The sequence below is a fragment of the Melospiza melodia genome, chromosome 14 (assembly GCF_035770615.1).
Source record: "Melospiza melodia melodia isolate bMelMel2 chromosome 14, bMelMel2.pri, whole genome shotgun sequence".
Taxonomy (NCBI): domain Eukaryota; kingdom Metazoa; phylum Chordata; class Aves; order Passeriformes; family Passerellidae; genus Melospiza; species Melospiza melodia.
This window is the reverse complement of record NC_086207.1, coordinates 9769025-9831343: the sequence shown is the minus strand read 5'-3', so window position 1 is coordinate 9831343 and position 62319 is coordinate 9769025. Positions and strand designations below refer to the sequence as shown.

At 40.1% G+C, this 62319-nt stretch overlaps 1 protein-coding gene across 1 annotated transcript; it reads right to left on the bottom strand.

The window, feature by feature from the left end:
- Nucleotides 1-12860: 12860 nt before the first annotated feature.
- On the bottom strand, nt 12861-59218 carry ATP10B (ATPase phospholipid transporting 10B (putative)). Its single transcript, XM_063168623.1, has 21 exons — nt 57912-59218; nt 47417-47621; nt 44806-44891; nt 42115-42221; nt 38444-38575; nt 35931-36058; nt 34566-34818; nt 33424-33653; nt 30437-30616; nt 29280-29865; nt 28657-28763; nt 27857-27983; nt 26188-26372; nt 23799-24111; nt 22579-22655; nt 21902-22027; nt 20580-20780; nt 19910-19990; nt 19698-19802; nt 19072-19259; nt 12861-16430 (listed from the first exon to the last, which is right to left on the bottom strand). Exons 1-21 carry the CDS (start codon nt 58412-58414, stop codon nt 15950-15952), a joined length of 4401 nt encoding a protein of 1466 aa, XP_063024693.1. The 5' UTR covers nt 58415-59218; the 3' UTR covers nt 12861-15949.
- Between the last annotated feature and the right edge of the window lie 3101 nt (nt 59219-62319).

Genomic DNA, 62319 nt, shown 5'->3' with positions numbered 1-62319 from the left:
AAATCAGCAGTAGAAAAAATCAGCTCCTCGTTGAATAGAAAATTGAATTTTTTCCAGAGCACAATATACCTGAAGAACGATAAGAAACAACGTTGATATCAAGCTAAATAAATAAAAAAGATGTTACATAACCTAATTTTCTGTGGGCCTTACAGAAGTCTCTAATTTATCAGCTTTCATTTTGCCAGAGCAAAATTAATACGACGAGAAAAGTAGAGCGAACTGCAATACTACAAGATTTCTTAAAAAGAAAAATAAAATGTGTGTGAGCTAATTATTAGCTGTGTGGGAATTCAGAAGGGCTGACCTTCAGGAGAAGCTGATGATGGGTGAATGGCACTGGAGGCAGGGGCCCGTGGTCCCCAGGCTGGTGTTAGCTGGCAGAGAATTGGCTCCACAAATGGGAATTTGCAGCAGTGCTGGGCTGCTGGGCTTGGAGGTAGGGATGCAGGGGAGGAGGGATGTCCATGTGTGCCTCAGCCAGTGGGAGCTGTAACCTCCTGGGAGGTGCAGGGCTTTCCAAAGGGCAGGAAGGTGCAGGGACAGGGGAGCTGGTCATCCTTTGGTGTCTGTAGGAGCTCAGGGCACCCACAGTGTGATTCACACGCTCAGGGACTGATGAAGCACAGGAACACCACTGCACATCAATGTCAGACAGTGACCTTGGGTGGCACTGGAAGATAAAAGCAGCCTGTGTGCCTTTGCCCAGGGATGGATGACACAGGAGTGTGTGTAAGAGCCAGAACAGCTGTGAGGGAAAACTCCTGCTCTGGGGAGTTTACCAGGGACTCTTCTGTGCCTCTGTGTGCCCTGAGTGCAGCTCCAGCCCTGCATGGAAGCTCTGGGTGGAAATGCAGTGTCAGCATCTTGGCAGACCCTCTCAATCAGCAGTGGAGTAGAAGGGAGTGGCCTTTTCCACCACTGAGGATAAATTTATCAGGAATTGTGATTTGATCTAATGCCTACAGTTTCAGCTCTGCCTTTAGAAGCAGAACTGGGGACATATCAATAGGAGGTTTCTTTTGGAAAGACCCATTAACCCCCTGCCACTGTTATTCTGTGGATACTCCATGGGACATGGTTCTGTCTCAGTGCCTTTAACCTCAGTTGGGAGCTCTTTCTTCAGCTCTGAGATCTGATTGCATTCCCAATCCCACTTAAACTGGCAGAGTATCATTCTACAGCCCATTACAGCTGCCAGTCATCTAAATTACATGATTTGCATTTATTTGATAAACACAGAGAGTTTTTTTAACCATTGAGAACAGAAACTGATTTTCTGTTGCAGTTGCCCACAGTGCACAGAAAGGTGTGCTGGGTTTCCTGCGCCTCCCCTGCCACCCAGCTGCTGGTGCACATCAGCTCACAGGCACCCCCCCTGTGCTCTCAGCCAGGCACTTTTCAGGGTGTTCTGCCTTCTGTCCCACCCACCAGCAATCTTTTTATCAATGCTGAATTTTCTGTGAACTCTTACCACCTTTCTTCTACCAATGAGATGCTCTACAGCTGCTGCTATAACATAACCACAGGAGAAAGCATCAAACTGAAGCTCATCACTTCATCAACCAATGGGTTTTGAAGTATTTGTACAACTAATTAAACTTTTTTCCATCTGTCTCCTAAATGGGAACTTAGTTCTGAAGAAGTCCAAACTTCTTCTGGGGTTTCAGCTTTGCTTCACTTTTCTCCAGCAGCTGTAGAGCAAAGTAATAATGAAAGAAGTAGAAAGATGTAGTTTATTTGTTAGTGCAAGTAGTGGTGAAGTAAAAGGGGAAGCTTTAAAAAATAAAAAGGCAGAGGCAGTTTTTACTGCAGATGGAAGGAATTGCTGTTGACCTCACTTTAGAGAGATAAGACACTCTTTTTCATGAAGGGAAGAAAGGTAAAGGTTTATTCACATGTCCCATTATAGAGTTTTACACACATATTGTGCCTATTTCTGATTGGTCAGTGACAAGTTGTTACCTGCAACAATTGGTGAGTTCACCAGAGATTCCTACTTGCTGGCAAGCATCTGCTTTTAGATATTGTTTGCATTTTTCTCTTCGATGGTTTAGAATAGCTTATATGGGTGCAACAGTCCCAGTCTCAGAACCCTTTCTCAGGGAAACAGGCTGTTTTTCACTGTTCCAGGATTCTGTTCTTGGGAAAGGCTGGTAGCTTTCTCACAGCTGTGTCTGATTGAACCAAACTCCAGTCTGTGAAGCTTTACAGGCGTTGCTGTTCACCACCACAGGAAGGTAGAACCAAAACCTCTGGAAAGGCACATAACACGTAATATTGATAGATTGCCCCAGAGATTAATTAATCAGAAAAAAACCCCATCAAATAAATGGGTTTTGCTCTTTCTTTTGCTGGATCCCATGTTATGTTCTTGCTGATTGCAAGGGGAGCCCCTTGTGTTGGAAAGCCTTTTGCTCTGGTGTCCTCTGTTTCCAGGCTGTTCCTGCTCCCCAGGAGCATGGAAGGATAACAGGACACCCTGTATGCTGTGGGAGCAGCTGTTGTTGAGAGGTGTCACTTCACTTTTTATCACACTTGGTTTCCAGGCAGCAAGGCTTTTTGTCTGTTCAGTTCTTTGCAGGACAGTCTGCATTGCTCAGTGACTTTAGGAGAAAACAAGTTGCTTATGTTCTCTCACAGAAAATATCTTGGAAGGGAGCTGAAGGAAGAACAGGGAGATAAGGAGCATTTTTATGATTAAAAATTGTCTCACTGATCTGGTGTGGTTTCATCTTAGCCCATGGAGAAGAAAATGTTCTGACTGGAGGCAGCAAGGCCAGATTTCATTTCTAATTACCATCATTCATTATATATATATATAGGTGGTGTAAGAGAAATACTGCTCAATAAAAACTATGTTTTGTGAGGCCATGGGGATGATGCAGCATAAATAAATGTGTAGGTTGAGGTCATATAGATGTGTAGGTTGAGGTCAGACCTTGCAACATCCATGTTATTAAGGGGTAATAACTCAGTGTGTAGCCACTGCAGTACTAACAATGCTTTTATTTTGTACTAACCCCCAGACACCTCCAGCCCCTCACTCTGCAGGCCTGGCAGGCAGGAGAGTCTGCAGGGCTCTGGGTACCTCAGCTCTGCCCATGGCTCAGCCACAGCAAGAGAGGTTGATGCAGGTCAAAATGAGAATTACAGAGTACTCAAGGAATAATCAATGTCCTCAGTAATGTTTGTATGTGAAATCTGCTGCCCTCAGATCTGACCCAGCCAGCCCTGCCTGCATGGGGAGGGACCTGGGAATACAGATAGTCTCAAAGCCAGGTGGTCCCCACAGAGCCTGTCCAGGTGTTTGAAAGGAGGTTAAGCCCAAGAGTCACAGGAGATAGGAGGAAAGCAGCAGAGGAAAAGTTTTGGAGAGGAGACATCCAAGAATCACTGTCAAAGATTTTTCTACTCTTGCTTCCATTTAGTTTTTTATTTTCCTCCTTACACTCAAACTTCTTCCTTCTTCTGAGGCTCAGATTTGATTTAAATCATTGCAGACCTCTCAGGTGTGCTCTGGAGCAGCCTGCTCAGACAGGCCTGCAGGCAGATCCCATTAGCACCTGCTCTTCCCCCGCCTTGGAGCAGCCCCTCTGTGTGACCTGGAGGGTGAGGAGGGGCTGCAGGTGCAGACTCAGGGCGCAGGGGTGAGCTGCAGGGAGCAGCTGGTTCACCTGCAGCTCTGTGTGGGTGAAGGGAAATCACAAACAGCCAGACAATGCCATGTGATGTGCACCTGCTCCTGCTTTCTCTAGAATTTCTGTTCTTACTTTTAGCAAATGGCCTGGTGCATTACACGTCTGAAAATTCTTAGGAAATTTATCTTTTTTTTTCTTCTCTGAAAGCTTTTAATAATTAAAATAAAACCTAGAAAATCACTGCAAGGGGCACTATTTATTTTCAGCTGTGCAGAGAAATGCCCAAACCTGCCTCATGTAGAACCACTCAAAATACCCTATTAAAATTAATTATAAGCCTAAATTAACTTCTAATAATTCTGGGTTTTTTTTGTAGTTTAAACTCACAGACTGTAGACTGAGTGGTTGACTTGATCCTCACCAGAGCTGATCCATCAGCCAAAATCAGCCCAGTTTTGCTGACCACCATTCCTGCTCATTCTGGCTGAACTCTTCCACACAGATTTATCTTCTCCATTAGTTCTGGCAGTGCCAATGCCATGGGAAGTGGGTGGATTTTCACAGTACAGCCCACCAAGATGCTCCATGCCTTGATCTTCATGAGAGCTGAGAGCAGCTCAGTGTAGACTTACTGAAGAATAAGGAATTGTATACACAAGGAAGGATTAAATACTTTGGACAAAACTTAACAAATTTAATCTTTCTTCTTTGTTAATATAAGCACCTGGAAAAACATGGAACTTATCTAAAGTAATGTGCATAGATATATGCATACATCCATGTCTATAAATCTTCCGTGTGTGCATGCACCCCTGTCAGAGGAGAGACTTTGGAAATGCACACCTTTATTTCCCAGGGCCACAGCATTTCATCTTTAGTAATTCCCCTCCTCCCACTGCATTGCTGCCAGCATGACAATTATTCTTTGATTCCTTTCCTCCTGTACAGTGTTAATTTTTTAATATCAAATGTGATGCTTTTGACGAATCAATATAAAGTATTGGTTTGTAAATTAATGTGTATTGGTTTGTAAATTGAAGTACACAGGTTTTTCAGTGGAGTTCAGCCTGGCCAAGTCTGAATGCCCTTCAGAAGTTGCTAGGTGACACTGGCACACCTCAGTCTGCTGAACAAATGGGAGCTTGTAATGTTGATGCAGTGTGTTCAACCAAACATCCTGCTTTCATTTTGACAGAGGCTTTTTTCCTTTCTGCAAACCAGTGTATAATTTTATGAGCTGCAAGCAAGTTCAGATTACATTTTTTGCCAGTTGTGATTTAGTTCATAAAGCCAATGCAAGTTGTTCCATGTTGCTTTCATGGAAATCAGAGCAAATTCATATATTTGGATGGGCAACAACATAGAGTGATCCAGAAAATTTAACAAATTTCACAGCTTTGAACCTGACTGCATTTATTCCTGTTTTTCTGCCTGCACTTGAATGCAGAGCAGCTGAGCTGAAATGCATCTTTGCAGCCTCCTCCAGGCTCACTCAGAGCATTTGCAAACCCACAGGAGCCCAGTCTGTGCAACACAAACATGGGCATGTGCATTGTGTGCTTGGGTGCCCAGGACAGGTGAGTCAATGCTGAAAATATATACCCTTAACCTTATCCTTATCCTTAACCAGAACAAGAACAGTTTTTTTCTGGCTCCTTCCCAGTAGCTGGTGCCTAACAGGTAATACTAGAATTTTATTACAGTGAAAAGGAGGAAAAGAGTAAAAGTCCTTTAAATTTTTCTCTTTATTTCTTTTTTTTCTTAAGACAAATATTTCCTGATTTCTTTCTTTCCTGTTTTGAAGCAGTAATCATGCTGCACTGACTCAGACTGTTCACAAGGTGATTTCACTTACCTGGAATTGATGAGAAATGTATTTCTAAAAATTTTTCTCCAGGCAGGGACCTGTGGAGCCAGGAAATGTCTCTCAGTGGACTCCTCTGAAGCAAAATGGTGAATTTGAAAAGAGAGGGTTTTTGGGCTTTCAAGGCTTTGGTCTGTCTCTTCCAGCATCATTTTTGTGATCCAAACTGGCATTGATTTAAGATGTGTTCCTGTGCAGGGTAAATAACAGCTTAAAGCAGCTGTTAATTAGCTCAGCTCTGTTCCATTCTTGCTTTTCATCTTTAGAGATCTCCTTGAGAAAAAGGAAGCAGAAGGAAAAGATCCAAGAGGAAGAAGCAAGAAGGCAAAGGAAAAGAAGTGGATGGGGATTGCAAATGGAGACTCATTTCACAAAGCTTTACATAAATCTGGGCTGCATCTGTGCAAGGAACAGTGACTTAGAAAGAGGAACCTGTTGGTGTCTGGAGCAAGGTGCAAAGCCTGGCAGCCTCTTTGCTTGCCCATGGCCATTGTGGGCTCACCTCTGAAATCTCTACCTCATCTTTCCTCCCCTGCCCTTGGCCAGGCACTCCCAGCCCCACTGGGAGCGTTGTGGCTGGGTGTGACCCCAGAGGAAACACAATCTGGGCTCAGCAGGTCTTATCTCACATTTATCTGGAGGTACCAAGCTGCCATGCCCAGCCATTATTATCTTTTGATCCATTTTTCATATATAAATATGTTTACATCATATACATGCACAAATATAAAGCGTTCAGCTTCTGGCCAAGAGGGAGCTATTTGTAGCTCTGTTGCCCACTTGACTGCCTGGTGAGGATTGTCTTTCTGGGAATCTTGGATCATTCCCAGAATAAGTGAGCAGATAAAAATTTGTGTTTGCAAGTGCAGCAGGTGTCTGCAGAAAGTCATTGCTGCTGAAAAAAATAAAATAAAAATTGCTACCCATATAGTACAAAAACCAGTGGGGAATATTTCTTGTTATTTTGCAATGCAGACTTTCAATTACTGAGTATCACTTTTCATGGACATTCTCAGAAGAAAAAACATTTTTTTGGTACCTTGCATGACTGGGCTGAGATTCTCATCCTGAGGGCTCAGTACTTAATGAAAAACCTGAAACACAAGACTCTTCCCAGTCTCCCTGGAAGAGAGTGTGCTGGATCAGTATGCCAGTGTGAATGCCACTCCTTGCTTACCTCCCTGTTGCCCTGAGGGAAATCTCAGAATTACCTAAAATGAAAACTTTCTCTTCTATATTAAGACCATCTCAGTGACGCTGAGCAGCTCACACTCTGCTGTTAATTGGTCTCCAGGTATTAACACAGTGCTTATCTCTCCTTATTTACTTCTCCAGCCACTCTTCCCCTTAATGTTCAAATAAATGGATTGAGGTATCCCAGCACAGAAGCTCTCTCATGTAGCATCACCTCTTAGCAGTTTCATTTGAATGTTTCCAAACCAGACAGGGCAGCATCAGCTGCCTCCCAGGATGGATGTGAAGGCTCTAATCCAGAAATCTTCTCTGTTAACCCAAGCTCTTGCTTATCATTCTTCAAAAGACTATGGAGACAATAAAATATTCAATTTAGTCTAATGGACAGGTGCAATCTGTCTGTCAGGGTCTTGTTAATATTGTCTGGAAAGACTTAAAGAAATTTGAATGTCATGGGTGTCAGCTGCTGGAGTGGCAGGACATGAAGCAGTGCTGATGAATGTTTGTACTTGCACAAGAGGCAATTCCAGTTTATTGTTCAAGGTGTTAACTGTTGACATTAGTGCTGCTTAAAATTTCCCTTTTGTGAATCTATTCAGATTTCCCTCTGAAATTTAGCTCTCATAAGGTAAAAACATTAGTAGGGATTTCTCCTGATAAATCTGATCTGTATTCTCTCCACATTTGCACAAATATTTTCTGCCCAGCATCCTCCACTTCTGCCAGCATTCCAGCCACTACAGCTTAAAGCCTGCTTATTCTCCTATCATTTGTTCCATGTAGAGGAAAGGATTATTATTTCCTCTTACAGTCTGGGAGGGAAGCATAGAGAGATGGCTCCCATTTCCCGGCAGGTATTTTCCTCTGTCAGAATCCCTGAGTGGCACCTGTGGCTGCTGAAACCCACAGCAGATCATTTATTTACCTGTGGGAGAGCTCCCCACTGGGGGATGTGACCCTGCAAGGCAGCCTGGCTTGGTGGCTTTAAGGTATTTATGCATAATAAGGTATTTATTAAGGTTTAAGGTATTTCTGCGTTTTGGTTTTGTTTGAGTGCTGTTGCAGAGGGAGAAACTTTTAAAGCATTTGTTGCACAGATAGCTCTGGAAAAAAAGTTATTTGCCTTGTTTTGTTTCTGTTTTAGCAGCACAATTACCCATTTTGCTGCTGGCACCTGCATCTTTCTGACCTGGGACCCCTGTGCTGAGGGAAGCCCATCCTTGGGGGCTGGCCAGGAACAGCCCAGGGAGCGAGCAAGCGACACCTTAACCTCAAAATACTAATTAAAAATTGCCCTTGAGCCAGCTCCAGGTCAGGTAGCAAGACAAAAGGCCCTGGAGAGGGATGAATTTACAGTAAATAGCAAGACCTGTAAGACCTTACTGTTGGTAACAGAGAGTTTCCATACAAAGAGTTTCAGTCTTACTGAAACATGATTAAAACTACTTATGTATAGTTTCTTTATCAGAAATTCAGTAAAATTATTTTTTTTCCTCTTCCCAAAAGTCTGATCATTTAGCACAGCTGAGCCATTAGTGGCTTAACAAAGACAGACCTATACACAAGCCAATAAAAATGTTTTTACAATAAATTATCTGCTTGCCTTTTGAGACCTGAAACAATCTGTTTGATTGTGACAGTATTGATTAGAGCAAGATAAAGACAATTAAGACCATATATTTCTTGAAGGTGAGCATTTAGGGAATTCTGGATAATTCCCTATTTCTTGTCAATCTTTAGAAAGATTTTCATTTATCACTGAACAGCAAGCAGGTCTGAATAAATTGCAAAACACAGGTTTGCCCACAAAATGACTTAGGATATCTAAAACAAAACTAGTTTTCACTTCAAGTTGCAATTCCTTAGGTAATTGCAACTTTCCAGTATGAGAATCAAACAGTATTATATGTAACAAATAGAACATATTTGAGGACATACTTTCAATGAAATAGTTTTCAAATTTTAATGTTTGTGGTCATTATCATGAAGGTTAAAAATGATAGAAATAATATCGGCAATTACTCCTACAATCAAAGAGTAACAAAGTGAATATGAAACTTTAATGTATTGGCATTTATGTGCATCAATTATTCTAATGTTTGACTAACTCTGCAAATTCCATTTTCCTTCAAGATTTCTGTATTTTTATTCCAAAAGCGCTGAATAAAAAACTGATGTTTTGAAAACAGACTGATGTCATATTAATTCTGCATTGTGATGAAATTTTGCCATAAACCCCTTGACTGCTATGAAACAAATATCTTTACTTCACATGATAAAAAAAGGTGTAATTTTCTATATATTGGGGTCACACAGAAATCCTCAAAACCTAGGTTGTAGTTACAGTGATAAAACCACTGTAATCAGAAAAAAGGGTGAAGTTATCACATAAAAAGGAAGTTATCACATAGAAAACTGTCCTGATTGTCAGGACGTGCAGGCATTGTCCCTTTTCCATTGAAGGAGGGGCTTTGCCACTGACCCCACAGGGCGCAGCACCAGCCCCTCCTTTCACTGCTGTCTCTTCTACTCTGCCCTCAAGGCAGGCACACACTGATGAAATTGCTCTAATAAATCAGTAATTACTGATTCAAATATAAAAATGTATCTTCCCTCAGCAGAAACCGAAGATGATGAAGTCCTCCAATAAAAAGTAGTTTCAAATACTGTGACTAAAAAGCCAGTTTCAGAAACACATAACAAATGTAAACCAGAGAGAGGCCTTAAAATGGGCTGTAGCTGATTTTCCTGTACAGCTTTTCCTGAAGTTTCACTGGTTGCTAAGATACTACCAGTATTATCTTCCACTGTGCCTTTGGTATTTGAAATTTTATATTTTTAAGCCCTGTACAAGTCTCCTTTATGCCTTTACCTGGAGCTTTCCTTTTGGAATGAGCAGGTGGGGAGTGTAGGTGAGATTCTCACACATGAAAAACCCCAGACTTCAGTTACTCCAGCAGAGCACTCATACCTTCTAACCACTTACATTCTGCCTGGTAAATACAATTGCTTTATTTAGAAATCAACAGTTTTTAGGCTGTGTCCTGCCAGATAATGTATACTCTTCTATAAATGCAGAAAATTTATCTGCCTAGAGGTGCTAGAAAATCAGAGGTCTGATTTTCAAAGTTTATTTACAAATTATATGCTCAAATAACTGATTTCCTCAATCAAAGTAATGTTTATGTCTAAACGGTTTGTATTTTAGTGCTCTGCAGGCTGAGGAAGTTTTTTTCAGGGTCCTGTAAATGATTTTCATAACTGAAGATGGAGTGATTGAAACAAAACTCTTTCCTTAAAGTTCATCACTGTGACCAAGCATGATTAAACACTATATAATTTAACATCATTTGCTGATAGAAAATCAGAGCATTTCCCCCCAGCATGCTGACATTTGCAGCAGTGGGGAACGTTTGCACATTTTATGCTTACAATAACAAATGAGATATGAAACAGATTCTGATAATGCTTTGTTCACCACGGAAGTCTTCACAGCATACGAGCTTGTTCCAGATCCCTGCTATTATTGTGATCTGTTTCTACAAACTGGAAGTAAAGAAAAACTATTTTGATGGCAGACAGTGGATAAATCTTCAAAACTCCAGTAGCAGGTTCTCCTCAAGCATGCTCCACTGTAGGGCTAATCCCCTTTCTCACAGGGTTTGAGTTTGGTTTTTTTTGTTAATAAAGACTTGCATAGACAAATAGGTGACATGTATTGTCTTTCTCTCCTGAGACATAGGATTTTTGTTTGATTTGTTTGATTGAAAATATATCACAAATAAGGAGTTAAGTAATCTCAAGAAACTGCAAATAATTTTAAATGTTAAAGAATGCAAGTCAAATGTGGCGCAAGAATATTCCTTTTAAATAAGCTGCCTTCAAAATCAGTATTAGGACTTAAAATGTTTATTTGCTGTGGTGCTTGGACTGCATTATTGAAGAGTGTTGGAGAGTTAGACTCCTATTGGCTCTAAATTTGAGCTTTGGGTTTTTTATGTAAGAACTAATAGCTGCAAGCACAATTCTGTCTCTTTGATGTCTGTGTGCTATATTCCTTCCCTACTGTGATATTGAAGATTATGAAATTGAGCAGAGGATCCTAAGAACAGATTCCCAGTATTTATATGTTAAAAATCTTTGAGAAATCCAATTTGAGTCTTTACAGCATTGCGTCCTCTCAAAACATGATTAAAACCATGCTCATTTTAGCTAATTTACTCATTAAAAATGTGCTCATTTTAGCTACTGTAAGAGAGTGGCAATTCTTCACAGTCCTCTGCAGTTAACCAAGAACATGCATGAATGCACACTTCAATTGTTTTGTTCATAAAATATGTTAGATTGACACTTAAAGCCTTTAATGATGTGTGTACACTGATGGAAAGCTGTTCCAGAATTTGTTTGGAAGGCTCCAGAAGGTCTTGGACTTGCTCATGCTCTTCCTTTATCATTACTCCTGATCTTGATACTGATAGTTCGCTCCCATCCCATCCCATGTACACAGGAACAGGATGAAAGTCTCCTCTGCTCTTCAGACCTTGACTCAGACCATGAAATCACTGGCCACAAGCTGCCTAAGCATTGTGAAAGAGGATCCATTCAGACTGAGCTTTGACATATTTGTCCTTCCTGGCAAAAGTCCTTAGAATTAAAGTATTAACAAAATGAGATAGGTACTAATAAAACTCCAGTGGAAGCCAGCTGATTTCAAATGCACTCAACTGACCTGCCTGCAGTCTATTGATTTCTGTTTGTCCTTTTTAAAATAAAACCAATAAATGTCTGGAAGTTCCCTAAGTGATTTGTTTGATGTTAAATAGAAAAATGTTAGTAAAATAAAGTGGAATACAAAAGGCAGGAACCATCTCTGTTTAGACTCTTCTTCCACTGGATTGTCTACTCATTGCAAATATTTTTACTGCTTCCCCTCCCAGTTCCATTTAATTTCTGTCTCAGCTTTATGGTGTTGTACAGTAATGGGTACAAGAAAGCAGCAGCATGATGTGGTTTCTGTGAAGGTCAAAATTTTGTCTCTGTGAGCCAAAGCTTAACCCTTTTGTCATTTCTGTTGATAATTTATAGAGCAGTGCTCTCCTGCTGGAGAACACAATGAGCACACCAGTTCTCTGGACACCAACAGGGAAAGTGTGGCTGGATGTGGAAGCATCCTTCAGTAGCTGCACTGGGAATGTGGGGAATAACTGTTGCCTCTGTGCCTTCAGACAACAGATCCTCAGATCTTATTTGAAAAATAATGATTCAGGCTCTATTCAGTCTCAACTTTTTTCATGTAAATGAGCACAAGTTGGTGTTATGTTAAAGAGCCAGACAGAAAGTTCTGTTTGCAGTTGTCTCATGCACTGATATTTGCAGCAAGTTCCAGTCCCTGGCAATGTCAAAAGTACTTTACAGCTCTTCAGTATTATTGGGTCTTCTCTTTAAATCCCACCCTCTGTGATGATTATCTCCAAGAGCCTCTTGTCTCCACGTTTATATTTTTACTCATCAGTGCTGCTTACAAGTATCTAATCATGCCACATCCTGCCTGCAGTCACCTTACCCCTAAAGTTAATAGCTCTGTACTCGTACCTCAAACTACAGCCAAACAAATGAATTAAACATTTCAGCATCAGCCAACAAAGTGGGAAAGTAAATGCAATTCATCTTTGGGAAAAGTAGCTGCTCACTGTGCTTCAGCAGAGAACCCATCTCCACAGAGTGTTAAAAGTGAGATATGTAAGGAGAGAGCAAGCTGGAATCCTTCCTCTCTCACAGCTGAATAGTTCTGGGTTTTACACTGCACAGTTATTGGAGACTTGCAGCAGATAATCAGCAATAATGGCAGAGACCTCTCCAGCTGGCTGTATTGAGACAGACATGAACAAGGCGTGTCTGTGTTTGCACTGCCTGCATCTTGTGTTAAAAGAACCCAGAATTTGCCTGTTCTGAGAACATGAGGGGTGACTCTTCACTGACCACTGTAAGCAGCAGGGGACTCCATCTATGACCTCCAACAGCCCTGGCAGGCCAGTTCCTGCTCACCTCTGTGTGAGATGTCACCTCCTCTTTTTCATTAGGTTAATCTATGTATAGCTCACTGCTCCATATGCAGAATCATCAAAATAACATCATAGACAAGAATAAAAAGAATGCACTAATTTCACACATTCCCTCCATTAATTTGCTTTATTATCCAAGTATATGAAATATTGAATATCACCAGAGGATACATTAAAAATGAGACACCTGTTCTGTTATGAAGCATCCACATTAGAATTAATGGAACATGGACCTTGACAGTATTATTAAATATGTCTTGAAATAAATAAATAAAGCTACCTTGGAAATCCAGTTAGGTCTAAATAACCCATTTAGTAAATACACTTCCCTTCTTCCAAAGAAATTCCTTAGGAGACTATCTGTCTTGCTGGAGGCTTGTTTTCACTGGAAAAGAAAGTTTTTTCTCTTGATCTTACATCCCCAAAGGAAGGATAGTCTCAGCTAATTTACCTCATGATCAAAGGGAAGTAAGTGCCTGTTCAACATTTTTTTTAACATGAGATAGTTCATGGTAAGTGCATAGCCAGGAGCAGAAGGAAGATCACACTGTTAGCAGTTATTGTGGGTCCAAACTGAGGCAGCATCTGTTTCAGAGGATGGCTGGCAGCCCTGTCACCCAGGAGGGGACACACAGAAAACTCTGGAGCTGCAAGGCAGAGGTCAAGCCTTGCATGGTGCTGCCTTTCTGTTCTGTTTATTTCAGCCTTCTCTCTCCTCAAGGATCAAGGAGAATGAAGGAGTGGTTTTCCTCTAGGTTGCAAACTGTCCAGGTAAATTCAGCCATTGGACCATTTATGGTAATCTACCACATAATAGAATTATCAGTCTGTATGTTTAGCTACAGAATTATTTAAGGCATGCAAAATAGCATCCATGCAAAATTGGATTATTTATTTCTTTCTTTTACCCAACATAACTATTTTTGGTTACAGCTTAGAAAATACTTAGAAAATGACTCTTCCACTTCTTTTATTCCCAGACACAGCAGGATATGCATCACTAAATAGCTTTTAGTGGTTATTTTGTTGGAGTTCCTAATCAATCCTGTTTTGCCTCCCCTCTATGCTATTTCTAACCCTAAGCCAGGGCAAAATCCATGACAGGACCGTTTTGCAGAGACTGGTGAGAAAACATGAGATTAATTCTCGGCTTTCAATTCAGGAAAGGCATACAACTGGCATTCAATTCAGGAAGTCTTACAGAATTGGTTAAGCATCTCCTGTCTAGCCCTGTGTACATTCAGGTACATTTGTCCTCCAGCTGTTCTGATAAGGGTTCCTACAATGCAGAGGAGCAGCCTCTGGAAACAGGAGTTTGCTGCTCCTGGGTGACAGTAGGAAAAGCATTCCTTCACCGCTGTTTTTGTCCTCTCACCAGCACAGCAAGGCATGACCTTATCACACTTATTTTTATAAAACACTTCACATTTTGTAGTACAATACGTAAGTAATCGACATCTTCTTTAAGCTCAAAGGAAATGGGCCATTTAATGTAAAAAATAAGCTGTGAATGGTAAAGGATTTCTCTTTAGTCTTGCTGCCCCAGGTCTGTTCCCAGCTAGTGAGCAAACATTTGAGCAATCTCACCCTCCATTTAAAATAATCTCATCTATACCTATTTTCCTTCATTTTGCTCATCAAGCAAAAAAATCTCTTATTGAATTAATTGCTTGCAATTAATACTCTAACAAAAGGAGTTCTTACATATGCTCTTGCTCTGGCTACCGGAAATCCCAGTGGGAGATGTGCTGCTCAATTTTGCCTGAGCTGTTTTGAAGTAAGAACTTGAAGACTCTAGCTACAATAATTATTATAACATACAGAAGTTAAATTAGCATTTGCTAAATAGGTTATTAGAAAGATCACATGTTGTCAGAGGTAGTAAATAGCAAAACACAGCATGTATAAAAAAGGCTGAACACCTATTAAATCAGAACCAGTGGCAGATTCACAAAAGTACAGATGGTTTGAATTTTAAACTAGATAAGATTTCATCCCACATTGTGAAGAAAACCTTGGGAAATGGTCTTACTAGTCAACATTTCTGTAAGAAATATCAGTCACCCTTCATTGCATTGCAATGAGTAGTTATGATGGTGACATCTTATGGTTTTCTTCTGCAACTTTTTGCCCTGAGATACCAAAAAAAGGATAACATATTATGTATATTTTGGTCATTTTACACCATGTTCTTCCTACAATGTGATTAGGGACCTTCATATATGTCTTGTCAAAATCTCCATTACTGAGATCCATCAACTAATGAATGTGACTCACTGTGGGGAGGAGCATGATTCATACTTGACTGAATTCAGCAGCAACACATAACAATATAGGGAACTGAGATAAGAAACTGAGTTTCTAGAAGAAAAATCAGGGACAACTTAAGAATTCCAGGACACAAATCCTTGAATGTGACTTGTTATATCTGTCTACTTCTGTAGGTATGAAAAAGTAGACTCCTCTTACCACCAAGTTGTCTTGGCAGTTTATGTGGTTCAGTATTTATATTCTTCATCTTTATAACCTCATTTGTCCTTTTCTTAACAATATCAGGTCAACTGCTATCTGCATAAAAATCTTACTCTTCAGAGAACACAGGCTGTAGAGCTGATACTGCTGTATGTGTAAAGTACATATATTAAAACCTGGGACATTCTCTAATGTCTCTCCATTGCTATTATTCTGCAAGTACCTTTAGTATCTGCAGGTAGTAATTTTTCATGCAGAATTTTAATTTTTAAGTTACTAAGCTCCTTTTTAGAATTTGAGAGTAAAAATCTAGAGTGGGATGCGTTGCTTTAAGAGTTGATTTAATAAAGAATGGATTCTCTTTGTATTAACTCAATAGCATAATAATAACAACATTGAAACTTCACAAGTATTCCCTATTAATATGATACAAAAATATCTGTTGAAAGAAAGTAATTGTGCAATTCTCAGCAACTGCATGATGCTCATGTAATGTTTCTGTGACATGACCAGACCAGGAAGATCAAAAAGCCATGTACTGATAAACCCAGACAATGATGCATTCAGCTAAGGTTGCATATTGGAGTTGCTATTGCACTACTCCAGCTGCCTCTCTCTCCATTTCTAGTGAGAATAATGGCTGAGCATAAACATTTTTATTTTCCCTGTTGAGTCCTCCTCCACACGGGCTGTGGGTTCCATTTCTGAACGTTTCCTCAGAGTGTCACTGAGCTCACTGACCGCCGGTGGTAATTAAAGCTTTTGAGATAATCTTTACCATCCTGCCCAGGAGCTGCTTCCCTGCTGGCTACAAGGGGATGATGGCCAGAGGAAGGCCCTGCTGAAGAATCAGCAGCAGCAGATTCTTCCTCTGCCCACCTGTTAAAGAAGTAATAGCCTTCCTCGTATGTGCTTCTCCCGAGAGGATCAGGGGCAGAAACTCCCAGATTTTCTGTGTCCCTGGGAGACAGGGCTGCAGCTGGATGTAGAAATGGTGACACACATAAGTGGCCGATGCTTTGGTCAAGGTCATCATTAGATGCAGGTGAGGCCACAGGTGCACTAGAAGCAGCTTCTTTTCTTGATCTTAGTTTCTGGATTTCAACGTCCTGTTGCTCCTTAGGAAGCTTTTCTACTTGCTGTGCTCTCAGAACAAGAGATGCTCCAAGGGTTCCTCGTAGGGCAAAAATAAAGAACCTGATGAAGGAGGAAAGGAATGGATTTTTTAATCTGTGGGCTCATTCCGTAATCTACATCACGTATCCCAAATACAGATACTAATTTTCCATTATTTACAGACATCAGGTAGACACCTTATACCTGGTAGAAAGTTGACTCCTGGATCTTAACACAACATGTTACTACATATTTAGCTTGACCTGTATAGAGTCAAATATATGTATATATTATCATTGTTTTGGTATTTATAACTAGTTGTTTGCTGAACAGTGAAGAAAAAAAGAAAAAATCTCAAGAGATGCAATATTTGAAAATATGGAAGTTGCATTTATGCTGCTAAAACAGGCTAAAGAAGAGATTCTAATTTGTTAGATAAGAGAAAATCAGAAGTTAAAAACCTCAGCTTTTGGATTTTTTCAGAAAGCAGCAACAGAAATGTCCTCTCTGCCCTTTGCAGGACAGAGAACTTATGTAACTAAATATTGTGTGCTGTGAGATTGCATACATCCTCTCTCCATGTCATATCATCTTTGTGTGAAAATCAAAGTCTCTTTCAAAGCATCTTTTTTATTAGGATTTGACCTTTACATAGGTGGCTTCAACATGTATTTTATAACAAACATGGTTACTCTGTGAAATTGCATTTCAAAAGGTGCCATCCTCACATCCTGCTGCTCAATGTATCTATAAACAAGATTTACAAGATTAAAAGCCTAACAAGCAGCAGTACAGAAAGGGCTTTTAAGGCAATGAATTTCTTGGGCTTGCACAAGCAGGAGTGGATAAAGTTAATTTGCTGTGCCTGTGCTCAGGCTGGTCAATCCCAACAGAATCTCAGGTCTGCTCAGGAAGTGCAGAGCATGGGAGAGCCCAAGACTTTCTGTGTACATTTGCTGTGGGTCACAATGTCCTGTGTCTTTCTCCTCAGCTCGTTTTCTGCATCTTTAGTGCAAGTTCCAGGTAAACCAGACAGGATGACAGAGAAGGAATAGGAAAGTGTGTCTCGCATGCAGTAAACTGCTCTCACCTGCTCCTGCCCTCCCACAGCCCCGCAGGGTGTGAGGCCAGGCTGGGCACAGGCCAAGGCTCCCCCTGAGTGCTGCAGCCTGGACCAAAGGCAGCACTCAGGGGAAGAACCCAGGAGAGCAATTATTTAAAAAAAACCTGTTAGAAGGAACCCAGAACCTCCAGAAACCAAGTGAGGAGATAAGGAGCCAGGCAGAACAGTGCAATGGACCATGGAATGGAATGGAAGTTAAAATTTTGTGCATTTCAGCAAAGGGTGGTTTCACCACTGCTGTCATCTGCTGGCACAGCTCAGTTGGAGTAGAAACAGGTCCTGGATATTCTGCAGGTGAAGGAGTGTGCAGAAAATAATCTGGGGTACCAATACAAAGGAACAGCACTTGTCCAGATTTGAAGATATGAATATATCACCCTTAACCTCAGTAACCTGCTGAAGCAGCAAGGACCTTAAGTGTGCTAAACTCCCAAGATGGAGACACGAGCTCTCTAACCACGTGCTTGATGCAGCTCTCAGCAGAAAGCTCAGGGTCAAAAATGTCACTGTGAATGAGGGCTGATAGGAAAACAAAAGTCATGCAGGAGCAAAGCAGACTGGAAAAGGATGCCCTGCCTAGAAGACATGAGACCTTACTGAATTGTGTTGTTTATTCTGATCTGAACTTATATAACATAAAAATCACAAGAGCATCTCAACTCAAATGGGAAAATAAGAATAGTTTGAAGAAAAACACCATCTATTGTTGAAAAGTTCCTTTTCAGTCAAAGCTAAGACTCAGATTCTAATGCCTTAAAGCACTTACAAAACCAGATACTAAAAATATTGTCCTGAATTTTGTAATACCAGTGTGCTGCATTACTTCATGGAAATTAGGATGAGAAGGAAACCAGCAAGATAATCAAACCAACCCATTTCTTTCAATGCCCAAGCAAATAACAAATAAATATTTGAAACAAATGGTGCAACTCAAAACATACCTGCTTTAAGAATTGCTAATGTATTGAACACCAAAAGTAGTAATGTTCCCATATATATATGGGGACAGAATAAGTCTGTTTTTTAAACCATTTTTTCAGCAACATATCACAATAACTATCCCTCTCCAAATATTATACAGTCTCAATTAAAATTATCTTTAAAAAATCTGATTTTTTGCAATACAAAGTTAAACTAAAATTCTGGGTGCAATGAATATTTTTCATAAATAAATGCTCTTAAATTCAGCTTAGTAATGCATCATAATGTACTTGAAACCAAGAATATATTTAGTAACTCTCAAACATACAGGAATAATTCAAAGATTTGTTTATAATCTTGATCTGCTCAACAAAATTGTGGTCATGACAGTGAATAATTAGGTAGCAGATCTGTACTGGTAAATTTTGATGCACCCCAAGAAGAAAGGTTTCCCTGATGGGAAAAGTAGAAGATACATAGTGACTGATCTAGGGTTATATAAGTGAATAAATGAATGGTTCTTGAACTGGAAGGTTGAACTCAGGCATCTGCCTTCCACTCTGATCCATTATCCTGTGCAGCACGTGTCTGACACATCACATATCTGTACACATCTCTGTTGTTTCTTCACTCCCATGTCTGCAAACCCACAAAAGGAAAACATTCAAACATCCAAACCTTGGTAAGAGTGCGACGATGGGGGTGATGAGGCACAACAAATAGAAGGTGGGGTCCTTGAGCTGCCTCTGCATGATCCAGTAGGGGTTGGTGGGGGGGCTGCAGAGCAGGCAGGCAGCGTTGTAGGCGACAGAGAAGATGAGGTACAAAGCCACACTGCAGAGCATTGCCACCAGCTGCAGCACGGTCTGCAAGCACAAGGGAAGCCAGTGAGACCCTGCCTGGGTGCGAGACAGGAGGGGACAAAGGCAGCTGGGAAGAGTGCATCTAACAGTGCGTTTTACTGAAATCTGCAGTAGCAGAAATAGCCAGAAATAATTTAGAGAACAGCAGTGAATACAGTTCTCCAAGTAACACTGCATACATTGAGGTATGCAAGTATTTGGTACTGTCCTGTCTGAAGGCATGATAGAAACAAATTCTGTCACTGAAGGTATTAATCTGGGGCTACTAAAAAATTCTGGCCCTTTGTGAAATCTTAGTGTACCTGTTACTTACTTTTTGTGACCCAGAATTCAGGTAAATGACTCTGAAAGAGAATTCTATGCCTACACAAGATGCAACATTCACAAAAAAAAAAACCCAAACCAAAACAGTGCTGCGAACAGGACAGGTCAAATACATACCCATGTTTTCATTTCAAGAGCCTGGTGCAAGAGAATGGTCAGGAGGGCGATGGTGTTGATGGGGTTTCCAAAGGAAAACACATCTATGTCAGAGTCTTTGTAGGTCTGCAAAACAGGCAGAGAGACTCTGGTGAACTCTGACTATTCAGAACTGAATTTACTACTTCTAAGGAGGACAGGAGAGTGAGAACATTAATAAGCCTGTTACTTACCAAATAAGGGACAAAGAAGCAAATGAGGCTTTGATAGAAGGCATCCAACATTGTAATAATAAAAGCTGACAAGTTGTATATCTGCAGGAGTTTACAGATAACAGTCATTATGATGGGATATGTGTCTCTAGCTGTCCTGCAAACATAATTGCTGTTTGTCTTCCATTCACACTACTAATTATTGCTAACTGGTCTCTTTCTATGAATAAATACCTCCTAAGCAGCTGATTAAACCAAAGTCTTATCTCTAAACAGGCCTTTTATCTGTGTTAATAAAGACAGACCTTAGGAATATTACCAAGTCTACCAAGAGTATTAAAAGCTGAATTTTGCCAATGTCACGTCCCTTCACAATGGATGTTATTCCTCAAATTCTTTCTCCAAGCTCCTTCTAGAGTTATAAAATTGGTCAAAAATCCTTTCTTCTAATGCAACACTTATTTTGTGCCATTTTAATTTGACTATTTGCCCTATTTAAAATTACCTAGTGACCTCTGGTGTCACAGCTCCCATGGAGTGGAATGCATTACTGGAGAGACAGAAGATTGGACCCTGTTGTTTCAACATTCCAAGTAAGTCTAAACTCTTTTCTTCCTTCCCTCATTCCTCAGCAAAAAAACCCTGTGGTCCTTTGGGTTATCAAGCAGTTATTTCAGCAGCCATGACATACCTCTGAATTCTGTCCATTCTTGTACAGCTCGGGCAGATGTAGGAGCGTTTCTGCAGAAACATCTTTGTCAAGGATTCCAAAGAGGAGAGGGGGCACCGAGGTGAACAAGAGGTTGAATAAGATCATCTGCCAGTAATCTAGCATGGTGTTGCCTGAGAAGCCACAGAAGAACTGGTACCAGAAGAGCAGGTTGACGTAGCACTGGGAGAAGCACAGACAAACAAACACATAGTTACACCTGCGGTTTATTTGTTTATTGAGGCACTGGTTATCAACAGAACCTCCTCTGAGGACAGGAGCACTGGCTAGAGGCACTGCACTTTGTTCCATAAATCAATATACCCTAAGGGTCTGTCTCACAGTGATCCACTGTGATACAGCTTTTTAAAAGGCATTGTGGTCCTTTGAGAATGTATCAGAGAATAATTGAGTGAACTGTTCACAGCCCTGAGTACCAGATTTTAGAATCCTTTTGGAATCTCATTGTCCATGTGGAATCAAAGGCGTGCTGCTCCCTAATGCTATGGGGGACATTAAAGAACAGCAGCATCCTAGTCTGGAGAGCTAACTCACATTGCAAATAAATAGCCCTTGAACTCTTAAAGGATGTCCAGTCAAAAAAAGCAAAGTGTTAATTTCCCCTACAAATTTTAACAGTAATAAGAAGTAATCCTTATTGAAAATTATTAAAAACTTCATGAAAAAACAGATACCTTGAATTCTAGGTAAAAAGCCTTTCATGCTCAGAGCGCATTTCATGTCAAATGGACTTGTTTTCCCAGTCTTGTAGAAACTGAATTACTTCATTTTTTCCACTTTATATCATACTTCAATGCATAGATCATTTGCATATACATTAAATTTTTAATAAAAATGACAGATATGAATGCATCATTACTTGCAAGTGGCTCCTATAAAAATTCAGAGGTTTCAAGGCAGGCAGTTCTTAGTACACACTCATCTACATTCGAGTGCTAATAATCTGATCTCCCTCATGCAAATTTTATTTTGAGGCTCATGGGTATTATTAATAAAGTTTCTTGTGCTAGCATATAAAGTTACTAAGCCTTGAGTCCTTTTTCCCTCTGGAATAATGCTATTTCAAAATATATTTAGAGCCTGTATTTTTCTCAATGCTCTATGCAGCATCTTGATAAGAAGGAAGGGGCATACTATAAACTTGCAAAGTGAAGGAACACAACTGTAGCTTCATAAAAAATAAGAGTATAACCTGCAAAACCAAAAACAAACAACCAAGAAAACCCTCAGAGCTGGAATTAACCTTTGCTAGGATGAACACTTAATAATTTTAATCATCTTACCACATTTTTGTAGAAAAAGTAAATCACCATCTTTGCCAGGCGAGCATAGCACCAATGCCCGTGGACAAGAAGGAGCTTTTTGAGATGCTTAAATCGGGATATTGCAAAGTCACTGGCCATCACAGCCTTGGGGAAAAGGAATACAAAGTCATTTACAATGCATCCTTTTCACACACTATGTAATGAAATTTGAACATAGACATTGAAGCAATTTCCTACTATTGAATATTGTAGAAGAAACAAACCAACAAACCTCAAGAATATAGTTGGAGCTTTCTATCTCTGCAGAGCTCTCCATTTAAGGAGAATAAGGAAGGGGGATGTATGGGAAAGGATATAGGGCAGAAGATTATGGAAGAGAATCCACAAAACCTGGAAACCTGGAAATGCAGCAGCTGAGAAGATTCAGAAACCAGATGCTCACCTAACACTGGGCAGACATCTGCTAATTTTCCAGTCTCATGAGCAAACACAGGTTTGTCCTCACATGATAATTTTTTGGCTCAAAATGCTCTTTTTTTTTTTTTTTGTGGCTGGGCCCTTAATTACAAACTGCATAATAATTTATGATGCCAACTTGCATTTTTAAGATGACACTTGAGAGTGTAGGGCTCCTATGAAACTTATTAAGCCTTTAGGGACTACCTGACAAAAGAGGAAAGAAACTGAGAGGATACCTGCATGCCTTCTTGGCCAGATATTCCAATTCCAACATCAGCTGCTTGAATCATACTCACGTCGTTTGCACCATCCCCTAGAGTGGGAAAACAGGAGGGAACAATAAAAATGCAAGAAAGGCTGCCTCCATCAGAAGAAGGAAATAATCTCAGCTGTGCTGATTATTTCAAATATTCTGTACTACCATGCATCTTGATCAGGAGAACTGATGTGTGGCATCAAGCATCAAGGCTCTGGTCTTGGTCTCCCTCCTTCCCTGGCTCCACCAGAGCAAAATCCAGCATTGGGACCAGCTGGGTGGTGACACAGCAACCCCAATCCCATTTAGATCAGCATCATTTTGTGTTTCTGCTTGGCCAAATCCATATGCTCAGGAACATGTTTTGCAACACCCTATTTCACTGAATTCTCTGAATCTATGACAAATTTGATTGCAGATGACAACGTACCAAGCCAGTTTCAAGAATTATTTTGCTCATTTCAACTCACAGCAATACGTTAAGTATGTAACCAAATTTCCAGGGAAGGAACAGCCATGCTTATTGCTTGCAATATGGAGATTGCAAATTAGGTTAGTTGGTAAAGTAAATGAAGCAGTAGGCTGAAAGCTTATGGTTTGAACTGTAAGGCAAAGTAATATTTCAAAAATACAATAGACTTTTCTCTTTTGTCCACAGAGGTGTATTTGTTTAGTTTGGAGTCATCTAAATCAATTAATCAAGGATTTTAGTGGCATCATTTACCAAAAGTGTGGAAGGAAGCTCAAAGCATTTCACAATATTTGGAGGTAAAAGGCAAATGAGTGCTTAATACCACTCTGGAGATAATTCTGTTCTCACCAGGAAAATCTGACAGGAAAAGGGCGTTATGAGAAGATAAAATAGTGACTAACAATGAGTGATTTCCAGGCCCAAAACAAGGACGTTTTGGAGGCAATATGTGCATGTGTTTGTACTGATGTGCATGAAGGGGACTTCTGGGAGATTCTGAATTTGTAGTGCCTCCATCTGTTTAGAGGGCAGATTTGCTTCGTGAAAGCTGGAGCAGGGCTTTTATATGGGCTTTGATCAGGACAGATTAATGAATGCTGTTTCCTCACCGCCCTTACCGGAGGCACAAAAATCTGCCCCGTACAATACATCCCCCACATTCCTCTCCAAGACAGAACCTGCCATGTCCCTGTGAGATGCAGGGTAGGCAGGTAGGATGCAGGAGGTACCTATGCAGAGGGTCATGGCTTTCAGCTGCCTCCGGACCAGCTTGACCACCATGCTCTTCTGCAGGGGCGTGGAGCAGCAGCAGAGCACGGAGCGGCAGTGCCGCGCCAGCTCCAGCAGCTTCTCCTCCAAACCTCCCTGGAAGATGATTCTCAGCGTCCTCCCATCCAGCACCAGCCCAAACTCGGGGCTGGGGGCCTCAGGGGATGGCAGAGATGTTGGGATGATGCCAAAAATCTTCCTGCGCGGTTTGTCGCGCTCGTAATTCTTCTTCACCTCTTCCAGGGTTAAATTCAAGAGAGATTCACAAGTTTCCTGTGAGAAAACAGACGTGGGTCTAGAAATAGTTATCTCCATCTACAGCCCAGCACCTTGCCAAATGGATATTTGTAAAATCATGCCAGGGGGTTTAAGCCTATCAGATAAACATGAGGGGAAATTTACTGAGAAATGCACTGATTCATCTGATTGGACATTATTTCAATGACAGCATCCAATCCCTCAGTGAAAACACTGCACATTTTATCAGCCAGTTAACTGAGGTAAGGAATTATTCTAAAAGAAAATATAATAATCTTTACATCAGGAAGGCATGTGTGCATTTATGCTGAGAGTTCAGAAATTAAAAGAAAATATTTTCTTTTAAGGAGATTGAAAAATCTAGTTCTGATATGAACGGTGTGAGATATTGCAGCATTGGCTTCCACAAAAAATAAACTGTGGTAAGAGAAACAAGAGGTCCACATTTTCAAAATTACCCACTAACTTTCAGAGTTAGGCCTTTTCTAAGTCACATATCAGGCATGTGTCACAATTAGAAACAGAAATAAAACTTCATCTTTTCAAGCACGTGCCTCAAACACAAAGTCCTTCTGTCTTAGTGAATCTGCTTCGTGTTGGATCAAGTCCCCTTTTAGATGCCAACAACTGGAATTGACTTAGTAGCACGTAGAAACAGATTTAAGGGGAAAACTCTCACCCCTCCCATCCAGATCTCCTAAACTGGCGCATCACTATCAGAGAAAATCCAAAATGATATCAAAGTTATTTTGCTCCCTCTTAGTACCCAAAGTCCTCCTTCTGTGGCCCTGAATATCTGAGGAGCTAATCACTCCTCTTTCTGCCTTTTCTGTCAGCTTTATTGAGTGATGATTCAGTTCTATAATGTTATTTTCACTTTATGTAGCATAAGGTACATGTGTAGGATGTTTGCAAGATTTAAATTACTCTTAAGTGGGAGGTTCTGGAATCAAATGTACCTCTGACATCTAATAAAAACCTGCATCTAGCATGAACACCTAAAACCCCTAAAAATATTGAAGAAACGTCATCTTTGTATGAACAAACCAAAAACAGCAGTGGAAATTCCTGGTTTGCCTTGACTTGCCTTTTGAAACAAAATCTGCCAAGCTACCTAATTATGTTGCATTTTCTTGGAATATATCTCATTTTCAGTGTTTGAATAATCTGCTGGGCTCAGGGGTAAGGAGAGGCCCTTCCCATTGACACTACTTCAAGACCTAAGTTTGGCAAAATTAACAGGTTAAATGTATATATTGCAGTGTCCCTCACTGCTGCTATTGGGAGTTTCTTTCAGAATTTGTCTTTGTTTAATTTTGAAAGTGAGGGAACTAAATCTTATTGTGGAGAAACTCCAGTGTCCCCTGAACCAGGGGGGTTCCCAAAGTCCCCATGTGTATGCAGGTTGCTTCTGAGCCGGGAACCACAGAGGCTGCTGTGGGTAAATGCCCATGCTGGCATTTCTGGGAGCCAGGGTGGTCCTGCCTGCAGCATCTCTGCTCTGGCACCAGCCCTGTCTAATTTCCATCCTAAATGTATTCATTCTGCTTCCTGTTAAAGCAGATCTGTGTTTCAAATGGAATTACACCTTGGAATGTTTTCTGTGCCACATTCCACATCATCTTTGCCTGTTTCTCTATTTCCATGACATTGAAAGAGACAGATATTTGCACAGGGTTTTTTCTCGTTTGGAGAGGTGCTAGCTGCAGAAAAAAGCATTTAGAAACCAGGCCATCTCACTGCTCCATGCAACTGCCTAAACCAGTCAGTATTTTAACAGTATTTACTTAATCCTCACAATAGCTTTATTGAGAAAAGCAAGCTTGTATTGGTAACCCTGGTTCTCTGGGGAGGGAAGCTGAGACAGCCCAGGTGTGTAACTTGTCACACAGGGAAGCCCTGCCTGCCCTCCACAGCCTCGTGCCAGCCCTTGGAAGAGCTGAGCTCACTGTGCCTAGTGCTCCTAATGCTATCTGGGGTTTTTTGACTGTTCTTTGTAAAGTGAGGTCTAAAGCAACAGAATGCCAAACTGCAAGACACAAAGAAAAGGTAAGATAGCAAATTCTGTGTGTTCTGTCTTTTTTTACTCACCTTATTTTCAGTGTTAATGGTGAAGACAGTGTCCCTTTGGTTCAGAAGCTTGCAGGAGTATGCAATGTTAACTGCTGTCTCCTGTTTGTCTCCTGTCAACACCCAAATTTTTATCCCAGCCTCTCTCAGAGACACAATAGTGTCAGGTACTCCGTCTTGAAGGCGATCTTCAATCCCTGTTGCTCCTGGGCAAATAGGAAAAGAAGAGAAATAATTATCTTTTTATTAAAAAATCAAGTTGCTATTTTCTTGTTTAAAAAAAGCTCTTTGCTTTCCAATCATGCTGCTGAACTTATTGAGAATTGAACCAAGGTTTTTTCCAACAAACAAACATGCAGGCGCATGATCTGCATTTGGATTAAGGTCTGAATGTGTCAACAATCAAGTTCTGTCTCTTCATTTTGCTCATTGCAAGAACAATGCATTTCATTTCTTCCTAATAATCCAAAATGACAATGTGCTGGCAGAGGAATCACAGCATATGAATTTTAAAAATGCTGCATTAAGTCGCATCAAAGCAACCAGAAAAGATGAACTTTGACTGTTTAAATGGATGCTGTCCCTGTTGTCAAGTCAGCTGCTTCAGCCATCAAAGGCAGAAGAAACAGTACAGTACATTTTCTTTTTGAACATGCACAAACTTAGAAGCAGATGCCAACATTCATCCTGATGATGTTGGGAAATGACCATCTGAATGTTACAATACTCCTTATCCCTTCCACTAGAGGTCAGTTTGAAGATGCTGTAACTGTGGTACATTAAAGATAGATATTGATTTAGGCTAAAGGAACACTTTTTGCAAATTAAAGTGTGAAAGCACAGAGAGCCTTAGTAATTGGCAAAGGTAACAGACTCTGACAAGATCTACATTACCTCTTATGTGGTCTGCTTATGGCATTTAGCATTATTACTCTAATTTTTAAAATCACTGCAGAGATTATGAGAAGCCATAATATAAGCTATTACTTGCAATCACAGAAATTCAACAAAGTATGGGCACAAATTGCAGTCAAAGAAAAATGACAACTTCAAAAATCAAAGTCATAAAGAACAAAATGTTTGCAAACAAAATAGAACAGAAAGCACTGAAGTGCTCCATAATTTAACAGAATGATATTGTTAGATATGACAGTGATGAATAATGCAGAAATGTCAATCAATGTAATGCTAAACATCCTTTTACAAAGAGCACAAAGCAAGCACAACAATGCAACAACAGCAGGAACTCAGTGGCAGAACACCTACATGTTGAATATACTGGATTTTATAATACAGTTCAATTACCAAAATTCCCTCAGAATTTGTGCCCAAAACTGAAGTTAATTTATGGCATTTTATAGGTTTATCTAAGGATATGGATGCATGATTGAACTGTGGGAACTTCACTCTCTACTGTGTTAGCTGAGCCACACTAACAGCTGATGTGCATGTTATTTGCTCAGGGCACACAATACCTGCAAGTAACTTTTTCAAAGTTATTGCAGCCCAAAATGCACAAGAATTTGTATAGACAGTCATTGGATTTTATCTCCCTAGTCTGGAGATTTCCAAACCACAGAGGAAGTACTTTAAATATAAATTAGTATAAGCTGTTGTCTGCCATACTGCCAAGACTATCACAGGAGAGCAAGTGATACTTCATGCAATGACAATTCTTATTTTTAGCTACCCAGCAGGGTGAGTTTGGTCTCCAGATGCTGTGCTGTCTCTATCAACAGCTCCTCTCTGTTGTCAATTGCAGCTTCTGCCTCCTGACGAAAATTGGCCCATTTTTGAAAGTCATCTTCATTCAAGACCTGCATAACACAATTTAAACAGTGTTTATTTGAAATTTAAATAAGAGAGGAATGCCAACATTCCGGATCACAGAGATTTCACTCGTTTCCAAACTGGTAAAGTACTGTGTCATCTTTAAAATAACTCAGACTTTTCCAAGAGAAAACTGCAACCACAAGTAGTTTGTACAGATGACCTGCAGCTGAGACTCAACAATATGACATAGGGAAACTCTTGCTCACATAACTCTTGCTTAGCTGAGAACACACAGTTTCTGAGGCCTGATCTGCATTTCTCCAGAGCTTGAATATGATCCATTTGTTGCACAGTGACAACTCCTGTATGAAAGCATGACACTAAAATTCACTAATTCAGGCTGAGAGCAAGATTTTTGAAAGTTGAATGCCAAGCAAAAGAGAAAAAGTTTGATTGCTCTGCAGACTCTCTTTCTTGCGTGGAAGCACTATAGAGTAGGCCAGCTGAGTTACTATAGGAGAAACAGAGATAAATGTTTTGAGACTGACTAAAAATCCCTCATTGGGTCACATTGAAGAAAAAGAAAAAAAGACTCCAGACGAGGCAATAGAGGGACAAAGAGATGGGCATATCTGGCTGGTTGTCTGAAGCAGAATTATAACCACTATATTTTTCTAGCAATTCTATTGACATGTACAGAACCTGGTGCTCTCCTACCTTCTTAGCTATGCACAGGGTTCTCAGTCCATCATGGGCATAGTAGTCCAGATGCTTCTGTGTTCTCTCTTTTATTCTTTTCATTCTCTTGTCTGAGCTAATGTCACCTGTGAAACACAAGGAAAAGATTCCATATTTTAAGTACAGATAATTTTCAGTCTAATGGCCTAAGATTAAAAAGAGCGGGCTTTGGAGAAAAGTGGATTCCATTACAATACCAAGTTCTTGACAAGCTCAAAAGTATTGGCTGTGCAGAAGCTGAAATCTTGCTAAAATTTCACATTTCCTTTAAGATACATTACTTGTGGTTTTTTAAATTAATATTGCTGTACTCTTGCTGACAACCTGAAAAACAATGGTCAGGCCCTTATGACAGTATTATTGCAGAGTACACAATCCCCATGGGTTGGCATTATCAGTGAATTTTAATTATCCCATTCCATATTCTAAGCACTTCTGAAGTTGAATAAATATCTCAGTTCTGATCTCCAAGGATAATACTAGACAAAGCTTGTTCTTTGTTATACTTCTAATATCTAGATATAATATTTCATGCAGAAAAGACCACAGCACACTTCTTGTTAGGAGACACAACAGATGTGTCTCACACAATGGCTCATTACCTTTGCTGGAGCTGTCAAGCAGGTCCATTATTACAGAGTCAGCGCCTTTCGTGTAGACCACAATCTCCCTGGTTAGAGGGTGCCTCACCACCACAGACATCCTTTTCCTGACCGAGTCAAAGCCCAGGGTGTAGAGGATATCGAAGGTGAGCAGCGTGCCCTGGGGCAGCTGCACCGTGACCTGCTCGGGCGTGCGCGACACGAGCACGAAGCCGTAGGCCTGGGCAGCGTAGACCAGAGCTGCCTCGTCCGGGCTCTCAGCCTCGTAACAAACGTCTGCTGGCAGAGAAGTGTTGGTTGCAGACCGAAAAACTTCATCCAAGGAAGCAGTGCCGATCTCTGTGCTGCCCTTGTCCTGGAGCTCCTGGCCCCCGCTGCCGGCAGAGCCGTCGTTGTCATTGTCACAGCGCTCCAGCACAGCAAGAGGCTCCTCGCTGCTCTTTGCACTGAAGCTGGCACCAAGTTGCGAGCTAGACTGAGATGATGAAAAAGATTGACTAAGGCTTGCTAATTTTAGCCTTTGAAATATCTGATGAATCTTCTCCCGGGTGATTCCTGAAGGTTTTGTTGGTGGTGGGGTTGTGACCTAGAAATAGGAGAAAAAAATGAAGGTTCAAAATAAATAAATGTGAACTTCAAGAGCCTTCTCAAAACCTCTCTCTATTTTTTTGCACCTAAATGACAATAGTAGTAACTATTACTGTAATAACTGCAACTTCCCCTTTTCCCATCTCCTGCCATTTAACTGCGTTGGAAGTATTTAATGGAGAACTCATATAAGAGATGGCATCCAAATTTGATGGTGATTTGTATTTCTGCTTCTGAAGCAAAGATGTAATGAAGCTCTTGTAGTTCTGTCAATTGCCTGGCAGATCAGAGAAAACCCAGTGTGTTCAACAAACTTCTTACAGCCTATATAATACAAAATCTAAGAGAAAAAGTGCAGATCCTGTGGTAGCCTTAGCTATCATCAAACATAAGAAGACAAACTAGGAAAGGATACACAGGCATGGAAGCAGTAGATATTACAGAAAATGTAAAGGAGCTAGAGGACAACTCTCAAACAAACCAGTTTTCATGGCTTCATTTTTCACTGGACACTACGTGGTTAAATGGAAGTATGACCCATTTTCCTCATGTGTTTAAAGTTAGATTACCCTTTGTCTTGGCTCGGTAGCTGTGGAGACCAGAACTGTGTTGCAAATGGCAAGAGCCAGAAAAAAGTCAGTAAAGGATGTGGAAGTCTTCATGTGTAAAAAGGGAGAAAAGCTCTCAGTCTGGAGGGCAGCTTCTCGCACTCGCCGCAGCAGCCTGCTGTCAGGAGTCACATCCTTTTCCTGGAATAGAATTACTCAGGATTATTTCCATTCACCCTTGTCCTCAAGGAATAACTGGCAACATCATAGACTTGAATTTAGACCTAGAAAATACCTTCAAAAAGCTGCCCAACTAGATAATTAGAAGGAAATGCATCTTCAAAACGAAGATGATCTCAGAATTTTATTTCTTTTGAGATGTTCTAAAATTCAGAAAATGCACTACTGGGCATTTCACTTCAGCAGCAACTTTCTGAACTCAAAAGTTTCCTCTGGAAAAACTGAAAATTGACAGGCTAATTGTGGCATCAGAGACAGGTTTTAAAAACAAAACAAGAAAAAAAAAAATCAATATTTATCAGAAAAAAATTTCTCATTTTCTTTTTTACATTAAATGAAAAAAGCGCTGATCTGAATTTTCAGTCTGACCATATATTAAAAACCCTAACCAAGCAAAAAAGAAAACCAAATAAAACAGCACTAATGATGATAATCATTTAAATTTGCCACCTTTTCAATGTTAACAATTTTGTTAGTGAAAATGCCAATATAAAATGGCTAGTGCCATTCACTTTTAAGGTTTCCTCATTAACCTGATAGCATTTCTTCTACTTGATGGCATGAAAACCTGATGACCATGGGACAATGAAAATCTTTGTTAAATGGTTCTAATAGCAAGGCACTACTTATTGGAACTATTAAATCTAGAAGGAAATGTACTGTCACTCCCTTAATTCATAAGAACTCCTAAAGGTAGAGAGTAAATGTTAATTTTCTGTTGTGTTCCAGTGTTGAAAAATGGATTTCTCTTACAAACTTCAGTCTGCTGACATACACACAGGTCTACAAACACATTCTATATACCAGGAGTACTCAGAATGCTGCAGATTTGTAGAAAAGTAAAAATGCATCAGATGAGGTGATGCAATTTCCAAAGGGCAGGAACTATAGAGACACCAAAAATTTATTATTCCCATTTTATTAATAGGGAATTGGCTCAGGTGGCAAAGGATAGTACTATGTCTCATTTAAAGGTCATACAGGGCAGGCTCGTGCAATATCTAAATGTCTCTATTTTCACAATTGTCATAGGGCATTAAAACAATTTATCCAGTTAGAGTGACACCTTTGAGCAGCTAAGACTGCTTAATGTTCTTCTACAAAAGAGGCATTTGATACTAGTTCCTCACATATTGCTTCACAGTGAATTAAAAAAATGTTTATTTCTAGAAGAAAAAGAAAAGGCCTGGCAGTAAAATTATAATTGGAAAATATACTGACAAGAAATTTCTTTATCATTCTTCAATAGTCACAACATCTAAGAAGTTCTCAGAAGTCATGGCTCATGGGTTCTCAAGAATACACGGAGATGTTCTCAGCAACTCATGAGGTTTGGGCTGGAAAATACTGGGATAACAATTTACAGACTTCCCATATTCCAAGAACAGTAGGAGTTCTGAGTGGTACTTACTACATGACAGCAGAATTGAATGAGGAAAGTAGGATCTTATAACAACTGCAGCAAAGAGAGTTCTGAGAATTCTGCATTTATTAGGCTATTTTTGTTTTAATAAAACGATTTGGATGGGTTTTCCAGGCCTTTAACTTTAATTGGAATTCTAATTTTGAAAGTGTATGACCTTTTAGTGTTCACAAAAGCCTTGTCTGAAACGTCTGTTAAAAAACTTTCAAGAAGAGCAGAACAGTCTGACTTTAATTAGGCTGTGGGTGAATTTGGGAAGCTTCCGACCTAAATTACAGCAGATCCTGCTCCCCTCTGACTGCAGCCAGCATGCTCCAATTGAGGACTCTGGTTCTTTGTCTCCCCCTTCCCTCTCTTAGCTCCAGCAAGGCTTGGATTTCTTCTCTCTACCTGTTGGCTCTCTGTGGCTGTTGTCACATTAATCGAAGGGACAGGACCACAATCAGACTAAGGATGATTTATTAATTAGATAACATCAGTCTCAAAGGCCATGAGATTTATAAGACAGCAATCAGTCAGCCTTGGTCACAAGTTCTCTGTTGCAGACAGGATATAACTTTCTAATCCAATGGACAGTTGTCACGGAGTGTTTTCCTTTTCTAACCTGCCACCTTTACTTCTTTCTACTGCAATGTGGATACTTTTGTCCAATAAGGTCCTATTACATGCACACATATTTGTCTCTATTATAGCAGCCAGCTCTATTATAACTCTTAGCTTATTCTATTCAAATCACAATACTGAGACACTGAAATTTTTCAGAGCAAAGTCCATTCTGATTTAAGTGAAATGTACATCTTTGAATTAAGTCTGTAGCTTGCAAACATAGCTGTTTGGTCTGACTCCTGACCCAGGAATTCTTTCTGATAAAGAAGAATTAGTGGCAAATGTCACTGAAATCAGTAGAATGAATATGTATGAACCTACTGTGAAATTGCATGCATATGCATTTGAGAGGGAGATAAAAAAGGATCTGGAGTTCCCAGAGGCACACATGTCATTTTAGGGGAACGATTCCCACATGCATCCAGTGCTGTAATAAACATACTGGCTTTACAACTTCCACAGAAATTGTGGGGTTTGTTTGTTCCACAAATCAATACTACACTATAAAACCCTGCATCACCTTGTCTAGTACAGTTTCTTACTTAAGGCACATTCTATAGAAACATAAGTTGATGATTTCTCTGTTCAATGTGTGTATCTTCCTTTCACACCAATCTAGACTTCTCTAAGGCTATGAATCAAACCCTCTTGAGTCGGTGAAGATTTATCTTTCTGACTCCCATCCCAAAAGCAGCAGAAGGGTAAGTTAGAAGGTGCTGGCCCAGGCTGCTGTACTCACGATGGGGCTGCTGAAGGCCACCTGGGACTGGCTGCTGTCCCGCCGACCCACGGACCTGCTCCTGGCGTGGCCCTTGGAATGGGCCCGGTCGCTCTGGCACCTCCGCAAAGGCCGCACCGTGCTGGCCTTGTAGGTGCCTGGTCTCTCCAGGCCCATGGGAGGAAGAGTGAAGTGCTGAAGCTTTGCAAAATCCTCTAAATCCAACTCTCTCTGTGTTTTCAGTCGCCTGTCTGTAAAAGAAAAATGAACCTCTGATTCTTCACTGATTTTTTTTTTTCATGGTTTGAGAGGAATTCCTTGATCAGCTAAAAAAAATCTGAAACAAAGTAAACCAAAGCCAAAACATTTCAAAAGCCATCACCAGAAAAATGTCATGGCCCACTGTCCAGCAGTTTCTGGCAATTGCCACTGTCATTATTGCAAGAAAATAAAAATGTTTTCAAAGTGATCAGTCACTTTTATGGGCTTCTCTTAATGTTTCGTCTCTTCAGCTGCTTTTTGCAGTTGGAACAGGAAAGTGAAATATGGTAATTCACAAATCTGCTAATGTTTTCAGTCACAGAACACAAACATCTTTTTGGCAGCTGCTTGCCAGCTTAACAGGATCCTTTCCACTACACAGAGCATGAAAGTGATGACGAAGAAGGAGCCTGAGTCAACACCATGAATTCCGAGCACCGAGTGCCAGGATCCGCCAGACCCGGACTGCAGCCAGGATCCACTCCAGGAAATGAGTGCCTTATTTTTCATATCACACAGAAGTGTACGTTTACATAGTCACAGAAATAATTACTTATGGACCCACTGAGTTTAAATATTAACTTGTATCAGTTTGTGAGCTTATAAAAAAGGTCGTCCGGTGTTCATTTAGAAATGAAAGAGAGAGTGTTCTCTTTGAATGCAGAGCAAATCCTGGAGGTGCCTGCAGAGGGATCTGGAAAACCTATCCCATCTGCCTTCAGAATCATTTAAAACACCTTCACTTTTGTGAATCTCTGTAACAGCAGTCTCTGACAAAAAAGTGACTATTCCACAAAACTCTACATTCCATCAGAGGGCTCAGTATGTTCAGGTATTAAAACTTAAATTAATGACATTTAATTGCTCAGACAAAAAAGCAAGTATAAAAAACAGTTTCTCACCATTTTCCTGATGGGAAAACTCAATTCCATCAACAGTACAGCGTCGAAATACCATTTTATTTTCTGTCAGTGTCCCAGTTTTGTCTGAGAAGATGTACTGGATCTGTCCAAGGTCTTCAGTAATAGTGAGGGCACGGCACTGGATGGGCAAATCTGCTTCTTCATCATACAGGTCAATGTCATTGTGAATTAAGAAGACTTGGCCCAGTTTGACCAATTCAATGGACATATAAAGAGATATGGGGATTAAAATCTGAAAGAGAGTTTAAATTCTCAGTGAGGGGTGAGATAAATTTCACTGCTTTCTACCAGCAATGTCCTGGCACAGGCATACTAATGATTTCCAAAGAAACAGCTCTTCCTGGAGACATATTTTAGGGCTGATGAATTCAGGGATGAAAAAAAATCCTGCACACAATTGCAATGGAGAAACAGGGATAAGTGGCAAATATAAGACTAAATTCCTAGAGTACTAAATTCAAAGGTGGGTCTTTCATACGATGCCCTTAGAAAGCAGGTTTTCTAGACATAGGATCATTCTCTCTCTTACCCTTCTGAAACTCTGAAAGGATGGACTAGCATAGACTCTTAGTGCAGAAAAGTTTCACAAACTATTACTTTTCACACAACACTTTCCACCCACAAGTTTCCTTGCCCTGAAAGAAAAATGAATTCTTAAGATGCACGAATATTCTGTTCCAGTAATGAAGAATAATCCCCCAAGGAATCTCTTAGCAGCTCTGAAAGTTATATTCAAATTTTGTTACTATTAAAGAAATTCTGTCCACTTAAATCTCAGCACTGGCATCAAGAAATCTGAAAAGTAAATGTAATTTTTTCCCTCACCCAATAAAATATTCTTTCTCAATTAGGCTTAATCACACTCAGATATACAAGTATCCTACTTCTAATTTAGCTTCTTTCCTAGACCAGATGAACCATACCTAGTTATTATTCCCCACTGGTAAATTGGCAATTTTTATTTCACTGTTTTTCTGAGCTGCTAAGTGGCCTTCTTATTTTGGAATTCTGGATATAGGCAGAAAAAAAAAAAAAGCTGGAATTTGAATGTATAGATCTTTTTTGCATCTGCTAGATATTCTGAATTAAAGATATTATACATGTACTTCCTATCTATATCCTTGTGGCGTTTCAATAGCAAGAAAAAAAATGAAGTTGGAAAAAAAAGAAAAAAAGAAACATTATTTCACACTTGGCTGATTTGAAACACTCCTAGCAATATTTTCAAATAGGATTAAGAAGGCACTGCACAGCTATTAATTGATATTAATTGTTCATTAGTGATTATACTCAATTTTGAGTAGCTTCTTCCTTGGAGGTAACAGAGAGGTTTTTGTCTTTTACCTGCAACAGGATTATCATTGCCAGGAACATGTAGAAACCAGCAAGAACTGGAGGCACAAAATTGCCGTTCCAGTCTGGGACATCATAAGGTGGATGCTCCCAAAATTTTCCTGTCCAGATGCCATGCCCTGTGGGAATGAGACACAAGACTGAAATGAGCAGTGGAGTGAGGGACAAAGCTGCTGAAATGTGCAGATATGGACTGCTCTAACAAAACAGAGACAGCATTTCCAAAACTGTGCTCCCCGAGCAATGCTGCAAAACTTTTGGAGAATGCAGAGCACCTGCAGAGCTCTGTAGCGCATCTACACAATTGATTTGTTGACAAATAAGTGACAAATGAGTATTCAGGGATATTTTCATTCACCTCTGCTTCGTCAGGTGTTTCCCATGGCTCTTAGCTCTGCACAGATCTTTTCTCACCCTGTGTTTCCCTGCTGGAAGACTCCATCTCTATCACCTATCCATGAAAATCCTCAGAGCTGAAGACTCTTTCCTCTTATAGAAGTAAACCTTAGAACCTTTGTATACAGAAAAACTAAAATATTTCTTATTCTCCCTGACCATTCTTGATTTCAATCCGTCTTTGCTAAGAGTTGACAAATCCCCTAAATTCAGTCTGGGCAACTCATCTTTACATTCCTTCATTTAAATCATATCTCAAACTGCTTCTTCCTCCATGTTTTAAATACCAGTAGTAGATATCATTGCACTGCTACAACAAAGCCTCTGTTCCAGGACTTAACAACATCCCATGACAACTGTTTTACCACTTTCCATATCAAATAAACTTTTGTCAAGGAGTTACTAAATTTACAGCGTCTGAAGCTTCCCACAGAGCTAAGGCAAACATCTTGTCTTCCCTCATTGCATAATTTGTCCAGATGCCAAAAACCTCTATCAGTCCAGCTCAAATAAAACTTCCATTAACAGCAGTTAACCAAACAGTTGTTTTGCAGCATCTGCCTACTGAAATGCTGCCAAAAATATTCAAATTGTTTCAGCAATGCTCTTTGGCTGCTTCAGACCACAGTCACATCTGAACAAGGAGAATTCTGCTCTACAGGCTACTTCTTACCCCAATTTATACAATTTACTGTATGCAAGAACAGTCCTGATAACTGATCCACCAGTGATACTTTTTCCTAGAACCCTACATTCAGACAAGGCTGCAATGCAACAACTCACGGCAGAGACTCTGGATTTTGGATGGCTGAAAGGTAATGGATTTTTTATACTTTTATATGTTTAACTTAGATGATGAATATTTTTTTTAACCTGACTAGATAAATTATTTTTCAAATGCTGATTTTTCTCATCTGAGACTTCTTTTAACCTTAAATTGAAGGACTTTATTACTCAAGAGCCCCTACACACCGGACAAGACAAGGCAAGTCTCTAAATTCACATGACAGCAGCCAGGGAACAAGGAAAATAAAATCTCTCCCACACACAGAGCTCAGTTGTGAAACTGAAATCCCATTTTGGTACCAAAAGTCCCACTGCAACATGAAGCAGCAATACTAAAGAAGTGATCAAGCCAGTTCAGGTGTTCATCTGTTTTGGATGGCCCTTACTTCCCATGGCATCACACCTGATGAGTGACTGGTGCCACATCACATTTCCTCTAGGAAAACTTGATTTGGCAGTTGCTTAATCAGAGCAGTAGCGCTGAGTAAATTGGCACTGAAACAAAATCCATTATAAGAAAAAGGGGCTCATGGGAGCCCCTGCTATCTCCTTAAAGCATTGCCCCATTCAAAAGTCAGTACACTTTAAATTTGGTCCTTTGCTCTGAATGATGAGATCCTGTTAATTCTGGCCTGCCTGGGACAGATTGCCATCAGAGCTGGAAGGCAAGCAGGTGCTTGCACACAGTGAAGATGATCTTTGTGAGATTACCAGTCCAGTAAACTCCAGTCAGTTACCAAACCCCAGTTAATAAATTCACATGTGCTCACCTGCAAGGACCCCAGAAAAATGCGGGCTGTTCCAAGCAATTAATCCATTTCACAGCCTGATGTAAAGGGGGTTTTGAGAAGGAAGGAAGCCGTGGAGGATGTAAACTGAATGAATTAGTTATGAGCAGCTCAGGGGTTCTAAACTGTGTGTCTCTGTTTAATACCACTCCCAAACATATTAGAGTAAGACACTACTGAAATGAAAGTAAAGCAAAATAATTTTACTTTTGCTGCTATGCACAAGGAACAAACACCCCCTCAGGAAGGAAGGAAGATCTCAGCTGACAAATATTGATTCCTGCAATGATTCCTACAATTCCTACAGGATGGCTTTCTCCTGCTTTACATGTATGATACCATGGTGGGGATGAATCTTTCTGAAACATTTATAGCCATGTTTTCTTCACCTGAATTGCTCAGATTTGTCATTTTAAGTCATTGGAAAGACCAAGGAGCCTAAAGACCCCAAGAGCATCCAGCTGTAGATCTCACTCATGAAAACATCAATTTTAATCACCATTTAGGAAATAGATTTTTGTCAGTGCTTCATACCTATGGCTCCAACAAGGCACATCACAAACAGGAGTCCCACACATGAGAAAATGTCCCTGTTCATCCTCTGCTCGATCCTGCTGCGCTTGTAGCGAGCACCGCTGTTGTTCAGCATGGCCTTCGTCTCATGACCTTCAAAACACAAATTAATATTTTCATGGTTATGCAATAGTTTGTATTTTGGTTTGGTTCTTAAAAAAAGTATTCTCCCCGCAGCTGAGAGCAGGCTGACTAATGTTGACATTCAGAACTTTTCTTGTCCATCTTCCTATTTGACTGACTACATCAGTCTAAATCTTGAACTTTACCAAAAACCTCTATTATATCACAGGTTTCAGCTATCATATACATTTTTCTGTCCCAATGACATCAGATTAAGTAGGATAATTAAGTTTATACAAAGTATCAAAAGCCAAATATCCACAAGAACAAGAAAATTAAAAATAGTATTATATTCTTGCATTTTATGAACAAATTGTTAAGCTGCTATACAGATTCCTAAAACCTACATTTGAATATTTTTCAGCAACAATTCAAAAACCACTAGATACATTTTGTATATTAAATAAAATTCAACAAGTCAGTGAAAAGCAATAATATTTAGCTTTTCATTATTTGATTGTAAAGTGCTGACAAAACAGTCATATGAGAAATAAATAAATCCCCAATCCTTAAACTTAGTGAGATATAAGTGAGCTGCTATAATAATAATAATGAAAAAAAAGGAGTGCTGCAAGAAGTCAAGAAGCAGAAATTACTTTTTCAATTCTATTAAAGTTATCTAAACTGTGGCTCCATAACTGGGATATCTGGAGACCATCTGTTGTTATATTGATTTGTATCTTTTATGTTTATTTCTGCAGTCCTTTTCCCTGAAAACACAGACCCTGCAGGCTTGTATTTAGTTTTCATTTGTATGTGCAGGATGTGTGTGACAAGGACTGTTTTCCAAGCTGCCTTTTAGGTTTCTCTAGGGAAGTGATTTAACCCAAGAACTGGAAGTTAGGTGCAGTTCAATCACACCTGCTGTATTCATTCCAGCTTTACATCAGTGGTTATTAATTAAGAAGAGAGCTAGAGAGAAAATTGGTCTCCAGCCTTATGTTCAGGACATTCACTCAAGAGCTGGGGATTCTGGCTTAGTATTCCAATGAATATGTAATTATTTACAAAACCTGGAGCTGTGTCAGTGGGACCAGTTTATGCTACCAGGGCTCCTGTCCTTCCAACTCACACATAAGCACAAACCCTCTTGTTCCACTTAGGCAGGTATTCAGTGAACAGGCAGGAGATTTGTGTTCATTGCCACACAGGCAGAACTCAGAACAAACTCTAAGCCTTCCCTTTGGTGAGCAAATTCTCTTAACCACAGAGCTACACTGAAAGGGACAGCACTGCTGCTTGAATTTCTGTTCCTCCAGCAGCTGTGTGAATCTTATTCCTCACTTTTTTTATATGTCAGGCATAATGGAATGCTTTGTATTGAAATCAAAACAGGCCAAAGCCCTCTAATCCCTCCAAGAAAACCCTCAAAGAAATGTTGATGAACTTATTTCAGGAAGAAATTAGGATGAGCTTATTTCCAAATATCAGTTCTACCATTCCTTTCCACTTCAGGTGATCATCAGGAAAAGGACATTTCTCTAACACATTTATCACCTTCTAAGGAACAGAAAATCAGAAATATGAGAAATAAAATGCCTTGTTCTCCTCTAATCCTCACCCTTTCCTATGCTGTGAAGCCCAGCACCTCACCTACCACCCCATTGGTACCTTGTCTCTATTTCTAGATGCTGATGGGCTCATCTAAAACTTCTTTCTGGTACTTTAGTATATGAAAAGCATATAATTCTTACTGCTGTCCCAATCAGAATGAAAAAACGACATTGGCTGTCACTCTGTAATGAGGTTTTTGTGTTTTATGCTATTGCTTTGTGCAGAACAATTTGGGTAGCCATGAAAAGTAGAACTGTCCTCGGGTCAGATGGGAACTGCACAGACCAAGCAATTGCACTAAGTGATGGCTGCACTCCTCACAAAGGCTCCCATTAGAAAGAAAGTTTGAGGAGTAATAGAGTCATAAAAATGGAAAGTGTGCCATCCTATTATGTGACTGATCTTGATTGTTCAGAAAAGGTCACAGACCATGATTAAAAGCCAGAGTATAATCAATGTCAAAGAACCCTAGAAATGAAGCTGATACTGACTGATGCCAGTCTAATTTTAGGAAAAAAGCCCCAAAACTTTTATGCTGACATTAACAGTAAGAACTCAGTTGGAAATTGATTTGAAAACCTACTCATATGAAAACCACCATTCTTGGGAAAAACTTTTAAACTCCAACCTTTTCTACTGGCAGCTTAAGCATCATAAATGGAGATCCACATTAGGATCTGTGCTGGTGGTGAAGGGAACATGCTGGGAAATCTGAGCTAAACAGGAGAAAATGAGGAACTGCAACAGGGAAGGGAAGATAAATTACTCCAATTATATCAGGAATTATACCCACTGTGATTTTTATACAGTAGCTACTTTGGAAAAGAAAGGATTACAGAGTTTGGCTCTGTCTCTCCTCCTCTGCCCAGTGGGCACCACCCTTGCATGTGGAGTTCACAGAGACACAGTGAGAGACCTGCAAAGGCAAAGCTGCCTTGGAAACATTCAGAGCCCACTTGTGTAGCAGTGAAATAGACAGTCTGTTGTCAGGAAAATTGTGCCAGGCTATGGAGATGAATCTCAGCTCTTCTAAAGGTGTGACTTCTCTTTTCTCTTAGGAGGCTCAGCCCTGAACCCCTTGCTGCTGATTAGGCATAAAACAGTTAATATAACTCTACTGGAAAGATAATAATAGCTAATGGGATTAATTGTTGTGTTTGAATTGACTTGTATTTAATCTGCAAAGAAGAGGGAAGCTGATACACTCTGTCTGATGCAGAAGAGGACACAGCTGGCAAAGTCAATGATAAATCATGCTCGCTGAGTGAAAGCAATGGTAGCACTCCAAAGGTAAAAGATGCTGAGGAGCAGATGAAGTGACCCACTGCTGAACCTGGCACTGCTGCATTGATCTGGGCACCACCACTGTCTCTCTCTGTCCATGTGTCTCCTGCATGAAGTTCATGGTTGCACAGACACACTCCGTCTGTGTCAGCACAAACCTGAGCTGCTGCTGCTGCTGCCTTTTCTGCCACCTCCAGCTGCTGCCTCACTGCCTGCTGGCACTGGACAGATTGAATGGATGAATGAAACTCGCAGATGACTTTTTTTTTTTTTCTAATTATCTCTTTAGCTGCTCCAGTTTCTACCCTGAGGAGCCAGTGAGACCTCCCTTAGGGCAGCTGTGTAGATTTTATGACAGATGGAATTAGTAATGTAGCAAGAGCTGAGGGTTAAATACACCTGAGCAATTTTTTACTTGTCTGGATATTTTTACAAGATATTTGACATGCACAAGGATACTGTCACTTGCCAAAGACCCAGTGCAAGACTTGCTGGATTTGGAGATGGATGAGTAATACCTTCACTTAAAAAAAAGGTTATATACTTTTTCTGTTCACTACCAGTTTTTAAAACAAAATGTCAAATTATGTTGCAATATTAGACTATAGTTATTTTTTTAAGGATATTTACAGGGAAATTCTCAGTTTACCTAAATAAAAAGTACATCTTACCTGCATATATAACGATTCCTACTGCAGTCTCAGTATTTCTGATTGTACATCCACGAAGCAAGAGGTTTTCAATGTTGAGACCCACCTGTTCATGGTTTGGCTGCTCCCTAGAAGAAATATAATCAAATGGAGCAATTAATTGTTTTGTTCTAATGGAGTGTTAAAGAAAATTTTCATTCATGTGCATGTCTGTTTCAGGTTGAAATAAAGTAATTTTTTATTTCAAATTCATGGCCCTTTTTTGCTTTTATTTCCCTCAGTTTCAAGGAAACTTTTCCAGCAAAAAGTTACAGAGAAGTCCAAGTCTTTCCTTTAAAGACCACTGTGTCATGATGCCAATACAAAGCAAGTTTGGCTTTCACTTGGAAACTTATCCGGTAGATTCAATATCTTATGAAAGAAAACAAGAGTCCTTTTGCAACTTCTCACCGCCAAATTTATTTTAGAAAGAAGAGCAGAGGTTCAGATGAATACATCTACACCCTGTAAGTGCCTCTGTGACTCCATCAAAGTCATTGTGAATCTCAGTCCACTGAAGCAGCCTCTGGGCTGAGGGCTCTTCCTCCTTCTCATCCTGCACAGAAGAATTTTCATCCTGGCCAGAGGTGCCCCATCATTGACCAGATCCTTCTGCTCGCAGCACAAATTGGTGAAAACCAAAATGTCAGTGCCCATCAGGCAGGAAATTTGTTGTTTCCCTCTGTAAATTAATGGCACACACCCACCCCTACCCACAGCTTTTATTTTACACTGGTAGGTTCCTCCTGAGATCTTTACCAAAGCTGAAAGCTTCTATTTCAGATGCTTTGTCTTGTTCTGTTGTGTAAAGGTCAGGGTGGGAAAAGATTTTTTTTTTCCTAGAATAATAATCTCTCTACTTTCTATTTGGTGTTTTGTGTTTCATTTACCAGCAAATAGTCTCATCTCTCAAATGAAGGGCAAGGCTAGGTTATATCAGAGCTGAGTGAAGTCCAATGTCTAAGTGCAGCTGCACATGATTACACAACTTAAACTTGCCGTGGGAAAAGGTGTAGGTGTCAACAACCTACAGATGGTGGAATTGTAGAAACATAATGCCAGAAATCTGTTTTTCTTGGAATCTAAATTCAACCTTGGGGAACTCATTTAATAGAAGACTTCTTGCATCCCCTTGAACAGAATTTTCTGTGATTGGACATGTCAGATGGATGAAATAACCAAGTTATTTCTTATCATTTTTTATCAGAGAGTGTTCCTGCTATTTTATAGCAAGGCAGTAGAGCCTCAATAATTTATTAACGGTTCATGGACAAGAAGGTTGCCTGCTCCAAATAATTTGTGTTTACAAAATAGCTCAAATCTCAGCAGACCAAAGACAGAAACTTCACTAACTCTCAGCAAGTAATTTTCCCTGCAAATACTTTCTTCTGTTCCTGAAGAGGGGAGAGAAAGGCAGCTAATTCCGTGTTCCATCAAGCAAGTGAGATGACAGGCATTCACCAAAGAGATTTCTGTTACAAACTTTCAGTTGAGAGTTGAATATTTTGAAGCCAGTCCTGAGTCCTAAGGGGGTGTATTTGTGTTTCCTTGTGACATATCTCCTACATTTCTTTAATATCAGTGCTCTTTGCTAATTGGAGGGATTGCTTCAATTTAGATTGTACCCAGTGGTCCCTGAAGCCAACAGCCACAGCCAGCAATCAATACAAGCTCGACCTCTTTTTCCCTTGTAAGAAATTGCAGCAGAGGAGAATTGGCATTGCTGTTAACCCACCATTCCTACAGGGCACAGCCTCAAACCAGATTAGGTATGGTCAGTGCTAATGGGAGATAATCCCTGGTTTGCTCTGTCACAGAGCCAGACATCTGCAGCTCCTCCAGGTGCAACACTCACTGCTTCTTCCAGAGCCACTAACTCCTAGTTTAGCTACTGGTAAATTCAGCAAAGCTGGGGCATGGATGAGGATGGTGGCACATTCTTGCAGTTCAATTATTTGCATAACAATGGGGCATGCATTTGGTCTGGGGGCAGTAGGAACCTTGGACAATCTCTGCTGTGGTGTGGGAATATGCTGCTCTGGGTTGGAGGGTAAGAGGATTTTAAGACATGAGCCATAACACAGAAATTTGCCTTATAATTCATAAATGGGGTTAAATTTGCTGAATTTGCTGTTATGCCTGTACGAGAATTATTTAATGAAGCAAGACAAAAAAGAAAGCTACCCTACTTTTTTATACTAGTCTAGTGCATCAGTTCAATAGCATTTTGCTTGCATGTTTGATTTTTCTGCCTTTCTAATAAGAAGAAACTCTGGATTATTAGATCTTGGACACCTTTTCCCTGTGGCTGTAAAGGTGAAGAAACTAGAGCCATGCAGCTGGAGACCTTAAACAATTGGAAGGATTTATCTAAAATCTAGTTTAGTCTAATCATCAGGTCAATTGTACATGAGCTTATGTCTAAGTTTTGAAGAGAGCTGAATCTCTGGGAAAATAGTTTGTAGGAAACAACTGTAAATGCAATGCCAAGCCTTGGTTCTACCTCACCACAAAACAGAGTCCAAGTCTACATTTTATATTGACTTCTGAATCTGGGAATAGATAATAGTGACAACCATCAATTTCCTCAAAATACATTCCTTCCATCCAATTTCTCCAAGAGGACTATGAAAGTACAGATCAAAAATGTATTTATGGATAACAAATACTTACATATAACCTTTGAATTTATTGAGATCATTGTTTGGCATTTCACAGATGATGGTGTTTTGGAAAAATTCCGGTTCAAACACAGTATCCTACAAGAGAAAACAGACTTGAGTGTCAGATCCAATGAGTATTTTAAATTATAAACACCAAAAAAAGCTTAATTTAGACCACCAGGGCTGGAGCACTTGCCCTAGCAGGACAGACAAAGACATTTTAACTCATTCAGCCTGAACCAAAGCTTCAGAAGGGCTGAGCATTTCCTCCTCTTGGAATAACAACTGGTTGAATTAAGTGAAGAAAATGCTGTGTATCGAACAAGACATCACAGATGCCAATTAGTGGAAACACCTGTCTTCATTTTAAGTGAATATAACAAAGATAGTAGATTTAGATTAAATATTAGAAAGAAATTCCTCCCTGTGGGGGTGGTGAGGCCCTGGCACAGGGTGCCCAGAGCTGTGGGTGCCCCATCCCTGGGGGTGTCCAAGGCCAGGCTGGATGGGGCTCTGAGCAAGGGACCAAGGGCAGGGACACCTTCCACTGGACCAGGCTGATTCAGAGCCCAGTTTAACCTGGCCTTGGAAACTTCCAGGGATGGGGCACCCAAAAATTCTCTGGACAACCTGTGCCAGGGCTGCACCCCCTCAAAGGTAAGAATTTCTTCCTAATATCTCATCTAAACCTACTGTCTGTCAGTTTGAAGCCACTCCCCCTTGTCCTGTCCCTCCATGCTCTTGTAAATCTCTCTCTCCACCTTTCTTGCATCCTAAACTCAAGAACTAACCCCAGTTAGTTCTAACCCAACTGAAGAACTGGCTAATATGTATTTATTTCCTCCCTGTTTAAAGAGTCACTTTATAGGCACAATTGCATCTGAGGGGGTTTTAGGCAGTTCATAAATCACAGGACTAAGCAAAGCTCAAAGAACAAGGAAGAACAAGGTTTTATCACACTAGAACCTGCAGTGTGATACCACATCCACTGGGGTTTTTTATGAGCACACTGTTTACACAAACACAGCACGAGAGCAGGGTGATTCAGGAAGTTTTGTCAGCTCTGACCTTCCTGAGCACTGGCTGCCACCACGGCCAGAATTGTATTCCACCCTGTTACTGTAACAGGAGTTCTTAGGTACAGACTCTATTCCTGGGCATAGAGTTTATCTCAATAACAACTCAAAGTCTAAAGAAAATCACCATGAATAGGCAGTCAGGGGCATAATTTAGCACAGGGGTATTTTCTGATATAATGGAAGCCTTCCACACATTATGAACAACTGAGGCAAAATTTTGCTTTTGTGTAATGGTAGAGCAGCAGCCTGCTCTCCTCTAAAATGAAACATAGGTAGAAAATCTAACATGTAAATTAGAACATTACATGACAAAAATACAACATTTAAAAATGTTAAGTAGCCAGATTACTGTTTTTCTGCTAAATCTTTACATATTAAATTTCCAGTGTGTCTCAGGAATAAAACCTCTCCCTAATCATCACTGGAAGGCACTGGAAAAGGCCCGTGCTATGCCACAATATGGGAAAGCCCTTAATTGTCTTTGAAAAGTGATTTCCATTTGAACAACAAGCAAATAACACGAGTACAGCGCCTGATCTCAACTGGCCATGGAAATGTGCTTTTATTTATTGTCTGGTTGCTCCTTGGCAGCTGTGTCCCACACACCAGTAACCCCAAAAGATCTCCCTGGTGGCACTGGTACTAATTGCTAAATAAATTAATGTAATTCCTAGAATTATCTGTGAGTTATTTCCTGTCTGCTGGAATGATTCCAATGGAACAAAGTCTTTGTCCTCATGTACTACCACTCCTTAAACTTGTTCTGGGTTATTTGAAAAACTGCCCTGCTCTGTGTTTAAAGATACTTTAAGTATCTTTACTTCTAGTTTACTTCAGGTTTATCCAACATGAGCCACGAAAGGAAAGGAAAGGAAAGGAAAGGAAAGGAAAGGAAAGGAAAGGAAAGGAAAGGAAAGGAAAGGAAAGGAAAGGAAAGGAAAGGAAAGGAAAGGAAAGGAAAGGAAAGGAAAGGAAAGGAAAGGAAAGGAAAGGAAAGGAAAGGAAAGGAAAGGAAAGGAAAGGAAAGGAAAGGAAAGGAAAGGAAAGGAAAGGAAAGGAAAGGAAAGGAAAGGAAAGGAAAGGAAAGGAAAGGAAAGGAAAGGAAACGAAAGGAAAGGAAAGGAAAGGAAAGGAAACGAAAGGAAAGGAAAGGAAAGGGAAAAAGTAAAAAGGAAACGATACTGCCTATGAAACATAAACAGTGATTTTAAGAATTCAAACTGAATCACAAACTGATGTCAAACATTTAACTTTAAAAATAAATTAATTTACCTTGAGATCCTATTAAACTTCCAACCCAGAGTGCCTTAGAGCACCTCCAGCTGAGCTCTCACACCTCCACCTGCCTTTGCAGTGAGTTTGGTGTGTCAGGTGCAACAGAGACACAGAGTCCCTAAGGAAACCCACTGATGCTTTGGCAGGGGACCACGAGCTTTCTTCCAGCTGCCACGCAGAAATAAACCCCCCTGTGCAGTGTCTGGAGACAAATGTGCCCATTTGGTGGGCTGCACAGCCCATTTGTGGCCTCGTGCCCAGACTGACCTGGCTGCTGAAGCCCATCACCACGCGGCGCTTCTTGAGGTTGGTCTCCCCGTCCAGGTTGGCGGTCTCCAGGTGGCAGATCCCGTTCTGGTCAGAGGAGTGGAGCAGCAGGATGTCTGCTGGGACAATCTCATTGCACTGCAGCTGCACAAAGTCCCCCACTCTGACATCCTTCCAGCACTTCTCCACGTAAGCGTGTTGCTCCCTGTGGCATTGAAAGAATAACGTGGGTGATGAGGGGCATTGGGAAGGCAGGTCTACTGGGTTGGGGGGCTTCAAAACCAGAAAATAGGGCATGGGGGCACAGCAATTTTAAAGGACCTTTTCTTAAAGGACGCAGCACAGAAGCTAGAAATTAATGATTCAGACACTTCCACAGCACCACTTCACCGTATGTCACATTCAAACCAAATCTTTACCTGGAATAAAACATTTACAGCAGCTCTCTTTCATTCTAGCACTCGTCCTATAATCTGCACAACAAAATATTGCAGGCAGTTCAGACTAACAGAGGTATTTTTGAGTATCTTATTGAAGAAATTCAGATTATTGTTTTTGGCTGTGATTGTTTCCTAGACACTTTCCAACACCAGCATATAGCTCCTAAAAGAAGCAAACCGATACCTCAGCCACACTTGCTTCAAGTCTTTCCAGTTTGTAACTCTCAAGAGGTAGTTACAAGTTTTTAGCTTAGTGCAGAGAAACAACTTCAAAAGCTGGAAGAGATGATAAATGGTCCCTTAGTATTAAGCAAAAAAAAAAAAAAAAAGAAAAAAAAATACAGCCAGAGCCCAAATTAAATGGAAAAGTTAAAGTAAGAAACACAACGCTTATAAATTAACAAAAAATTTAAAAAATAAAAGAGCCTATGGGGTTCAAGGAAAAGAAATTACTATTTCATCAATGCACTAAGTTCTGCAAATAGCAGGCATTTTTTGACATTGCATTTTCAGTAAGTAATCCTTCAACTGCTTTTAACCATCTAAGCAGACCAGAAACAACACAATAAGCTTTACATTTATCTAATGGGAAAAATGCATTGCAACAATCACTTGGCTCCTCTGACTCCTTGAGAGGAAATTATTTTTCCAGGATGAATAACCAAATCATCTTATGCCTTGCTCTGTGAGAGGGAAAATGCTCATGATACTTTACCAGACAGACAATTAAAGGCTTTTTGTAATGACTCAGAGCCTCATTTTTGGTTAAGTTTTTAATCATCCCCATCTATTGGATGGAGAATACTATCTTCCATGGCAGTGTTTGTGTCACGAGGAGGGGAGCAGTGATGGCAGAGATCAAGAGTTTTGCTGCAGCTCAAAGCACCCATCCAGCCCTGCCTCGGGGCTGCTCCCTGCTCACCCACTCTCCTGGCTGGGTGCAGAGGCAGCCACAGCACTGCCAGGCAAACCCTCTCCCTTGGCTTCAGCCACAAAACAACAACAGGCCGGTGCCTGTGCAGCTTATGCAAGAAGTTAAATTCCATCCTTGTCCCAGTGGTACTGAATTTTCATTAAAAAACCAGAACCCCCCCCAACCTGAGTATTTAAATCTCTTTACTGCTGCTTTTGAAGCACTTACTAAACCATGGGATTGCAGTAATATTTTTTCATCTTACATTGATTTTTCTTTCTTGAATTTTTAATTGTTCTCATTTTGTCTGATTCTGCTTACCTGCATGCCCTTTTTCTTTTGTGCAACAACAGACATAAAAGATCATATAAAAGAACAGAGGTTTTTGTAAGTTAATTAGGTGCTGCTATGCATTTTTAAAAATTCAAATTAAATTTCTATTTGAAAAGTATTTTAGCAAGTGTATACTAAGTATTTAATCCTCTACAAAGCAGGTACTAAGTTAATATAACAAATCAACTATGTAGTACCAATCCTTTCCATGCCAAACAACTTCTGAACAGGACTTCTTAATTTGTTTATTTAAAACATGAAAGAAGGAGTACAAGATCAGTTTAGAGGAAGCAGATGTCTTGCCTTGCCATCCTAGACATTTGAATGCCATTTATAGTTTGCATATAATGTTTACTGTGGCTTCTCCATGGTAATCCTGCCTCTCTGTACGTCAGCTCTTGCACAATTCAGAAGTTTACAGAGCATATTGCTGATTTTATCCACTCATAAAATGCTATAGAAGGGCCTTGTCTAGCTGGCTGTGTTCCACATCAGCTGAAAGAAACCAGATTAACCCAAATAATCCACAGAAATCGTGGATTTGCAATTTTTTTTTCAATAGCTTGCTGTGAAACCTACATTACATGTAAAGCTTCAGGGTTCTACCCCGTCACTAATTAGAGAGGAGACAGTGAGTCAGAAAAGCCAAATGACCTCTCTCAGATCAGAGGAAAAGCCTTCCTAGGCACAGGGACTGCAGCTCAGGGATTGCTGGAATCCCAGACCTGCATTCAGGGGAACTGTCACTCTATCCCAACGAGTATCCAAAGAATACACATTTTCTGCTCCTGAAGAAAACTTCATCTGAACCTGCACGATTAAAATGTTGATTATACGATAAGATTAATAATTAAAAATACCGAAAATAGTACAAAGCTTTTCTACAACTTTGTAGGGAATTGCCAGTGGATGAAAGGAAGAAAAGCACTTCATGATGAAACTGGTGCACCCCACGGCAGCACTGTCCTAGTTGTCTAACAAGATTTTTCAGATGAAGCAGTTTCCTTTCAGCAATCCCTGTAACTGGGAACACTGCCCATTTTCTGTGCACTGATGAAAGTTAACAGCACAAGCTCGGGTTGCTAAATAAACAGAGGAGCTTAATAAACCCAAGATGGTCTGATGAGAAACACACAAAAAGGGCAAATGTATTGAACCAATCAAATAAAAATCACCAGTTGTGGGGATTTTCAGTAGGTGGGAATCTGGACCTTGGTTCTTACAGCATGTGGTATCAGGGCTGTGGCATGGCACACTGAAGACAAGAGGTAAGATAAAAGTTCCTCAGTCCCTGCTCTCTTTTACCAGGCAATTTATCAAAAGCACATCCAAAAAGTGTTCCCTTGCTCATAGACATCATGATGATGCCCATCAGAGGATACTGCCAGTGAAAAGAGGCCTTGAACAGTCAAAATGATGCCTGCCAGAACTGTTATTGAACTCATCAAATCTGAACAGAAGGCCTGAACTAAACAGATTTTATGAGGTAATTTCTGGGAAAAAATGATAATAAAAAAATCCTGCTGCAGTTGGAGATTGAGGGGGAACTTGAATAAATTATTGACTTTGTGTCAACAATTAGATTTCACTTTCTTGGATTCAATAAAGATAAATTTCAAAGAAAAACTGGATTAAAATGGATGGTGAATGGAGGGAAATAAAAATTATTGTTCTGCTATATAGAAAAGATTAAATAAAACTAATTCTTCACATGCACTCCACAGCATGGATGTCTCCTAGATTGTCTTAGAGAAAGATCTTAAGAAATCTCTGTCATTTAGAAACATTTTATCAGACAATTAATCCAGGCAACCTTATTCCCTAGAATTACAGCAAGCTCCATCTCAGGATCCTTTGCAGTTCAAAATAAAGATATGGCTTGCTCTGCACTATATCCCCCCTAAATCGTCACCAGGTCACGGCACATAGAAAAATATATCAGTGTTGTCAATAGAGAAATGTACATATTTATATTTTTTTGTATGTAAATTTGCTAGAATGCTATATTTGAAAATGACCTCCTTCAAGCACCACTTATTTTATAAAAAACAATATCCTGGGATCCTGCTTCTACATGGCAACAGGTTGAATCACACAGCTGCTTACCCTTCACAGTCTATTTTTGCAAATAAAAATCTTGCACAATTATATCATCTTTTATATGCAAACCCCTCAAAAAATATTTTCAAAGATCCCTTCATGCCCATGACCTCACCATTAGGAGCTACTGCCACAAAACAAAATACTGACAGCAAAGGAGCAGATTTAGGACTCAAGGAAGGCACTAGGTCAGACAGAAACTGATTCTGGAAACTGCTCATAGGTCAGAGTACAGCACAATTGGCTGATGATGTTCCCGAGCTGCAGATGCTGCTTGGGCATGGGAAGGTGCCAGGTGGGTTTGTCACTGCTCCTGCCGTCATGCCATGCCATGCCATGCCATGCCATGCCATGCCATGCCATGCCATGCCATGCCATGCCATGCCATTTCTGTTCCAGCACACCACCCCAGCAGCGCCAATGATTCCATTTATCATTGCCCAGCCCTGTACCCAGCCCCAGCCTTTCCCCACAGCACCAAACTCCCAGGATTTGAACACTATGTTAAGACAGCAAAAGCACCTTTTAAAAAGAACTGAAATGGAATATTTCTAATAAAGTACATTTCTAATAAAGTACATACACTTGTATCATACTGGCATTCCAAATTCTCAATGCTAATAACAGATCCTATCTTCTCATGTGCTTAAACTGCCTATAGCATCATAACAAGTAACTTATTTTCTCAATGGTACAAGCTTATGCTCAAATTCCATCACCAACTGAAGCTTATGGAAACTTTAAGTAAGTACCAGATCTTTGTAAATGTATTATTTGTTCATATAAATGGTTTTGGCTTTATTTTAACTCACCTTTGAAGAAATAAAATAGAACAGATGTAAACAGCATGTTACTTAGACTTTAATAGGTTAATTTTGTAAATTGTAGATTTTTGTATTTGGGAAAATCTATTTTTTTTTTACTGCCTTGAACAAAATACTATTGTTACAATTCTTCCTAGTACCAGCTGGAAGGAACAGATAATTTCAAGGTGACTCAACTGATGTCTCCTAATCATTAGTATTAGTTTCTATGGACTCTCATTAACTTGTAAAGTTTCTGGAAAGCACAGCCCACATCAGCTCTTTTGATAGTCGTATCTTTATATGAACATGTGACTCTTGAGGTCACATGGTAGAAACACTCCACTCTCCAGGTTTTAATGGTATTTTAAAAGTTCAGACAGTTAGGTTGAATCTTAATGCCACGAGGCCATGATTTTGCAGGTCTCTGAGCCAAAGCCAGAGATTCTTATTTATTTGGTCTTAATGTTTAGTCATTAGCTCCACTGCTAAGCCATTGCACCTTTTCTGTGAAGCAGCTTTAATTGTCTTGGCAGGTAATAGATCTTGAAGAAAGCTCTGATCAAGCAATACACGAAGCAGTGGTAGCTTTAGTAATGCATTTTCTGGATTTTCTCCCACAGAGGCTGAGGCTCCTCCTGTAGCAATACACCCTGACTGGCAATTGCAGCTCACTGCTCTTCCACTTCAGCTGCTGCTGCCTGGACCAGCTGGGAGCTGGTTTGCATTTAGCCAGTTCAGCTTGTCCACAATTCCTCACAATGCACTGTCATAGCCCACACAAGGTGTTTTAATTTCTTCGTGATTTTGGTAGCACTGGTTTCAAGCAGTGTCATGGTGACACAACACACCTGATTGTTGTGCTGGGTAAGGACATTTTCTCAGCTCCCTACAAGGCTGAAGAATGATGCAGAAGGCACTGTTTGTGTCAAACTTGCTGCTAATTCAGGTATCCACAGCTAAACCAGGGACAAAATTTCCATAGTACATGAAGAGCAGACAAAAATGACAGGGATGGCAGAGCAGGGGATGCCCATTGTCAGAGAGCAGCACTCATGTTTAACATTAGGCAGGGGGGTGTTAACTTGCAGCTAATCCAAGTGCTTGCTTTGCAGCTGTCACAGGAATTCACCTGTTCAGGAGGTCTTCAGCCTCCAGCTGATAAGATACACTGTCCAGGAAAGGTAACACTGAAGCCCTGATATTGCTATGCCCAAGAAAACTGACTGCAATTTTACCAGTGGTGAGGTTTCAAGTGGGACACAGGCTTTAGCCCTTTTTTTGTGTATAAAATGAAGCCACTAAAGCCTCCAGCAGGCTCCTAGTCTTTAAAGTTATGCTTTGTCAGAAAGCAAAAACAACAAAGCAGAGAGGAAAGGCTCTTTAACAAGTGAAAACTCAGGGCTGCTGACCAACACTTTAAATTAAGTGTTGGCAAGAAATCTTTCAGCTCTTGTGCTCTTGTCACAATGGGATTTTCCTCTCATCCTGCTTTCTACTTTACAAACTTTCAGGTTCACCTTGGGTTGAATGAATTGCATGTGATATTTCTGAGTCCAAAGAAAAGTTGTTTTCCTTTAAACTCTGCATTCTGACAGTGGGTCAATTCCTGTTTTCCAGCATGTCTCCATCCCTTTTCTCTGCTCTTTTCCAGATGCCCACACCTCTGTTGGTCACTGCATCCCTGGCCAGTCCCAGCACTATCCCAGACAGGAGGAGCACCCACAGGAGGTACAGTCTGCCCTCTGTTCAGAAATCCAGCTACACAGAGCAGGTGAAGGAGGTTCAAACAGAAGGGCAGCCTTTGCTGCCCAGCTTCCCATAAAGTGTGCATGGTCACCTGCAGGCAAGCAAATCTCCATTGCTGCCAGAGAGAAAACTGCAGCACACAATCACAATACTTCAGTTGACTGAAAAACTTTTAATTCTCTTTCAAAACAGTGGGTCCAGATTAAGCCACTTTCAGTTTTTCTGCTGCTGGCAGTTTTCATTTCAGGCACCACAGTAATGAGCACTTTGTTTTTTCCTTCTTTCTATACCTCTGCTCCAGGGCTAACCCAGAGTTAGTGCTGATGCAAAAATCTTTACATGTTCTAAAACCTTGCACTAAGTAGACAAAAAGTCAGAGTGAAGGCCAGCCCAAACTTTTTGTGCCACAGGCATCAGTGGACTGAGAGAGGAGGAGATTGATGCTTGTAGGAACTATCTGAAAATGACAGGCTCTGAAAGTATTACAGAGGAACTTTCCATGGGAAGAGTAATCAGGCTACCTCATTTAGGATGCCTGTTGGCTTACCTGCTTCTCCAAAAGGGCCACAGGATGATTCAAGGCACATAAACAAAGTTTCTCTGAGTCACTGTCTCAGATACTCGAATTTAGGTTCTTACAATTAAGAAATATGAATAGCTTAAGTAATGTTAATGTTTTTGTGGCTGCTGCTGTGCCATACTGAACTGTGCACAGCCTTTGCATTTGTATCCTTATGTCTACTAAAACACAGGAAAAAAAAGGTTTAATCTTCCAAAAATGTGCAATTGATGCAAAAACCTGTCTGGATGCTATGGAGTGTTTACAGAGTTTGATATAACCCTTGGGGTACATCACAGCCAAGCTATATAGTAATTACATTTCAGTTAGTTCCTTAAACATTATAGAAATTCAAGAAAATTGAATATATATAATAGCTTTGGCAGCAATGACATTGACATTCACTTTCATGTTTGTGTGCCACATTCAGTGCTGGCCCCTGTTAGCAAGTTAATGACAAACTCCAGAGAGTTTAGAGACAAATAACTATGGGAGGTTTGGAGGGACTGACTGACTAGAAAGGTGAAAAGAGCAATCTGTGCCAGTCTTAACTGAAATGTCTCTGGGTGTTGCATATAGGTACAGCCTTATAAAATAAGGGCCTTACCCTTGTAAAACCATGGCTCAGTTACTTTAGCTAAGCAGAAGAGGACTGCGGGAAAGAGACTCAGCTGAATTAGGGGCAGGAAAACAAGTTATAAACCATTGTGTGTTCATATCGTGGTGTTTGGTGGTTGGTTGAATTATGTTTGTTATGCTTTCAAAGTATGTAACTGATAATGGGCAAACTGCTCAAAAAGGCCTGGTTTTTGCAATAAAGCAGCTCTCCTTCCACCTGCCTGGGGACTCCGTGTCACTATGGACCCTCACCCTAAAATGAATATGATAAAAATCACACATATTTGAAGACTATAATTAACTGTTATGGATGTAGTCTAACTAAATAGGGTTCCATGAAATCAGGTGACTTGAGAAATTTAAATGTAATTAAAGAGGCATAATAAAGTATAGCATCATAGAAAATGCTTTGATGCTTTGTAGTAATGGAAATCTACCTTGCTTGGAAAATGTTAAAGTAGACAAAGTGTATTTTAAAGAACACCATGAGAAAGGTCTGTACCCTCTGCAATTCAGTTTTTTGTTCTCTCCTTTTGGTGTGTGATTCATTCCAACAGCACAGCAGATTGTCTACAGAGTATGATCCCAAAAGTTTGGGTTCCAAAAGTACAAACTCCTCAATCACACATCTGGGTTATTGCATCTCTCCAGGACACTTTAATGCCTATTAATGGTTTCTCATTTTTTCAATTAAACATTCTTTAAATACACTACTGGAAGTGTCTTTTCTTTCATTTGACCAGCAGACCAGATTTCCTATTTCAGCTGATCTCTGTGAAAAGAAAATTAAAATAAATATGTTTACAGGCCAGCCCATTTAATTTTAATTTCCCTTGCTCTGTGTTGGAAGAAGGCAATTTACTGCATTTCCCCTGTTCTTCAAGAAAGTTTTGGAGAACATTCAGTACCTGGAAAAGTTTGGTTTGCCTTTGTATTTCTTTTGGAACAGGTGCCAGAGTCCTTATTAAAATCTGAAATAAAGACAACATACACTCCAAGATTATCTCTTAGAATCTAATTAATATTTCATCTAGGATGGGAGATCAGTTGTTTGATTTGAAATAACTTTTTGCTGCCACAAGATTGACAAAATTTGCAGTGTCCCAAAAAGACTTTCACCTATGTTAAAACAATTACTTATTTTCATGATTCATATGGAATAAAATTAGAAGACATCATGCCCTTCCATGACTTTGCAGCTAGCAAGAAGAACAAGAAATATCAGCTTCCCAAAGCATCAGAGAAGCCTGATTGAAATTATTCATAATATAATAAGCTGTAGTGACTGATCTGATGGCAAATGTTATTACCCACAATGTTTCCAGAGGGAATGAATGCTGTACTCTGAAAACCTTCACATTTTCCTTTCACTTCCATCACCTTTTTGGGCCATAAAACTTTGGTGAAAGACAAGATCATAGACAAGACTGATTCATAGATCAAAATCATTTTTATGGGATGGAATAACCAATTTTAAGGCAGGCCTGTCTCATGTTTCTGCATAGCAATCTTGAATCTGGATTGGAATATATGTTGTAATTCCATGGTGGATATTTTTCCTTTATACAAAACAAGTTCTACTGTATTCCCTACTTCTCGTGTTCTCATGGTAAAAGGATTTCAGATGTAAACTGACATGGTTTCTGTGTGTAAAGAGGAAATAAATAAGATCCCTCTGCAGATTTATTCTTTAGCACCTACTGCCCCACTTATCCTGTCCCGTGCTGGTTTTAACAATATTAACAGATAATCCATTGCCTCATAGGCTAACGCAACACTGGAAAAGCTAGAACATTCAGCCACACTGAAATTTCAAATATAGACAGAAGAGGCAGTTTGCCACCCTACCCAAACAGCTACAATTATTGACATTCTTCACCACAGATGAGGCCTTAAATCCTCAATATTTAGAAACTTGTGAAATGCCAGCTTTTTATAAAAGTTGTCAGTTTTTTAAAATGAGAAATCATTATCTATATATGGGCCTAATTTAGCCCCTGTACAAGCAAACCTATTGCTTTCCTGTTTAACCTGCACGACACAAAAATAAAAATCTGCCAAACACATGCAGGAGAAGCAAACAGAAATGACAGCCCCATGTGATAAAAACCACAGTTCTGCAAGATCTTGCTCATGAAAGCACATGTTACATAAAGCACTGTTGATTGTTTTGGGGGCTGACAGGCACATTAATGGAGATGGAAAGTTCTGCACTTCTGACTCCCAGATGTGATATTTTATCAGGGAGAAGTCATTTGCTACTTTGCTGAGAGAACAATTTTGATACAATAAAACATAATTTTCAATCTTCTGAATGTCCTAAAAGCAAGAAGTCATGAAGCAGTTTGAAGAAGCGACAACAGACACATGTAGTTAATTCATTTAGAGGTGAGTAAACAGAGGCATAAATTACTATCTTTCATTCCTAGACTGTTTTTACTGGTCCATTTTACATACTTCCTCAGAAAGAAAAAATAACTGAAAGCTGTAAAGCATAAAATAAAATGCAGTTCAAAGGGCCAGGTTTTTAAGTGATTTCTTGGCATCTAAGGATGAAAACAAGTCCATGACAGATCTTGTTCTGTGCTACCTTAGGTTGGGAGAATTAAACCCTCTTGAAAATGTCTCAGAAATTCAGCTGCTGTAGCTCTTTAAGCACCTGCTTGCAGTGCACTGCATGTCTAAGAGGCTGATAGACACACCAATGCAATGAAACTCAAAGTTAACTTCGCAGTAAAATAATACTTAAAAAAAAAACAAACCAAAAGAACTTAAATAATACAATAATACTTAAAAAAAAATTTTTCCCTGTATGAGAACAAATACCAGGTGATATATAGTGCCCATGACTTTTCCCTATTTCATCTAATGACTGTGATTTTTCAGCAGTTATTTTTAAATTTTTTTAAACAAAAAGCCTCACCATTGATCAAAGATCTTGACCCAATGTTTTTGGTAATAAAAACTGTACAAAACTTACCTGCTGTAAATGGAGCATCCCATGTGATTGATTTCTTTGTCCAGTTTATACCTCCTGAAGTCCTCCCAAGCATCTTTAATGGCTGTGATGATCATTATAGAACAAATGGGGATCATAGACACCTCTGGTTGGAAAGCATTCACCATCGGCACAAAATTCAGCAGTGCAATGAACAAAAAGTAAATATTGGCAAAGCGGTGAAGCTGCTCATAGATATTTTTAGGGAGGAAAGTTATGATGGTATATTTTGTGGTCTTAATTTCATTGGTGTCATAGTATCTGTTTGGGTTTTCCTTCCACTTCTTGCTTCCAAAGGGCAAATTGGAGACAATTACACGTTTATTTTCATTTTTCTTCTTTCTTTTCCTTACTTTTCCTCTCTTCTCCAGATCCTCATTTTGGATTTCAGTGTCTGAAGCACCACATTGGCAGCAGGTTTCCTTGAAAAAATGTTTTTTCCATGTCATCCTAGAGAAGCAGCCTGGAAAACTTTTCCTTGACATCTTGTTTTTCTTTCAAAAAGTAGCTCCAAGTTGAAAACCAATGAAGCCAGAAGAGCTCAGTAGTCCAAATGAACTCCGAGATGGTGAAGAGAAGAGTTGAGCTGTCTTGAATCCCAGGGCTGCCTCCTCCACGTAGCCAGGGCCAGGGATCATCCTGACTCAGCTGCACCAGCTCCTAGATCCTGCTGGGGCAGCTGCACCTCAGCCCTGCCAAAAGCATCCTGAATGTTCTGTTCTTCCTGCCAGCAGATGCCTGGGGGCCCTGCTCAGACCACTTCCCTCCTCTGCCCGTGTGAGTGTCTGTGCTTTAACACAGAGCTGTGGCAGAGCTGAACACACACACACACACGATGTTCACAGGTCACTCCAGGATCCCTTCACAGCCCTGGGAGTTGCCAGGAAGCTCAAAGGTAATGGGCAGAGCTCCGTGTCCCAGATGTCAACAAAGGATTGCTACCAGCCTCTGAACAGACAGCATTTCTCTTGGATTTCCTCTATCTATTGTTTGTTTTCATGACCATAAGATCGATTATTATTAAACAAACAACCAACCCCATTCCCCCAAGCTAAGTAAAACTCTGATTTTGTAGCCAGAGGAGTCAGACACAGACAGAAGCAGGTCTAAGTGCAATGTACCTGGATTGCCCCTCAGCCAGATCCTTCTCCCCAACAGACCCCAAACCTTCCTCTCTCACCTAGGCACCTTGGATCCTTCTTCCTCTGACACGTTAATATGTCAGCACAGATGAGGCCTAATTTCCACAAGAGCTAATAGCATGTATGCAAACCATAGCAATTTTTTTCTCTGTGGCCTGGGCTTAAGAGCAGGTGAAAAAAGGAAAGCACACAAATATTTAAACTCATTTTAAATGAAAACTCCTGTTTGCTTCACGATGTAGCGACAAGGTAAGCAGTGTCAAGTTAGTACTTGGACAAGAAACTCTGATGAAATCGAAATGTTGCAACAAGAATTGCAGTGAAATTATTTCTTCCTTCTGAGTCAGTCCTGAGCAAACAGCTTCCCACAGTATTGCACCAGCTCCAAAGCCAAGCTGGCTTGTATTGATCTTTCTGCTTACTGGAAGTCCTAAAACTTTTTCATCTCCTGATCATTATGTGATTTTCCTTCCTGCTTTTTCATCTCTTGATTATTATTATATGATTCACCTTGAATGTAGTTGATCATTAATTTCTGTATTACTGGCTTTAGAGTGAGACATCTGAAGGACTTTGTTCCAGTTTCTGTACAACCCCAGTTTTCTGTTCCAGACTTGAGTAAGTTCCATTTATCCTGCAGATCCTGCTGCTATCAGGAGAGGAATTTGTGTGTGTTGAGGAGCTGCTCTGAAAACTTGAAATGAAAACCTGTATGTATCAGCACACACTGTTGTGATATGAAACAAAGCCTCACTGATATTGAGATGATTTAAGTAAAATAAATAAGGCATTTTTAAAAGTAGAAAAAAAATATTTTGTAATGGTTCTTCCAAACTTAGAGTATTCTGAAAGGACAGTGAGGGAATTACTGTAAAATCAGATGAGCAGTTTCTATCACAACAGAAGCAAGGAAACAAATAATTGATTTAGTTTACTTACTTGTCATATACCCTGGTTTTAGTGAAGTTTATTGTCTTATCATACTGATATTTTCTGTAGTCTTGAACAGCATCCTTAATCATGCTGAAAAGCAGCACCACGAGCAGAGGCAGCATGGTAATCTCCCTGTGGAAGACTTCCACTTGTGGGAACCAGTTCAGAACCACCAGAAAGAAAAAGTAAAGATTACCCAGCCTGAAAAGGTATAAAATAAATTAAAAGTAGTCAGAAATTAGAATGTATCCTTTCCTTAATAAACAACCCCATTTCTGTGTCAAAGGAACATTAATAATTTCACTCTTCTACCCTGTTTTTCCTTTCTCCAGAACAAATTAATCAGCTGCTTAACCCAGATGCAAATTTTTTCTTCAGAAGAGCTTGTGACATACATTTTCATACTATTATAGCTAGCTCCAGTTTTCTCACATGTTGGAAACAATATTTGTCTGTGGGATCTCCAAGGTCTTTAATGGCCTCTCAGTCTTGAAAATAAGTACAAAATTAAACAAAGGCCAAACAAACCTTAAAAAATAACCAATGAATTTATAGAAATGTACCCATCAGGAATCCATGAAGGATTCTGCATATGGCAGGTTGAATTAGGAATGGGTCAATCTAGTATTCAGAATTAAAATTTCAAAGGTAGAGATGGATATACAACTTCCATTTCTCTTTATTGTGATGATGGTTCCCTGGAATCGAGTCCTTTTTGACTTGATTCTTTATGCTGGGGGTGGTGGGGGGGACTTTAACATAATTTTAAACCAGCACTTGGAAAGAAACCTGACCTTGCACTTGCACATATATATATACTATTTCTACATTGGTAGACTCTCACTTTGTAACATTAAAAATATATCAAAATTGAGCTGCAGAAATCTACAAAATTTCAGAGATGTCTCAACATATCCAGTTAATTCATTTTGTGTTCTAAAAACCAGAAGTTTATACAACACAAAACCAGAAGGATTTTTAAATAAAAGCTTGATTTTTTTTTACAAAGAGAACTGTTGCAGCATTCAATTAAAAAGCTGATCACAGCAGTGGTTAATCACTCCCTTGCTTGCTTTAATCCACCATTTCAGTGTCAACTGTGTGCCATTTTGTTATAAATTATCATCGCCTAAATTTTAGTACAGTTGCAATTACAAAAGTAGCCCTTGTCCATCACAGTCAAATATCACAGTTTCAGAGAGAGTTCTTGAATCTCAAGAATCATTGAATTATTGCAGTTGAGACAGCCACGACACACAAAGCATCATTATACAATTTAAGAAAGCTTCAACCCATACAGAGCACCATCACACCACACCAGAAGGTTGCAAGGATCTGCCCTCCTTGTTCTTCAGCCCAGCCTTTTACCCGCTCCTGTTGCTGCCCTGCCCCTGTGTGCCCTCTGCTCCCTTTGGTGGGTGCTCAGTGCCCCTGGGCACTCCAGGGCTCATTGCTGTCAGTGCTGCTCACAGCTGTGCCCATGGGGATGGGCTGGGCCAGCCCCACTCCAATCACCACAAACTCTGTGTGCTTACATTGAATGTGTTTTTTTTACCTGTGGAACTGTCTCAGAAGATTTCGGGGCAAAAAAGTGACCCACGTGTACTTTGCGGTCTGTATCCTGTTTCTAGAATAAACTGTAGGAGCTTGTTTCCAGTCCTTGCACTGTCTCCCAGTGTCAGGCAGCACAATCCTCTGCGTGTTTAGGCAGAGTTTTGGTGTGGCAGAAAGCAGCAGAGGTGTTGATTCTGACAGAGCCTGGCGGGGATCGCAGGCTCCCCGTGGCTGCCAGCGGTGCCGAGCCGAGTCCACAGACAGAGCCATCCTCAGCAGGGAGGGCAGCCTGAAAGACAAACGCATGGCAATGCTGACAGCCAGTTCCACTCTGGTAGAAAATTCCCTTCATGTTTTGCAAGCTGAGGTTTAACACAAAGACAATTCTCCTGCTCAGCGCAGTGCATGTTCTTCGATCTCAGAATTTCTGTAGAGAATGCAGAGAATAAAAGACAAAACAAAATCTTCAATAAGAGAAAATCTATTTCTATCTCTGGGGACGAAAAAAATATCTAAAATCTATTTTCTGTGCCTTAGAACAGCAAATTGACAGAGATAAAACCATTTTAACAGTGGTGAACATCGACTTTTCCATCATGAATCCTGTATCCTATTTTTCAAAATGTTAAGTGCCACTAAATCTTTTCAGGCATTTTTCTTAAAATGTCTGACTTTCTTACAATACTTTTCCTGTTCATTCTTACTTATAGCAGGACTGGTTCAGGTTTTGAATCTTAATAGCTCAGATAATAAAGAGCTGC

Bases quoted from the DNA above. Each gene is read 5' to 3' on its own strand.
- ATP10B (XM_063168623.1), bottom strand. From the start codon at position 58,414: ATGTCAAGGAAAAGTTTTCCAGGCTGCTTCTCTAGGATGACATGGAAA. The intron at 44,892-47,416 runs GTCAGTCTGGGC...TTTCTCTTGTAG, and splicing joins TGATGGGCTTCAGCAGCCAG to GATACTGTGTTTGAACCGGA. The intron at 20,781-21,901 runs GTAAGATGATTA...TGCTTCTCCCAG, and splicing joins ACTTTTTCTACAAAAATGTG to TGCTACGTCAACCTGCTCTT.